The sequence below is a fragment of the Argiope bruennichi genome, chromosome 4 (genome assembly GCF_947563725.1).
Source record: "Argiope bruennichi chromosome 4, qqArgBrue1.1, whole genome shotgun sequence".
Lineage (NCBI taxonomy): Eukaryota > Metazoa > Arthropoda > Arachnida > Araneae > Araneidae > Argiope > Argiope bruennichi.
Genome location: NC_079154.1, coordinates 24,551,402 through 24,623,490, shown reverse-complemented (window position 1 = coordinate 24,623,490; position 72,089 = coordinate 24,551,402). Strand labels below are relative to the sequence as shown.

The 72,089-nt window shown below is 28.5% G+C and overlaps 3 protein-coding genes across 6 annotated transcripts; 2 read left to right on the top strand and 1 right to left on the bottom strand.

Moving 5' to 3' along the window:
* Positions 1-10,642: 10,642 nt before the first annotated feature.
* On the top strand, positions 10,643-14,643 carry LOC129965964 (U8 snoRNA-decapping enzyme-like). Of its 2 annotated transcripts, XM_056080276.1 has the most exons (5): positions 10,643-11,189; positions 11,773-12,033; positions 12,439-12,616; positions 13,803-13,844; positions 14,489-14,604. In XM_056080276.1, exons 1-4 carry the CDS (start codon positions 11,037-11,039, stop codon positions 13,829-13,831), a joined length of 621 nt encoding a protein of 206 aa, XP_055936251.1. In that variant the 5' UTR covers positions 10,643-11,036; the 3' UTR covers positions 13,832-13,844; positions 14,489-14,604. The 2 variants fall into 2 exon arrangements, with proteins under 2 accessions (XP_055936251.1, XP_055936250.1); XM_056080275.1 differs by lacking the exon at positions 13,803-13,844 and having other exon boundaries at positions 10,652-11,189; positions 14,489-14,643.
* Positions 14,644-21,221: 6,578 nt separating this feature from the next.
* Positions 21,222-30,877, bottom strand: LOC129966537 (uncharacterized). The gene is made up of 6 exons (XM_056080976.1): positions 29,731-30,877; positions 28,296-28,461; positions 27,081-27,266; positions 26,321-26,416; positions 22,959-23,011; positions 21,222-22,033 (listed from the first exon to the last, which is right to left on the bottom strand). The coding sequence occupies exons 1-6, from the start codon at positions 30,685-30,687 to the stop codon at positions 21,875-21,877; spliced, it is 1,617 nt and encodes a 538-aa protein (XP_055936951.1). The 5' UTR covers positions 30,688-30,877; the 3' UTR covers positions 21,222-21,874.
* A 309-nt stretch (positions 30,878-31,186) lies between these two features.
* Positions 31,187-64,590, top strand: LOC129965732 (uncharacterized). 3 transcript variants are annotated; one of them, XM_056079859.1, is made up of 15 exons: positions 31,206-31,276; positions 32,227-32,415; positions 35,259-35,457; positions 42,482-42,812; positions 44,953-45,125; positions 47,031-47,108; positions 48,708-48,866; positions 49,561-49,804; positions 53,015-53,145; positions 53,254-53,344; positions 53,546-53,709; positions 55,703-55,909; positions 57,077-57,251; positions 58,129-58,262; positions 58,453-64,590. In XM_056079859.1, the coding sequence occupies exons 3-15, from the start codon at positions 35,311-35,313 to the stop codon at positions 63,601-63,603; spliced, it is 7,185 nt and encodes a 2,394-aa protein (XP_055935834.1). In that variant the 5' UTR covers positions 31,206-31,276; positions 32,227-32,415; positions 35,259-35,310; the 3' UTR covers positions 63,604-64,590. The 3 variants fall into 3 exon arrangements, with proteins under 3 accessions (XP_055935836.1, XP_055935835.1, XP_055935834.1); XM_056079861.1 differs by lacking the exon at positions 32,227-32,415 and having other exon boundaries at positions 31,187-31,276; positions 35,262-35,457; XM_056079860.1 differs by lacking the exon at positions 32,227-32,415 and having other exon boundaries at positions 31,192-31,276.
* Positions 64,591-72,089: the final 7,499 nt, after the last annotated feature.

The following is a 72,089-nucleotide window of genomic DNA, read 5'->3' as shown; positions in this document are numbered from 1 at the left end:
CTCTTGTAGGATAAGGAGTTACTGAGCAGAGTAACTCGAACGAATCTGCAATAAATTTGTTAAGTTTTCTATTTGCCTATTTATTCAAAGCACTCACGAACCAGCCACGACATTTGGCGCAGTCGAAAGGATTGAGAATCGAGTTCTATTTTTGACGAACTTGAAATCGAACTTTATTCGATAAAGGTGTGTGCTTTCGGTATCGATATGGCCTTCCTAGGCAGTGCGAAAAAGGAAGATTTGAAGTTGCTGGCGGAAGAGCTGGGTGAAACTGTTTCATTAGAGATGAAAATTGTGGATTTAAAAAAATTAATTGCTGGAAGTAAAAATTACGAGGAAGAGTTTGTGAAAAAACAAATGATAGTTATCATATAAGATAGAAAAGAGAGAGAAGATCAAAAACGAAAGCAAAAAGAGCGGGAATTGCAGGAGAAAAAGGCACAAGAAGAACGAGAATTCGAACTTGAGAAACTGAAGCTGCAATATTCCAGTGTACCCGTGGATGTCGAATTACCAACTCCCAAGATAGAACTCAGGCACGTGATGCAAAAATTCGATGAAAAGAATAGTGATATCAGTTTAAATTTGCTGTTGTTCGAGAGGCAAGCCGAGTGGGCTCAAATAAAACGAGAAGATTACGTGTCGCATCTATTAGGATTATTGCCAACGGATATAACCCAACTCATCGCTCGAGAGCCAATCGAGGAAGTTAAGGACTATGACCACATCAAGAGTTTATTAGTGAAACGATTTAAACTCAGCCCGGAAAAATTCAAGCAAAAGTTTATGACTCATTTTAAAAAGACCCGAGACTACCTGGTGCGATTTTACTTACGAACTTAAAAATTATTTTGAGCAATGAATTCAAGAATTGGAAATAACTACTTTTGAAAGTTTGTCGGGTTTAATCATAACAGAACAGATAAAGCGAAAAGTACCTACGCATATTAAAGTACATTTTATTGATGTTTGGTCACAATTCACGAATCCAAACGAAACTGCAAGCAAATTAGATGATTATGAAAATGTGCGATCAAACAATGTGAGGAAAAAGAAAGAAATATATCAAGAGAATAACTTTTCTAAACATCAAACCTACGACGAAAGAAAAGAGAGACATTTTTCGGAACGGAAATATGTACCCCCGCATTAATGAGAATTCAGAAACAAAAACTTTCATAAAAACGAAACTACAAATTCAAGAAAAGTAACAAGAGACTGTTACGTTTGTGGATTGTCGCATTTTGCTAGAGACTGCCCAAATAGACATAAAAAATCGCAGTTGAGAGAATCTGCGGCAGAAAAGAAACGGGAAGACATTTTAACCGCCGAAATTCAGTCGGAATTAATTAGTGGTGAAAAAAGCTTAAATATCAACCCTTTACAATACGTTGATATTTGTGTGGACAATAGAGAACTGAAAACCCTAGTTGACTCAGGTGCTATGATACCAGTTTTAAATTCTAAATATGTGTCAAGTGAACAAAAAGAAAAAGGAAAGATTATTTTAAAAAGTGCATTTGGAGAAAGGATTAACGCTACTCTTTTGAGTTTTCAAATATCATTAAAAGATAAAAACAACGAAGAATTTTCCAGGCCTATTGAGATAGTTGCAGCTATCACGGATAGAATTCAAGAGCAATTCATCCCCCCCCCTCTGTATTAAACTTACTGGGAGAAAGCATAAACCATAGCCGCACCCAAAACTCGTCTGGATTAGAGGCGCCGATGGAAGAGAGCTTTGATGAATTTATGATATGTTGTGGAATTAGTCAGAGCGAAGAACAACCGAACGGAAATGAAAGCGATTCTTTGGATAAGAAAAACAAAATTAATGCGTTGAAAGAAGAACAAAGAAAATGCGATACTTTGCAGTCAGTAAGAAAAAATGTATCGCTTGGAAAAGGAAACTTATTTATGAATGATGAATTAATATTCCACCGGGGTAAAATATTAGGCGAAAAAGTGAGTCAGTTGGTTTTGCCCAAAAATAAGAGACAGCAAGTTCTTAAATTAGCACATGAATCAATTTTCGGATGCCATATGCGATTAAAAAAGACTAGTGAAAGAATTAAATACAGTTTTTATTGGCCAAATATGACAGATGATATCAAAAACTTTTGTAAATCCTGTAAAGAATGCCAGTTGAGGAGTCCGGAAAAAATGATTGATAAAATTCCTATTACTCCTGTTCACCGTCCGGAATTGCTATTTGAGATAGTAAATATAGACCTAATAGGACCCATTGAACCCCCTTCTGCTCGTCAGCATAAGTATGTATTATGTCTAATGGACCAGCATTCTCGATGGCCGGAGGCTATCCCTCTTCGTTCGTTAACGGCTAAAGCTACGTGTGATGCTTTATTGGAGATATTCATGCGGACTGGAATACCCAATGTTATTGCAAGTGATAATGGAACGAACTTTATTTCTAAGTTAACCCAGGAATTCATGAAAAGATTAGGTTGTGCTCCCAGATTTACGATGCCTAACCATCCAGCTGGGAATGGCCTTATAGAAAGATATAATAGGGTGTTCAAAAATTCACTCCATCACATTATCAGAACTGATCCGAGTAATTGGGATAAATACATTCCATATATGCTTTTTGCGTACAGGGAAGTTCCTAACTGTACGACGGGTGTTTCGCCATTCAAGTTGATGTATGGACGTGAAGCACGAGGACCTCTCAGTGTTCTAAAATCGAGCCATTCCGTTAAACATGGAGAAATCAGTTGTGGATTATTTACAGGAGCAAAAAATAAACTTAGAAAGAGCTGCAGAGGAAGCATCTCTCATCGATTCTGGTAAACAGCCGGCATATGCAGAATATTTTAACCGCCGAACCGCTTCTAAGGAATTTAAGCCAGGTGACCAAGTTTATTTATTAATACCTGATTCATCGAACAAATTGTATGCCCGTTGGACTGGTCCTGGAGAAGTTATCGAGCATTGCCCTCCACATTCATATAAAGTAAAACTGAGCGATGGAAAAATTCGGCATTGTCATGCGAATAAAATTCGGAAATACTATCCAAGAATTAATGCTGTAGGCATGATCTTTGAAGATGATGCAGACTTTGGAGAAGTTTATTCATCCCCCAGTTATGAAAATGTATGTTACTGGAAAGAGATATTTGATCAAGTGGATTTGCGACATCTTTCTGAAGAAGTGAAATGTCAAATCCTGAACTTATTGCGGAATCATCATTCAATATTTACCGGACAAGTTAGAATTGCAAAGGTTGGTCATCACAAGATAAAATTAGAGGACGATAAAGAAAGGAAAAAACCTTACATGTACAGGATTCCTGAAGCGTTGAAACCTCAAATAGACTCCCAAATCGAAGAACTCCTAAAACTAGATCTAATCGAAGAGAGCTCAGCTGACATTGCTTATCCTATAGTCTGTGTAAACAAGAAGGATGGATCTATCAGGATGTGCGTGGATTATCGAGCTTTGAATGCAGCGACTAAAACCGACGATTTCCCCATGGAAGACGCGACGGAATTAATATATTCCATAGGACAGGCAAATGTGATTAGTGTGTTAGACAGTTTGAAGGGGTACATGTTTTGAACAAACATGTTTTGATACAAACAGACATGTTTTGAAGGGGTACTATTCGCTTCCCATGGAAGAAGATTCGCGGGATTATACATCTTTTAAGACCCATAGAGCTCAATATCGTTTTAAGGTAATGCCTTTTGGGCTGAAAAATGCAGCTGTAACTTTTCAAAGGGAAACGAACAAAGCATTGTCGCCATACAGAGAATTTTGCCGTGCTTATATTGATGACATTGCTATATTCTCCAATGATATTCCCTCTCACTTGAAACATCTTCATGTGGTGCTGGATAGATTGGAAGAGCTGCTATTCACTGTTAATCTTTCAAAGTGTGCTTTCGCGAAATCTGAAATTTCATACCTGGGACATACAATTGGCTCAGGAAAACATCAAGCTGATCCAGCTAAGTTAGAAACGATCTCTCGTTTGCCCGTACCTGAAACCAAGAAACAACTACGTAGTGCTCTTGGCCTGTTCAACTATTATCGTGATTATATTGCGAATTTCGCCGAGATTGCCTTTCCATTAACGGAACTAACAAAGAAAAGAAGCCCTGATGTGTTGCCATGGTATGAAATGCATAGTGTTGCTTTTGAAAAATTAAAATCAGCATTGTTACACGCTCCTACTCTACACACTCCGAATATGAGAAAACCCTTTGTGATTCATTGTGATGCCTCGTCAATCGGGATTGACTCGTGTTTATCACAGACTGTTGATGGAAAAATGTGCCCTATCGCTTATGCAAGTCAAAAATTAAACAAAAGCCAACAATCTTGGTCGACAATCGAACGGGAAGCATTTGCTATAGTTTGGAGCTTGAAAAAGTTTGAAACCCTTGTGTTTGGATCCGAAATCCACATTTTTACCGATCATAACCCCCTTCCTTATCTGACCAAGTGCGCTCCTCAGTCATCTCGACTACAAAGGTGGGTATTTGCCTTGCAGAGATTCAACATAACATTAAAACATTGCTCTGGTTCTAAAATGCCGCATGCTGATGCTCTATCACGTTTATTACCAAAATAGACTGAAAAACATTTTTTTAGTACTAATATCATTTTTCTGATTTATATATCAATATGGGATTAATGACTATAAAATAATAATAATTTGTGCTTGATATTTATGCATATTTGTTTTAATGTTTTTTATTTGTTTATCATTTTCTTAATATGTTGAATAATTGGTATTCGCAAGTTTGGTTTAGAGTATAATGTGCAAAACTATTTGAAATAGGAGTAGTTACAGGAATATAACTTTTTCTAGTGTTTGTTATAAATTTTCAATCAGCAGTTTTGGTTATATTTGAAATATCATTTGAGTAATGTTTATCAAGTGAAATCCTTTCTTAATTATTTATTAATGTTTACTAAGTGATTATATTCATTATACACTTGTGTTTATTAGTTGATAAGTGATTATATTCATTATTAAGTATGTATTAATGTTTATTAACTGATAAGTGAGTTTCTTATTATCAAGATGGTATTTATATTCAATTGTGCATTTCTTATTTTACCTCATTGCTTTCTTAAATGTTTGTTAGTAATTAGTTATTCATTCAAGTTAACTTTGCATTTGTGTTTATTTTTATTTGGTAATTTGATGTTATTAGATACGTTTTAAAATCCAATTCATAATTTTAATTCAGAGGTGTGTTTATGTTTTCATATAAACACTACTCTTACGTTGGGGGTGTAGTGATTGGATTTTGAAGCGTTAGGAAATAAACGTTCATAGATGGCGCTAGAAAACTAGCGCGAGTGTAATTAAAAGAGTGATGTCATTCGAGTGTTTGCTCTTGGAGGATAAGGAGTTACTGAGCAGAGTAACTCGAACGAATCTGCAATAAATTTGTTAAGTTTTCTATTTACCTATTTATTCAAAGCACTCACGAACCAGTTACGACATGTATAAAAATTGGAACTGAATCAGTTAAAAGATTGGCCATCCCTCAATTCCTTCCCAGCGAATTATCTAAAAGCAAACAGTTAGTTTACTGAAAATTTCGGTTTTCTTTAATTTCAATTAAATGTCTTAAGCAAAATTTCATATTCATAATTCCCTTAAAATATTTTTGAACGCCAAATTATGATAGAAATTAATGCCTTAGATCAATAGAGTAACATCTGTTCTGTTCATTGTTAATATGAACCATCCTAATAGAGTGAAGTTCCATAACATCATAATCCTTTAAAACTAGTTTCCAATTCATTTTCTAGCTTTCGCGGTACTGCAACTTCACTAGCCACCTTTGACGACCATTTGATTCACCAGGATTTGTAAATGCTAGAAATTTATGTGAACTTTTAAAATATCTGTATTACTCTTTCAATAATTCTTTAGTATTTACTAGAGATGCATAATCCACGATATTTTAAATAACAAATAATATTTCTATTGTTATTTTTAAATATTCGTTCCAAATATCTGTTATTTCAATCATATTATTAATTGAAAATTATTACTTAATATTAAATATAAAATTTATTAATTGTAATTAATACTTAATTTACTAATTTAATTAACGTGTGATTGAATTAATTTATCTGTTTCAGCTTACTTCTTAAATTTTATTATTTTTCTCAAAACTATTTATTTAATTTATTTATTAGAGTGAACCCTTTTCTGGAAAAGATGAGTTAAAAATATATGTCATTTCTTTAAAATGTTTGCTTTAGTCTTATATTCTACCAATAGATGGCGCCAGCAGTAAACAGAGTACATGTAATCAAAGTCAATCATGTCACGAGCAATTAAAAATGATCTGTTTGGAATAATGCATTATCAAATAAGAATATCGGTCACTCCCGTAAAGTGGAGCGGTGACTTCGCACTTTCCAGTGAAGCCTCGCACTTTCCGGTGAAATCACCGCTCCGATAAATTTCAGTGATATGCAATTCAATGATACGATACGATAATTCCAATAACTGGTCCGTTCACTTTTCAATCCAATCACAGATTTCTTTCTAGAGCTTCCATTGGACAGACCGTATCGATTGTTACTTTGCAGTGAAGTCACCGCTCCGGCAAATTTCAGTGATATCGTATCGATTGTTACTTTCTATGGTGATCCAAAACCTGTAATCGAAATATCATCAGTAAGATCGTATCAAGGATTTGAATCACACCCTTCTTTGAAAAGTATTGATCACTTGTATTTGTGACTTTTTGATATTGTTTACGTAATAACCGCTCTAAAAATATTCGTCATCCCTAGTATTTACAGCAACTATGGTTTATATATACTTCTAAACACTTAGTATTATACTTATACATCTAATAGGAAAAACCGTTTAAAGTAAGTAAAGAATAGTATTTTAATAAAAATTACTATTTTAATTTAAAAGAATACTATTTTAATTTAAAAGAATACTATTTTAATTTAAAAGAATACTATTTTAATTTAAAGAATAGACTATTGCGCTAACATTTAAAGGGTAAAGAAAAGTCCACACTATTTTAACCCTTTAAAGGACCATTTTTTTTTCTATAGACATATTATGTTTAAATATTTTTAGGCTTGAAATTAGAATAAGAAAAGGGACTGATTTAGCTTATTAGGTAAATTTAATTTGGTTAATTAATTAATTTGGTTCATTAATAATTAAGTAACAAATCAAGACACATTATTTTGTGTGAGATAAAGAACTGAAGCATCTAAATTTCTGTCTTTCTAAAAAACTTTGTCAGAACTTATGCCAACCTACATAATTTCGTACAAAGATTGATAAATTTGGTGGGAAGCATACTTTCCACGGCCCTAGAAAGGGTTAAATACATACTTTTGCATCTTCGCAAAAAATTATAATTCTTTAAACATTGACAGCCTTAGAACTCATGCTATTTTAGAAACTGTGCATCATTCTGCTCATTGTTCCCGCACCGCTAATACGTCTTATTGGAGTCTAATTTTCTATCTATATTTCACATATTCTTTTATACCAAAGGAAAGATTTTAAAAATATTTTCATCATTCCATTGATTTTGAATTTATTCATTGGAAGTACAAGACAATTTTAAAGATTTTATCACGTGTACACTTTATATTGAAACCTGAAAAATGATCTGAATTATCATATCTTGACCAACAACAATGAAAACTGACGGGAATGGTATCTCCGCAACTTTCTTGTATACTAAATAATAAAATTATTACCCAAGAGAAGTTACAAAATATTAATCTTTGGAGTGAATATTTATCGTTTATATTTGGCGTTAATCGTTTATATTTGGCGTCTTTGGCAATCTTTTAGCGTTTGATTTAGATGACGTGCATATTTGTTAAGATCCGTATATTTTATTGAACAAGAAGATAAATTTATATGAAGAAATGTTGTAAATTATTTTTTAACGTATTTTGTGAAGAAAAAATTTAATTTATTAAAAATAACGATAATTTTATCTTGCATCTTTAGTCAAACACTATTCTTATGTTTTCATCTCTAGACTGGAAAAATCCCTTCATAATGTAAATCGTATATACTCCTTCTTTCCCTTAAGAAAATGTACTCATCTCTCTGAGACCGACAGATTTGATAGCACGATGAACATTTTTGTGAATCTTACTTTTGTACTCCTTATAACTATTATCTATAAGAAATATGCAAGCTAAATTGAATGAAGATGTAATGACTCGCTGAATGTAGTTTATTTATTGAATAAACGTTATTTTGTAGTTATTCTAGTATATTTGGATATTTATATAAATAATTTTTTATAAGAACTAATATTCACATAGTTTTTTGAAGATATGATGAAATAATGAAGACAAAACGTATTTCTTATATTGAATGTGCAAAACGACTTTTTTCATAAGTAATTTTATTTAAAGGAAAAGAAATTAGACATTTCGCACAAAAATAAATAAAAAAAACTCTGGACGATTGTTCTTACTTTGAAAACTGAACGAAATCTATTAAATTCAGAATTGTTCCAAAATAATCCATCGATAATACTATGCTTCCAAATAAGCAACTGATTCAGTCGTGAAAATTACAGCATCAATAGATTTGTAAGTAAAAGAACAATTAAAAAGATTTCACAAAGCAAATTTAGCAAAGAAGAGCACTTTTTACTTTTAAAAATAATTTTTGTTGAATTTATTTTGATATACCGGTGAATTATTTTTAATTCTTTAAATTCTATTTTCCACCCTTGGTATTTCGACAAAATATTTTTTATAGAATGTATTTATGGTATGTTGAATGGAACAGAAATGAACACAGAAACATTTCTCGAATGGAATGAGCTTGTAGTATCATGTTGTGCCACAATCACATGAAAAAAAAATAATAGATTTAAAAAATATTGAAATCTGGTATCGCAAATTTCAAGTTATCATGCGAGAACAGTTTTGAATTGCTAAGAGCTAGAAAGCCATATTTGAAACTCAGAATCGAAACGGAGACGTTTTGCGTTGAACGTTGATGGTTGTGATTCAGAATCCAAATGGACACGCTCTGTGTTTGCAGTTGAGTGTTATGATTGAGAATCTGCAACACACTACATACGTTTACGCTTTCTTCGTTCCCGTTGTAAAGCTATTTTACGTTCATGTTTAATTCGACCAGCTTCTAATTTTAAATTTTCATCATTCGTTTTTGTTGATTGAAGGTTTTTGTCTCCGAGGGTTTTGTTCCGGCCACTGTTTGTTCTTTCGCTCCTTTTCTTCTTTTCTTTGCAAGTCTTGATCGGGAGAAAGTTGAGGGCGCTCCATTTATGATTTATTCATTGTCTAAGTGATTTCGAGCTTCACCCCCCCAACCAAAACAACATCACTTTCTTTTTCCATTCTCGTTTTCGTTTCTCAGCTCCTAATAACGTAAGCAACGTGAATGTGGTATCGCTCGATAGAGGACATCGAGTAGAGTGTATCGATGTCAGTCGTAAAGAGAGTTTTTGCAAAAATGAGGTCGAAAACCTCGCTCGAAAATTCAAATTTTTACAACTTTGAGAATCACTCGGAGTAGTAACGTGAAACTCGTATCGTTACGTGCATTTTGGCGAGAACTATCCAATGATGCGAGCAAATGAAATGTAACTCGAATTTATAAATTTCGAGACCCCGATGTCGGATCCTACGAGACCAGAGTTTGGGTAAAAATGTCATTCAACTCTTTTAATCGAGACGAGTGTTTATAAGGGTCGCCCTCGTCTCTATATTGCATAGAAGCCGAGCTATAACAGCTTCCGGTTTGACCGGAAGTTGACGTCATCGACATCCCGAGACCCATAGGAACTCTATGGTATCAATCCGACATCGATTTGACCAATATTAAGCAAAATCCGTACTGCGCGTGCACAATGGATCCAAAATTTGTGTGTGTGTGTGTGTAGGGGGGGGGGTAGAGGACCCTCGGGGGTACTTCTAAGTGAAAACCCCATGTCTCTAGCATATATAGTTTACGAGATATAACGAAAACCATCTGCGTATGCGTAGTAGATGAATCCATGGGGGGGGTCTTCTATAGCCCCGCAGGATTTCTATGATGAAAACCACGACCTTCGTAGGTCGTGATGAAAACCCCATGTCTCTAACAGCAGGTCAACCTTTTAGAAACGCATCTACTTTCAAAGAAACATACAAAATAATAATGCAATACTGGTAAAAGCAGATGAAGATGCATATTGCCATTTTTGTTTTATTCATTGCCTACGCGATTTCAAGCTTCGATTATTCGTTGCCTTCAATTATTCAAAACCCTGCAGCGAAAACAACATCATGTTCTCACATGATAAAAAAAAAAAAAAAAAAAGCTATGAGTATGTGATTTTTCTGTTTCTTCCCAAATTCCCATTTTTCTCTCTTCAACAATGATCATTAAAGATTAGGTGCATAGAAAATAGTGAATATGAATTGATTCCATCAATCAATATTATCTTAAAATTACTAATTTTCTTCTAAAGAGAAAATTTGTTATGATAAAGAATCCCTTGATTATTGAATTTAACTTAAAACACTGGTGAAATGTCCTCAAATACTTCTTGGTGCAAATCTGAAATATAGCGCTCTAGTATGAACCCGATTCAACCTCTTTACGTACTATCAGGTCCACAAATAGTTTATTATCGGATTATCTTCTACAGTCTTTAATAATCAATCTTATAAAAAATTAACCTTTTATTTAGTATTTTATTCATTTTCGAGATTCCAGGAAATTTTTTCTTTAAACTACCTCCTATTATATACAAAACCGATCCCCTCTTCCGCCGTACTTCATCGCAATTCTGTTGCAATGCGCTTGCCGGTTGAAAATAATAGTTTCTGTTTTCACGGCGTGAAAAACAGCGTGGCGTAAAATACGTGGATATTTTCATTTAAGCAAGAGCATTGCATCATTTTGAGATAAGGAAAGATTAAAAGAAAAGGAATTTTTACACCACCAAACTAAATTATATATCTTGGTTACAATTGTAAATAGGTCCTGGCAAAAATAATACCAAAATTATAAATTGAAAAGATGGATGTGACTTATGAGAGTCCTGGATTTGAATTAATTAGCTTTGAAAAATCTTTTGAATTGTCTGAGCATAGACATGCAGCTCATTGTTGCATTTATTCTCCTTATTCTACACCTGTTTTGAATAATTATGTGTCTTCAGCATTAGTATCAGTAAGTTTCATCAATTCTCTTGAATTTTGTCATATTCATCTCTAAGGAAATAAGCTAAAGATTTGTTTTGTTATTAAATATTCAAAAAGTCATTGCTATTTTCCCCCTCCCCCATCTATTCACAAAATATGATGTTTAAACATTAGCAACAAATTTTAAAATAAAATTTGTTGCAAAATTATAATTAATAATAATTTAAAATGCTTTCTCTGTTAGAGTCAAAATATACACCAAAGCGCTACTTTAAGTGTACAAGAATTCAGAAAAAGGAACATGGCATATTAATTTTTATACTGGGCAATAATTGGTGTTAGACTGGTCATTAAGTACCAATTTTAAATTCTTTTAAGCTTTAGAGTACTATTTCATAAGTGGAGCCACATTCTTAGCTAAGCTTGAATCTTGACAGTATTCTGTTAGCATCAATATTATTTGTGAGATTTAGTAATTGTCACTAATATTTTATTGTGTTTTTCCTCATGATTTTTGGTAATGGAATTAAATTATTTCACATTGAATTGAAAAATAGCTATACTATTGGTTTTTATATTTTTATAATGGAAACATGTTTATGCTTTTTCAGATGCAAATGCGTTTTGATGGTAAAATTGGATTTCATGGTGGTCTTGTACATGAAAAAAACATTACTGAAGGCTTAAACAGAGAACTAGCAGAAGAAATTAATTTAAACGAGAAATTTTATATTACAGACAAAGACTATCTATTTACTCATGTAGATATTCTCAACAAGTTATGTTTGCATTTTTATGGTAAAGAAGTTTCTATTGAAGATTTTAAAACTATAGAAAAAGAAGCTCTTGATGCTGAAGATTTTGGACTGGAGGCAAGTATTTCTTTAGATTGTTGTAGTTATTGTATTAATGTGAAAATCTGTTATAAAAATTTTGAAATATTAATTTGTTTTTTCCCTCTCCTAAATATGTATTTTTGTTTTGAAATAAAGAAGAATTTTAATTTAGTTGAAATTTTTTTATGTAATCTAACTTTTTTTTTTTTTGTTTAGACAAAGTATATTTGTCTGATTTGTTACTGTGACTATTGCATATGATAAAATTTATATTATTTTGAAAGGATATCCTCATTCAGTGTTATGATTAGTTACTTAAAATATATTGGATTGCTACAAAAACAAATATAATTATTTCTATATTTGTATGTTTATAAAACTAAATTATTATGCAATGTGTTATTTTTAGAATTGAATATTAAGGACAGTTTTCTGTTTTAGACTATGGGTGTTTTTCGTGTTCCCATGTTTACTATGCGTGATGGTTATCGTGGTTTACCAGCCTTTCTGAACAATAATTTTATTGGAGAAGCAAAGAACCAGTTGTTGAATTTCATTCTACATCGCAAGTTAATGACACCTGAAGAGGTCAAAACTGTTTTAGAACACTCTCAGAAAGGTAATGTTTAAATTTAGAAAATAATTCATTATATTTTTAAGTTTTTGAATAATAATAACTGAAAGCTTATAGCTTCGGAATTTTAAAAAATTAAACATATTCTAAGGAAATATTAATTTATTAGTTATTTATATATGAATTGATTTTATAAATACTGAAATCAAGGAAAATAAGCTATTATGTGATAGAAACATTTAGTAAAATCTTTTCAGTCTTGAAAGTTTAGATGTAGATCATTATTTCCATTTAAAAAAAGAGATAGACATAAAATATTCTAAATGTGCTTTAGTGAATATTGATATATTCTTTATAAGGCTAAAAACTCCAATTCTATTTGAGATTAAAAGTTAATTTATTCAAGATGCAATACAAATTTATTATTCAATATTCGTATGCTGCAATTCAGTTTTAAACAATGTTAAAATATTTTGAAAGTTATTAATATTTAAAAATCTTTTTTCCTTCTTTTAAAATAATTAGATGTATCAAAAAAGATTATTGCTCTTTTAACTAGATGTTTTCCTTTCTTATGATGAAAGCAAAGTATGAAAAGCAGATGAAGCATTTGAATGCATTGAAGTTTTTTATTGAAATAGAGAAATTCTTATTGAATAATCTGAGATATTATATAAATCAGACCTTATTATATATACAGACCTTTAATCATAAATGGTTCTAACTTTTACTCATATGTTTATAAACATACTTCAATTCAGCAAGCGTATTCAACTAATTATTTCTGTTTAAAATTAAAATTCAGGTTTTAGTTAAAATTACATTATTAGAATGCATATCTTAATAAACATAAATGTCCAAGTCTTCTAAAATAGTATGAATTTTATGTCTGTCAAAATTTGAAATTTACTTTTAAATTTGAAATTAAATACTTTATTGAGGAAGCCATTAAAACCAAATTAAATTTAAAAAAAGTAATAAAATTTTTTCTCAACCAATAAAAAAAAAAGGTACTTTGTCCATATTTTATCATATCATTGCCTAGGAGGAAAAAAAAAATTAAGATTGTTTAATAAACTAATAATATATTGGTTGTATTAATTAAATTTTCCAGAGTTGGTAAATTGATTGAAATAAAATAATATAATTTAATTAAACATGGTTTGAAGGATTTCTTTTCATATTCATACATTGTATGTTTTCTCCTTTTTCTGCATATCTGAAATAATAGGTAGTAAAGTGGTTTGTTTTGATGATTAAGCTCCAATTCCAGGTAAGATTTTAGTATAATATTATTTCAGTAATCCTCCTCCTCAATCCTTTTTTTTTTCTTTTTCTTTTTTGTAAATTAATTTAATGTAATGGATATAAAAGTAACATCAAAATGAGCAAGTAGCTTGCCCCAGAATCATAGAACATATAGAAACTTATTTTTCCATTTTAGAAATTTATTAATTCTCAAGTCTAGTTTGACTAGACTTGAGTATAAGTATAAGAAGTAATTGAATAATTAAAAAAAATAAATGCAATACAATACATTCACTGATAACAAAGACTAGACTTGAGAATTTTTTTCTAGAAAAAAAAAAAAGAATAAAATAACATTTTTATAGAATGATTGTAACATTAGTAAATATTTTATGTTACAAATTGACATTTCATTTATACCAATATAATCAAACTATAGAAATTTTAGTATGATATATAAAAAGTATTTGAATCGGTTTATATTACTAATTTCTGTTTTAACAATTATATGTATCCAATTTGATTTAGAAAGTTTTATGAGCCATTTTCAGATAAATTATTGTTTCAGATTAGAAAATCAGAATTCATTTATTTCTGAATTATACATTGATTGAAATACCTTTTCAATTATCTTTAAATTTATGTTATAATAAAATTTGTATCTTTCAGGAATACTACCAAGAAATTATCATAACCAAATACCAGGCTGAAAAAAAAAAGAACCAGTGTTTTAATTTTTGAACCATTTTGAATTGCTGTTAAATATATATATATATATATATAACTGTCTGAAATGAAATTTAATAATGTTCATATGTATGAAATAAAATTATTATTATTTTTTTTAATAAAATTATTCTTTAAAATAGCAAATTCATATGCTATAACACATAAAGTTTAAAGAAAAATTCTAAAATGTTGTAACTGTGATTCATATTCCATATCGGAGTTTTTCATCCCCACCCTGCAAATACATTTGTTAAAATACTGCATAAATGAAACCAAATTAGAAATAAATATTAAGTTTAATGCAAAAGAACCAAAAAGAAAGACATGATGAATCCAGCCTGAAGACTTTTTCAAGGGTCGCCCTCAGGTAGAGATTCAAATTCAAATCATATTTTATCAACACATTGTATTAAGTGATTAGTATGATTTTCTACTAATAATTTTTCATAACTTCTTATTTACATATAATTTCAATTTTTACTTTTATATTTGCCTGAAATATTATAATATTAATTGAATTATAAATTTATGCATTATTGGGTGAGAATTATTTTTTTGTGAGAGAGAGAAAGTGCACACAATACTAATTTGGGTATTGAATAATATTTTTTTAATGCAGATAATATAAATAAAAATATAAAGCAATATAATCTATAATTTCAAAATATATAATATATAGAAACACATTAAAAAATGTAATACATCACATGCCGCATTCTGATTATCAAGATGATAGAAGAAAGAACATAGAATTATCAAATTAATAAGTAAATAAATTTATCTCTTTATATTATTACAAATCTATAATATTTCTTTTCTGATAAGGAAAAGAATTTTCACAGATATAGTAATGGTTTCTGAATGAATGTTGAGCTAAGGACTTCTTGCTTTGGAGACAAAAATAAAAGATCCAGAATATTTAAGGCAATAGCTCCATTAGGATTCAAGTTTTATTGTTTGTTCTGGAACATTCAATGCCTTATTATGGGAGCTATAAGAAGACCCTAAGAGGAGTCAGTCAGTAATAGCAAGTGGAGTTGAGAGAGAGTAGTTGATGAAATCTCTCTTTGGAGTATTCATCCCCAATAAGTTTACCTTGATCAATATTGTGCTGCTGTTTACTATTCTTGTTTACACTTCGGCTCTGTTTTTGTGCAGAATAAAATGTGATCTCTTACTGAGCCTGTGGGAGTTTTCAAATTATGCCTCAATTTTGACACAAAGTTATGGGAAAATCTGTCCAGTAAGTATACAGTGAAAAGTCCAACATCCTCAGTAAGGGATAACAGTACTTTATTCTATACAACAAGATAACAGCAAAATTCAGCTGAAGGAAAGAACTTGCAGTAAAAGGCAGCAAATTGGTAACTTAGTGGAGAACAATACTCCGAAGGGAGACTTGGTTCAGTTTCTCCCACTCAACTCCATTGATAATCTCCTGTTATCTTTTTATATCTTCCATGTCATTGTATTGAATGTTCTAGAACAAATGTCAGAACTCGAATCTTAATAGAATATTCTGTGTTCTTCATTTTTATCACTGAAGCTGAAGGTCATTGACCAAACATCAATTAGAACTAACTGTAAAATTCTTTTTATTACCAAAAAACAATTATGCATGGAAGTATTATTACAGATTTGTTACAATATGCAAAACATATAATGCATTTCATAATTTTAATGGTAGAAAATGACATAATAGTAATAATAATTTGAAGATTATAAATAAAAAACTTCTCTCCTTGATACCAGAGAGATAATAAATAACAAAAAATTGAATTACACTAAACATTAATGGTAAAAGCTACAAAAACTACTAGTGCATGTTAAGTCCTTTGGAATAACAGGGTGCGTAGTGAGAAATTGCTGCAAAAATTAAGTACTTTTAAGCACCTTAGCCAAAAAAATCAAGATTTTTCCTAAGCATAAGATTTTTTTGTTTGATAATAATGCATAGTTTTTATTGAAAATTTTTTAAAAATTAATTTTAAATGCTTATTTTTAAAATTTCATGTCTATATCATAGATGTTAAATCTGCACACTGTATTCTATCTATCTAGCTCTGTTCATCTTGTATTTAAATGCTAACTTATGTTCGCACAGCCGGACAAACAAACACACTTCCTCTAAACGGATGTTGCTCAAAAAGTGATAGAAATCTACAAATTTTGTTCGAAGACAGTATACCAAATTTCATCCGTCTAGCTCGAAGTGTTTTTTAATGCTACAGACGGCTATTGAGTTTGACAGTTGACATTTTCCGAAAATTAAAAGGTTTAAAGAGGATTGCAAATAGGAGATTCGTCAAAATCTCGAGTTCGAATTTTGTAACGATTGCAATACTTTCTCTAAATTTCGTATACGAGAAAGTATAGTAATAATCAAAAAACTCGCCAAGAAAGACACAAAAGATTCAGTCAAAATGCTAAATTCACACCAAAAGGTAATATGTCGTAACTATTGCACGCCAACACCATGTAAGATGCTCTCAGTGATGACAACTATATGAGAGAGTACACGAGAAAGTTTTGCGGACATCACTCTCACTGGTTTAAAAAACATCGCACTGCTTCAAAATTTAACAAAACTCATTAAATAAAGAATAGTATTCAATGAACTGCTTTTTTTTTGTTTAAATTAAAGCAAAGGAAATAGTTCCCCCCCCCCCTTTTATTACAACTTTAACAGTTGCAAAACAAAGTGATTCGATGAAGCACTGTTATTATTTTGAATTTCATTATAATAAAAACCATTGTTATAAACTGTTTCCAAAACTAATTTCTCAAAAATTACTAAAATTAAAGAAAAATAATAAATTTGTTAAAATAATTTTTGTGGGATAATATGCTTTGATGTTATGAAGAAAACACGTTAAAATTCTGTTTTCATTTTTTAAATAACCTTCGAATTAAAAGTTTGAGAATTCCATTCTTAGCGAGCCTCTAATGCCCAAAAAAATAACTTCTCAACTTTCATGCTCCTAACTTTAATGGCTTTATGCTAGGAGTTGCTCAGGGCAAACATTTATCTATTAAGAGAGATTTCATTAGGAAAAAATTTCTATAAAAGTTATAAAAAGAAAAGATCGTCATAAAACAATGGAATCTAAACCCTAAAAAATTAAATAATATTAATAGTAATTTTTATATTTCTTTAAAAATTTTAAGTACTAAAATTAGCAATTTTTTTCCTTTTTAAAAACTAAAATTTGGCAAGATTGGTCCAACAAATAAAAATTTTCAAATGGATGGGTGCAATACCGCAATAAGATATCACAATCATTGAAAGTTTAAGACATCAAGTTAAAATTTCATCATACTAAATTTTACACGATTGACTAATGTAATTACATAACACAATTATTGCAATTCAATATAATAAAGTTAAATACCTGTAATTCAATATTAATCCATCTGTAAAGGTCATTCAAGCTATTGCTCCAAAATTGCATATTAGAGAATGATGATCAAATATGTGTGGGAAGTAAGGCACAATACATATTTCATATTGCCCCTTCAGGATACTATTCCAGTATATTAATAAATGACAATGCGCATCATTGATGAAAAAAAAGGGGAGGGGGGAAGAAAAAAGAGTCATTAAGTGTTATCATAATATGTGCTGGAACACCTGGATTCCTTCTTCGAATTCTTCCTTTTCGTCGGCTTTCTTTTTTTCATACATCCGGTAAACAAGCCTTTACGACCATAATTTCAAATTATCATATTCAATTTGTGAGGAGAAAAAAAAAAAAAAAAAAAAAAAATTTTTTTTTGTACTTTACAAAAAACATTAAGAATTTTTTTAAGGACTTCTAAAAATTACGCAGTTTTAAGGTGCTTAAAAGTGCTTTTCAAATTTAAGTACTTTTCATGACGCTATGCAACCTGAATAAGATATCCTTATGCTAGCGTGGTTTGAGAGTTTCGAATGGGGGAGGGGCAGAGGAGCAGTTTAGGTGTTTTCCACATCATTTAATCACAACTGAAAATTACAAGATCTGCCCTGAAATATATTGCTTCTATATTACTTCAACATAAAATAATTAAATTAAACTGGTAGAGAATTAGTGATTCAAATGAATCAGTACTTGTTATCCAACTTCTAAGAAAGAGACCATTTTAGTAGTGAAGATTTCATATTTGAGAAGGCAACAAGATACAGATTTGATACAGACTTTGTTAGGACCTTAAGCCCAATAATTGTTTTTCAGACATGCAGTTGGCTTCAGGAATAATTTTTAAAATGACATTATTTTTAGCTGATTTGGTATATTAATTTTCTGGAAAGTGAGGATATTTTATCTATGAATTAACTAATCATATCTCTAAATATAAATCCTATAAAGTTAGTCTGAAAATTCTTGAGAAGAAATTGCAACTCACTTCCTCCCTTTCTCAGAAATTGAAAAAAGTATTGGTAGAAGAATGGCTTTAACTACTATAGAGTGGATTATATCTTTTCCTACCTCCTTTTTTGTATGATTCTAAATTTTTTTCGATAATATTTTGCTAATAAATCGATGTGTATAATGTCATGATTATGAATGTATGGCATAATGCTTATATTCTTTTTTTTAATATTATATCAAGCTATGAGCCTGTCTAATTATTTAAAAATATATGTCTTAGTTTGGTGATAATCAAACAAAATGGAAAATTTTCTTAACTCTGAATATCAATGTAATTTTGAATCTAACTGTAAAGATGCATATAAGAATAATTAAACAAATATGATTTATCTGCATTCCAAGAAATAAAATATTGTGTACAAATTTGAATCATAAATTTTTAAAAGTTGCGATAAATACTACATGTGCAGAAATTTATAATATAATTCATATACAAAATATAATTCAAATCTGCATTTAAGTAAAATACATTTCTTTATATTTCTTACAGCACAAAAGCTTTTCAATATTCAGCAATAAAATATTTTCTAGAATTTTATTATCCTTTGTTTAGATGCAGGGCCGGATTGCACAGTTATATCCTAAGCCAAAGAATATTTTCTGTATCTTCTTCTCTTAAAAACATTGATTATAGTTTACAAAATGCATAAAAATTTAATATAATCTTTGAAAAACATTATATATTTTAATCAAAATTACACAAATTTCCATGAAATTTCTTCAAACCATCTTAATTATCAAAAAATTATGTTCAATTCTGGTATACCTTAAATACCTTCAAAATGTCTGATCTCAAATGCCAATTTTAACGTTAACTTATTAAAAACGTTTTTAATTTTTTCTAAATAAACATCTAATGAAGACTGTAAATGTGCTATGGTAAATTAGATGGAAAAAACTTCATAATGAATTCCAAATTGAACGTGTTACGGAATTTATTAAAATAAACATCAATTAAGTTACCCCAGATACGCAACGAGTTACTTGAATTGCCAACATATGATCCTGCAGCACCCAGGTCTAGGAAAAGACCTAGAGCTGCAATTGTCAATATTTATATTTTTCATCTGTAAAAAGACTGAGAATTACAAAGTAAAGTGCCAATCTGGTAAATTAAAATTATTGTTTCGGCCTTAAATAGCTATAATGAGCTACACACATGAAATTTTCTGAATTTTTAAAAAAATAACTAATTAAAATACTTAATTAAATTAGTCTCCATAGAAAGGCACATGCAACGTAATTCCATAGAAGTTCTCTATTCCCTCGTAAATAATCAAAATATTATTTTTTATTAATAATTAGATTATAACAATTAATTAAATAATTATACCAAATTTCATGAAGTTAGAGCTTTATGCGCTTGTCTAAACTAGTTTCAGTTAATTTTAATCTTTCAAACTCACAAATTATAATTGCTATTCCAAATTTTGATATGGAGGTGCTCATGATTACTTTGTCACACCGTGGAACTCTGAAACATCACAACGTTGATTTAAATGCTTTAAAAGGAATTAAATTGAAAACCTCATCATTCAAAAAGGCATTAAAATCTTAAAATCTTTTTGAATAGAAATCCATTTTTTGTAATTTTTTTGATAAGATAAGTATATTTAAAAAAATTAACATCAACTGATAAGTAGAAAAGAAGAAATTTAAAAGTTTGCTAGGAAACTATTGTCAAATTAAATCTAGAAATTTCTTTTAACATGGGGTTATACTAAGCATAAGGACGGGAAGTAGCAAAATGTCTGCTTTTTCTGCAATGCAATATAAGCTATAGGGATAAGTAACATAAAAACAGCAATTAATTTATTTAATGTCCACAGATATCAATTTAAAAAGCAAAATTTTTTATGCCTTTTCAAAAAAGTACCGAAAGTTTTGTAAATATTTAGGCATTATATGCTTCATATATAAACTGTCTCTGACACTGCATCCTAAAATATGACCTAAAGTGGCTATATGGGAAATCCGGCCCTGTTGAGATATACATTTTTTTTTACACATACAATCAGGCTAAGTACAATAGCAAAAAACTATTCATGATTTCTTAAATTTCAACAATAATAATGGAATTTATTCATACACATCGATTAATGAAATTGGTGACAGATTATGAAGTACAGTCACTTCACAACATTAAGTAATGCCACTTAAAGTGATCATTTTGGAACTTAAGAATTTTAATAATATTTAATTATTAGTTATAAAATCACTTATATTTTAATCAAATCAAAGAAAAAACACTTATCTCAGAACTATCTATAATTTATTTCATAAATAATAATAAAAATATTCCTTAATTGTTGCTTCTTGACAAACATTCCTTAACAATTTGCATTATATAATGCTTGTACTATTATTTTAAAAATTAGGTGAATAAAGCTGCATGCTGAGTTTCAAATGGTCAAATGTTTAACTCATTTTGGCATTTATTAAGAATTTTCTTCAACAAATTTGTCCTTATTAGAATCAACAACACTTACTGCTTGATCTTACTCATAAGAACATCATGATTTTTCAAAATTTTACAAAGAGGCTGTGAAATTTACAACTACACAGTTTTTTAGGTTAACTTCCAGATCAGTTAAGATTTCAAGTACATCTTTAACACTCAAACCAGTTATTTCTTTAGCCATTTCACTTTTATAATTCAATTGCAAGCAACAGTGTTATATAGCTGTTCATCAGATTTCAAGCCATACTTGACAGTGCAAGTATCTATTTAGTCCAGACAACTCTAGTGCAAATAAAGAATGCAAACCCAATCCCAAGGGAAAAATGATTCCCAAATGTTCCCATAATATTTTTCTGTGTCTTTGAGTACATTGGTTTGGTATCAGTGGATTTTAATAATATATAACAAATACTAACATTAACTATGTTCACATTATAAGGCATCTACTATACTTTAAATTCGATTTGAAATTGGCAGTTTATTTTCTAATTTCTTTGAAACAGCATCCACCAAATCTTTTGGTTTTACAGGTGACATTATGGAGACATTGGGGGACTGTGCAGGAGTATTCCCTCTGCTACGAAGATTATATCTCTTTTGAGGAGAAGTATACTAAAAAGCATAAAATATTGAATAAAATTATTATATTGTTGCATATTTAATCAAAAGTCAAGTTTAAAATTTTTAATGTTCATAAGTGTCAATCAATACATCTGACACCATATGAATAATATTATTCTGATTTAATTTATAAAATTTGAATTATAAAACATTGAAACAACTGCGAATATAATAAAAATTCAAACTCAAATAAAATGCACATGCATATAAAATCATTCACACTCTCAAATTAGCTCAATGTACTTGGAATAAAATATATTCATCATTAAATGAAAGAAAATTTAAATATATCTTTGATGCCACATTAAATTTTTGTTGGCTGTTTTGAAATGCGGAAAAATTGTTTTTTTTTTTTTTTTTTTTTGCATTTCTATTTATACATTGCTAGCCATTATATTTGCAAAATCTTCCCGTTTCAGCAACAAGAAGCATCTAGACATGTTTTCTTTTGTTATAAAATTGTTACAGTTCAAGAGCTAAAATAAACATTTTGGTGGCTTCGCTATTAATAATAATAATTAAAAGTTCAAGTAAAGTTTAAATAAAGTAAAAGTTTTCACCGAAACTTATGCTCAAAGATATTTGTTAGTAATCTAATGGAAAAGTAAACACATTTTCAGCTGTTATTTTTACAAATTATAAGCATTTTGTATCATTGTGTATTTAAGTGCAAAAATATTAATCTACTGAATTATCTCAAAGAATATCATCATGCAATTAATACATTGTCTAAAAATTATGATATATATAGAAAATGACAAGTGTGAAATTAAGTTTAAATGCCATAGCAATTTTGCATAAATAAGCACATTACAATAATTGTGAATACATAAAGAATTACATTTCCTAAATAAATTAAATTATTCCATTTTTTTCTTTAATTAAGAGCTATAAATGTCATAAAATTTAAAAATACCTCATCAAAATTCTCTTTGGCAGATAATGGTGAAGCTTCTTTTGATGAAGTATCTAAAATAAAATAAATAACTTAATAATAATATAATAAATAATAATTAACATGAAATTCTGTAAAGTAAGGCAGCCTTCTTAGTTACTGTAAATTAACGCAACATTGCCAGCTTCTGAAAAAAAAAATGATATTTAGTTTCCTGTTTTTTTTCTGAACTAAGTAATAAAAGTTTCATGGCACAAATAAGATATGTAATGGTACATGTCTTTTCGCATGTTTTAACTTTTATAAGTTGTTTACAAGTTTTCACTTCAAATTAGCACTTTTATTTTTAATTTATTGAACAAGTGTTTTTGAAAGCCAATTATGTGATTCAAACAGCCCATTCATTCAAATGTAAGCAAAAAAATTAGAATAGCTTTTAGATTTAATTTTTATATTACATCTTGATTTAATTATAAAACTTGGGAAAATTATGTCAGAATTTTGTGTGAAAATGAGACAACTTTAGCAATCTAGAATTTCGTATTTTTTTCAAAACACAAAATTTCTTTAACACACTTTTTACAAACTGAGTGTATCCCACGTTTGTTTTATAAGTATTTGAGATGCATAAACACATTAGGATCAACTTGGGAAATTGAAGCTATCAAAATTATGATGATACTTCATAGCAATGTTATTAAGGAAATGACCAGTGAAAAAACTTTTAAGAATAAAAGTTACTAGAGAACCAATGACCTATGAAAAATCATTAAGAATAAGATTTTAGTGCCTTCATTTAAAGAAACCAAGATGCCAGACATTATTTAACAGTAATGAAGAAGTTGAAATCCTTGTCATTACTTGCATAGACTGGAGAGTACTTCTTTGGTGTTTTTGGATTCATCAGTAGCTTGCAAAAAAAGGCTTATTTTTTTTTGGGGGGGGGGGGGGGGAGAGTAGATTCCACGACTTTACAGAAATCATCTTTTTCATTCTTCAGCAAATGAAATGCCAGTGTCCTGGCCTAGGGATAGCACGTCTTCCCTGTGATCTAAGCATTCTGGGTTCAAGCCCTGGTTCAGGCACTATTGTTCTTTCCCTTGTGTTCTCTCTGTGAGCCCCCTTGTAAAAAGGGGTTGTGCAAGTGAGAGTGTATGTATTATCTTCATTTGAGCTAGAATTCAGACTTCTGCTTTCGGGTGCTCAGGGGTCTTTACTCTCAGAAGCTACTGCGCAAAAATTTGGCTTAAAATAGTCACACATCAAAAAAAAAAAAAAAAGCAAATGAAATGGGGGGAGGGGGTACAGAATTAGTAAATGGAAGAAGTAATAGAGGAATGACAATAACATCAGAAATGAATCTTTTTTTTTTTTTTTACATAACACAGTAGACAAGCACAATGGAACATTCAGAGTCAACTTGACCCAAACAATTGATAATATAGTTTGAAACTAACACTTGGAAAGTTTATTGCTGTAAAATTCTTGGAGAAAATTAGTGTCAAACATTTTCTTGATCAATTCACTCTACTATATGAAGTTGGGGAATCTGAGATATATCTTCATATGAATACCAAAATTTATATTTTTTATATATATATTTCTAAGATATGCATAATGAAGTTTTACTGAATGCACAAAATATCATATACATGAATGATCTCATAATCATAAAAAATTTACACTTTTTGATGAAATTCAAATTTTTGAAATTAATTTTTTTTTTCAACTTAGAGGTTTGTGAATTTTTAACATTTTAGTTTTTATGTTTGAAATATTTTTACATATATTTTTTACAATAAAGAATTAATATTAATATGTAAAGTAAATAATAATTCCTTTTCTTATAATGTTTTTGGGGAAGTTTCCACTGTTTGGCAAATTTGCCCCTTTTTTTTAGAGTAGCTTTGCCAATACTGTTTATTGTTTTTTTAATTTATATTTATTGAAATTGTTATGTTCCTATAAAATATAAAATTAGTGATCAAGTCTAATGATTCATGATCATTTTAAAGCACTTTTTTTTATACATTAGCTAAAGTATTTCTTTAGTAACCAGTTTCATTGACTTTTTAGATTTTCAAACAATTAATATGGAATGCATTTTTTAAAATTTCAGTTTATTGATACAATATAATGGTATAAAATGGAGAAAAAAAAATGGAAATGAAAATCTAATTCCAGAAAGTATGCCACCAGTTTCATTGACTTTTTAGATTTTCAAACAATTAATATGGAATGCATTTTTTAAAATTTCAGTTTACTGATACAATTTAATGGTATAAAATGAAAAAGGAAATGAAAATCTAATTTCAGAAAGTATGCCCAAAAAATGCAATTTTTAACTTTTAATTTTAACATTGGCAAAAGCATGTGATTGAATATTTTGATCTAAGTTTGAATTTCATCATAATGTCAAAAGCATAAAACATTGTAAATTGAATTTGAAAAATTTATTAAAAATAAAGGGAAAAAACTGTATTGAAATTAAATTGATATTGTTAAAGAGGTAATTTTTTGAGTTTTAAGATAATCCCAAAACCATATTTGCGAGATAAATAGTTTTGAAAAATAAAGTAATCTATTTCCATCTCTATGTCATAGCGTTTATCCATCTAGTGACAGTTAATCATACTTTTGCACTAGATTAAATTTTCTGTTTGATACTTATTTCTTGATTTTTTTTTGAAAGAACATCTTTTCTCTGACCGAATTAAATGTTTAATATGGCTAGCAGTATTTATAATAATATTTCAGATTAAAGGAAGTGCATTTGTAAAAACAATAATATTTTCAGATGCGTTAATTAGTGAAGTGTTGAATGAAGTGCATCTGTAAAAATACAGGACAAATCGACCTGAAACATTCACATATCAATTTGTTTTAACTTCAACTGTTGCCATTCCACAATAAATAACAAATTCGATAAGAGCAATTTCAATGCTATATATGTTAGCATTTTATGTATATAGTTTATTAGTTTACAAAGCAATTGAAAAAAAAAAATGAGGCAATGTTGTCAGCTTATAGTACCATATCAAAATAATATTAATAATAAAACTAAATCCTCCATTTTTAATCGAACTAAGTTACAGTTTTTTTTTTTAATTTTTAGAAAATAAAGTGTAATTATTATTAAATTGACATATAAAATCTTATACCAAGAAACTGCCCCATATAGTGATGAAAAATATTGCTATAAATAAGAATGAATAACTTTGCTTTCTGGAAAGCTATGAAAAATAATCAAATTTATGATTATATATATATAAACGTCATTTCTTATGTAAATCATAAAAAGATTACTTATGAAAAACAAATATTATTTTTAAAAATCTTTTGAAATGAAAATGGTAACAAGCATAAATTAATTGACTACTTACTTATCTTTCTCACACTTTGCTTTTTTCTTTTTTCAGGAGTCTTTTCAACTGTTGTTTTAATTCTTTCATCAGATTTTGTAAAAGCTTTGGTTTCATCTGTAACATAAAATATTTTTTTTCTTTCAAAATTGTAATAATTTAAAACATTACATTTTTAATATATATATATATATAAACATATCTTTAAAAGATATTAAATAATAAATATATTAAACTTTGAAAAGAAAACTGCACATTTTTTTTCTCTTGGAAATAGTTAATGGATTAACTTAGTTTCAAGAAACAAATATAGGATAGCAGAATAATAATCATAATAAAAAGACAGAGTCAATATATAGCTTAGGATCAATATAGGAACCCTCAGATGAGTTTTTAAAACTATGCTGTTGTCCTATTCTTTAAAATTAAAAAAAATAATAATAATAATAAATTAAAATAACACAAAATGAAATCAATTTTTATTGAAAATCTGTCCTTACTGCTTTGAAATTATAAAATTCTTTAAAATAAGGATCTTGTACCTCCTAATAGAATCTTAGACTGATTAAGTCTTTTAAGAAATGAAGCATTTATATAATAAGTGATGGTAAAAAGCTGAATCTATTAAATGGCCCACATGTGGATTCCACTTTGTCTACTCAAACCATTGCTTAGTTTGGGGAATAATAATGTTGAGCAGATATCACAGAAGGAAATTGGAGACACATATATGTAAAATAAATGAATATATTTTTTCTTTACAAATTTTTTAGCAACTTACTTGACTGACTAGAAACCTCAAAAGAATTATTAATTTCTTTTATTTTTTCCTTTAATTTTCTTGAAACTGAAATAGACTGGTTTAAAGATGATGATTCATGGTTTACAGTTTTAGTTGAAAACAAATATTCCAAACTCTCTTTAGTGGCTTGAATTGAAGGTGTTGTCAAATGTTGTGACTGTAAACCTAAATAAATAAATAAAAATGTTCAAATAATTACTCAACATTAAAAAAAATAAGACACTACAATTTCACCAGTGTAAAACATTTTCAAGATAAAATAAAACAAATACATTTCAATATTTTCCCCAAATCCAAAGTACGTTTGAAATGGATTTAGCAACTGTATTCAACAGAAATGTAATTTTTTTTTTATTTGCTTCATAACTAATATGATACTGCTACCATTTAGCAGATGCTATGACAATCAAAAAGTATTTTATAAACTTTTGAATTTTAATGATTTTTTATTAGCAATTTTTGACAAATGAGCTCATTTTTTGTAGTGTATCAGTTAAATTTAAAAATTTACTAAAAGAAGGGGGGGGGGGGACATAGAATGCAAAATGCATACTTTTCAAAAGTACCATGTTTAGACAAAACAAATATTACAACTGATTGGATCCTATTCTCAAATGACGGAAAAAATCATAAACAAGATAATTATCATCAATACTGGTAAAGCTCATGTTAAATTCAGAATCAATGATCTAATTTGAAATTTTATATAATTCTAGGAAAACTCATATTTTTTTAATGGGGGGGGGGCATATAAAAACATTTTGAAACTTTCAAGATCAGAATTTAACATTAAAAGACCAATTCTGATCAACACAAGGGAAAAAAAAAAGCAGAAAATATAAATATGTTAAACATAGAGGAAAGTATTTTCATCATCATATAACAATCAAAATAATTTTTTTCTGGACCATTATATTTGTCATAGAGTATTTATATCTCAATATAGCATTTAATTTTAAGCATTTATTACAGGCAAAAGCAAAATAAATTTAATTGATGAAAGTAACTTTGACATAAAAAGAAAGATAATTACAATTAAAAAAACAAACTTCTAATTTTATTGAGTTATACAAGACATAGATAAAGCAAAACAGTAGATCATTTAGTTAGAAAATATAAATTTGCTTTTCTAACTAAATAATATAAATTCTAACTAAATCAGAATTTAAAATTGAAAAAAAAAATTAATTTTACTTTTTAAAGCTTCTTGAAGTTCAGAATTCTGTCTTTGAATTTCTCGAAGCAACTGATTGTTGATGGAATTGTAATCTTTATAAGAATGGTAAAAATAAAGTAAAACTATGAAACATACAATACACACACATTTTCTACACATCCAGATGTTGGAATAAATTGGACCCTGAAAAAAATTATAATATAAATGGAAATTTTTTACAGAATTGAAGATTTTGAAAACAATGTAATATTTCAATTTATTTACTATTACTGATTTTTTAATATGTATTTAAAATATTTTTAATCAATAATATATTCTTTCTATATTTTTTCAGTTTCAGCTTTTAGTATGAAGGTTCCAAAAATTACTAAAATACCAGTGACACTAATGATATGGATGGAGAAAAAAGACAGTAATATCTTTTTTTTTTCAACTTACTGGAAAATAAAATTTGTAAATGAAAATTCTTGATGAGTTAATAGTAAAATAGTTGTATTAACTCAACTTGCACAAAAAGGGGGAGAGTTCCATGTTTAGAGCATTTATACTGCATATATGGTAAAGTACAATAAATACTCAGAAAATCTGAATACATATTTTTTATAAAGAATAATGTTAAATGAGTTTGAAAGACGCAACAATTTACAACTATCACTTTTTTTTCATAATAACTGTGAATATAAAAAACTTACTTGAATTAGTCTACCAATATTCATATGTATGATTTCTTAAATTGTGTCTCACTTAGATCAGAAGTTTAATTATAATGTTCTTTGTAACTAATCATGTCAATTAAGAAAGACTAAAAATAAATATGAATAGATTATTTATATCTTGATAAGAGAATAAGACAAATGTTCAAATAATTGAGCTTTCACATTTCATCAAATAATTATTCTGTAATATTAAAATAAATTAACTACTTCCAAGTCTATTTCATAAAATTTCAGAATAGCAGTAGGTTAAGCAGCAAATACTATCTAAAGTCAAAGAGAAAAGATAAATAATTATACAGCATATCAGAAATTCATCAAGATTTATAGTCTTGTCAAAAGTGATGAGGGAACTATGCAAGTGAAATCTACATATGATTTAGAAATAGAAATAATTTGAAATTTAAAATAATATAGTAGGATAAAATAACTTCATTTTATGAATTATTTTAGCAGTTTGTAATTTGAATTATTTTACAGCAGTTTGTAATATCTGAGCATATTGTATACAGCATATTTCTGAGCCAGAATGTTCCAAAAAACAATGTTAGAATGCAAAAGAATACATTAATTTCTTATTTTTTTAAAGAAGAATTAATTAATTGCTTAATTTATAATTTCGCAGACAATGCGATTATTCTAAAGAAAGATTTATTGAGAATAAGAATGCTGATTAAACTTTTTATATCATTAAAATATGTTAATTTATTTAAATAATAATGATGTAAATATATCTCACATTGATTTCCAGTGGGAATAACTTTGTCATTTCTTCATCAAGATTGTAGGATACTAAAATTCTTTCAAGGACAACATTTCCTGACTTAAGGAGCAGAAGCCAGATTCTAGCACTTGCTGTTTGAGGTACAGAAGTGATTAGATATATGACAAAGACACCAGCAAAATAATATGCAAATGTGTAAATACTGGTAAATTCTCCTAGAACAAAATGTTGGAGCCCTTTCACACGATCAAATATCTCAAATATGAGATGTTTCTGTTCATTGGTTGAAGCCTTGAATTCATCAAAAGCATATCTTGCTTGACTTCGGGACTTTGCCAGTTCCTTGTTTAAAGATCTACCATTACTTATCAGCCTTCTTTGCTCTGACAAAGAAACTTGTTGCATATCAAGAATCTTAGATTGTGTTTTACGTGATTCATCCAGTTTTTTACTAACTATTTCAGAATTTTCTGTTAACATAGCAACAGTCTTGTGAGTTTGTTCTTGCCATTCTCTGTGCTGCAGATAATGACAAATACTTTGGGTATGAGTAAAAAATTCTGTATAAGTTGAAAATACTCGATCAGAACTATTTCCTAAGCAAGTAGATATAGGAGAATCATCAGGGCATGGACATATTTCTGAGCCAGAATGTTTCAGAAAACAATTTGTAAATGAAAGAGCCAATCTGCTTTGAATTTCTTCTGTCAAATGTTTACAGCTGAAATGCAGATGAGACAAAGCTTCTTTCCAACAACTACCATAAGATTTTTTTACTAGTTCTTTGTAAAGACTTTCTCCTTGAGTCAATTTGTCTTGAAAATTCAAATCGACTTCAGCGGAATCAGTTTTTGCAAACATAAAATACAATAAAAATACATTGAAATACAACATTTTAACTCGGTAATTATTTATACAATTCAAAAAATTATAAGATAAGAAACCCAATAACTTTGAACCGTTAATACACATAATGATTACTTCCCAAATCAAACACCTGCCTTTTTTTTTCCGATTTTACAGAATTCTAAAAATTAAATCTACTTACAGAAGTATGTATGTAAATTCATACATACTATTAAAATCAATTTTTACAATATGTAGTTAAAATACAGTGATAACAAAAATTTTAACTTTAAAAACTCATCGAGACAATGCAGCGATTCTTCATGTCAAAACACGAATTCAAAATTCACGGCAAAATAAACAAATGTAATATAGTATTGCCATTCAGGAATCGTATTTCAGAAATACAATGATCTTTTTAAAAAAATTAGTAATTAGGGAAATGCAGATAAAATGAGTTATTTCAAGACTTATACTATTCCTTGTCATGATCATTAAGTAAAGAAAAGCTTAATGAAATGAATTTATATAAAAATTATTATCAAAAAGGATTATTTCACTATGATACTCTAGAGTGATAGCATTCTCGACAAAAAGTAAAAGTAAGATGAGGAATGGCAATAGTTAACGATCGTGTTCAAATTGAAAACGTAAACAAGGTTGGATATGTCGAATTTCGTGTAATTTGATGAAGTTATCTAAGGATAAATAAAAGGTAATATCGAAATACAGATTTCTAGGGCAATGAAATCAATTATTGTAACATAGGTACTTAAATATAAGTTCAGTGACATTTAATTTTTTCCACATTTCTGAGAAATTTTGGATGGATATTTATGATATGTGTAACTTTTGTTATTAGCTCGGAATGATTCTCATGAATAAGTTCCAAATAACCATTGAAATTAAATGGAAGTAGCTTTCCCGTATTCTTGATATCTTAACTTGTTGATTATTATATTTCTTTCCCCTTAATGATTAGAGTATCTAACTGTGCTCGACTTAAAAAAAAATAGCTTATACATTTTGTGTAATGTTTTTTTAACTGCATATGTTTTATAATTATAAAAAAGTTTGTAAAATTAAGCTTCCAAGATATTTTTGTAAAAAATCTGGAAATGGAAGAAAAAAAAAAAAAAAGCTTGACTCTAACAATTAGGCAGAATTATATTCTATGCCTAAATTCTTGCGAAAGTACATTTTTAAATCAGTTATCCGTTATGCTGATACAGTTATTGTTAATAGATCCTGGAGTTTCTCTTTAACTGCTGAGAAACTTGAAGAGTTGATTTGTTTGTGCATAATTTTAGCAAAAAGATCTTTAATAGAATTTTTTTCTTGCTTCTGATTTGGAATTCAGCCTAAAGTCACTCCCTTTTCAAGGAGGACTTTTTGTAAAAAAAGAAAGAAAAATATTAGTATTATGGACATTTTTACAACCATGATATATGGGATCATTATGAAGATTGAAGCAATTTAACAATCTTGGTGTAGTAATCATTTTGCTGCACAGTCTAGATGTAATAATATCCTCCCACCATTTCCTAATTCAAGATGATATTGCATCAATACTTGGAATATCTCATAATGGTATAAAGTGTTTTCTGTTGTAAAAGTTATTTATTGTGCAATGTCTTTTTTTTTATTTTTTTTATTTAATATTAGATCTTCAGGAGAGATTCAGTTGATGAAAGTGAATAGTAGAATGATTTGGCATCCACATAAAAGTTATACTTTCATTTGGTTTAGTCTTGTTAAGGAGTGCACCTTGAAAGTCGGGGATTGAATAATTTTTGGTGAATGAATTCAGATATCTTTCCAGAATACTAACAAATATAGTACAGACTATAATCAGTAAGTATCAGATAATCTTTCTCAGAGATGACAAAAATAACCTGTTCCTTGATAACGACTAAATTTTCAGCAATAAAAATGGAATTAACATGGTGGATATGAAAAGTGAATTTTTGAATCTAACATAAACCAACTGTTTAGGTGAATTGCATTTTAAACTAGCAATAATGGAAGTGGGTTGGAAAGGACTTCTTGCAAATTTTAAAATAATAGCTAATATCTGATGAGGAAAGTTTATTTTTTTTTCTTTTGTTTTGAAATTTAAAATTTGAGAGAATTATTTCAAACAGAGTATGGATGAGCAGAACATTGAGTGTTTCAATCAAGGTGATAATCTGTTTGAGATTAATGTTTAGATCTTTGAGAATATTTAAAAGGGATTCTTTTCGTAGTTACTTAAAGGAATTTTCCAATTTTGTGAATGCTTTTGAATGACTAACATTTGATATCTGCTCATAAAATTCTGAAAAGCAAAATTCTTGATTTCCTTGAAAGGATTTCTTGGAAAATAATTTTAGAAAAGAGGATGTTTGAGGCCCATTTATGAAGAATTAAAACAGTTCATAGATTAAGGTTATTATAAGCTTTGAACTGAATGTCTAAAAAATAATTAATTATAGTACAATTGTAGTAAAATATGCTTGAAATGTTTTTATTTGTGATTTTGATTAGATCTTTAGTTCCTAGACCTTGGTTCTTTTTAAGCGAGTATTTTGAAACTATTATTTTTTTAGTGCTCTATTTCTAAAGTTTTTACCCTAACCAAGTTTTGGTTTCATTTTTGAGAATTGAATGTTGATAAAATTGATTAACTTTGTTGTCACCTAATATAAATCATTAACATTTATTTTAGTTGTGCTTTCATAATATTATTTTTATACATGTATGAGGATTAATTACCCCCTCTCCCCCAATAAAATGTTATGTATTTTTAAACCAGCAATAAGTTTGAAAGATGACATATTGAACTATTGAATAAGTTTGTCATTGACTTGTGGTTAAGTCTAAACTTTGCCAGTGGTATGTAGTTTATGTAGTAAATCAAATGTTTACCAACAGCATGCAATTAATACACAAGTGCTTTTATGCATCTCTAATGTTAGTTTAACTTTTTATTTACATCCCTTTCAATTAAAGAAAAATTGTATTATTATTGCTGCGGCAGAGATTTATGCATTTACTATATACTTATGATAAATTATTGTTGAATTCTTATTTCAAATGAAAATGTCATTAATAAAGGAATCAGGAATATGAATTTGTTTTTCCTGCCAAATGTTAACTGTGATTTGACAAAAATTCTTTTTATAAAAAGGAAAAAAACAAAAAATCATGGAATATTTCAAATTTTTGTTATAAATCACAAGATAAAATTCCGTTAGTTGGATACTATGTAAAAATCTGCTTTGATGATGAATATTGGCTCTATAGAATAACTTAGAATTAAATTTAACAAAAATTTTAAACGGAATAGTATCTAGGCTATTTTTAAATTGTAGCTCATTTTAGAAATTTATATATCAGCCATTATACTTTAAAATAAAATTCTTTTTTTTAAAGTCTGTCTTTGATTAGAAAAGCTTAGTTGTCAGAAGCATTACTTTTAATTTAATTTAAAATAGTTACATTAAAAAAATGACTGGAAATAATTAATTGTAATATCAGACTTCACTTTTAGAAAAATCCTTTCTCTTTTAGAATTTCTTGTATACATGATTTTTAATTAATAATAAAAAGAATTTAATGGATGACAATAAAGAAGTTTATGTGTATAAATTACATACCAATGGCTAACTTAATCTTTACAGTAACATGATGATGGCAATTATTTCTCTGTTTGCAGAAACATGACATTTGTGACGATTAATTGAAAGAATGCAATTAATGCATAAGTACTATATTTAATTCAAAACAATTTAATATGGAATTTCTAAGGTAATTCCCACATTCCTTCTGAATTTAAGATAATTTATAACATCTTGAATATTGGTGAATTCCCTTTTTTAGATTGTTTTTTACATACATCATTTGTTGTACATTATTATATTTTTTAAAAAAAAGTCAGGAATGAAGTCTGCAAGTGATAAAAAAAAAGCATTTTCTTTTGCTACTACAAACTAGTTTTAGATCCAATAAAAGTTATTATACCATCTGATAGAAGTTATAGCAAATTTTGTTCTGCTTCTAAAATGTTAATATTAATCAACAATGCATAGTTCTTTAGTTAGTTATAGATTGATATATATTTTGATCTGGATATAGTGTTTTAAATAAAATCTCTTGAATAAAAAAAGAAACGAGTGATTATGGTGTAATCGATAAACAGTCACAAAAATGTACCATACATAAAATAGTATTTTAGATTATGGTTTTAAATAAGTATTAAATATGTGGCAAAAAATGTGAAAAAAATTTAAACAAACCAGATACTAGAAATTATCATTCCAATAACTATTTTAACATATCTTAAATCATTATTATTTTTTTAATAAACTTTAAGTTGATTGAAATTTTTTGTATAAGAATGAATTCATACTTAACCATTCAAAATTCTATAAATTATTGTACCATACATTTTTTTTAATTTAAAAAATGTTACAATTTTAAATAATTTTTTTTTAAATAGCAAGATATTTTAATGCATATAGTTTAATTCTAATTAATATTAGTATTATGATATAGTGTTATGTTAGTATTCGTTCATAAATAAATGTTTCTTAGATGTTATGAAGGAAAGCAGATGACAAAATATACTTTTAAAATCATCTTATTGTTATTTTCAGGAACTAGTAAACTCAAACTGTAAATCAAAATTTTCACAGTTTGTATTTTCTTCCATTTAGCAGTGTACCTTGTGAGAATGGAAACTGAAATTTTCTCAGATGTGTTGATGAAATGAGTAAAAGACAGAAAACTTTATTTGAAAGTTGGAATAAAAATGTATCGAAAACGGCTGCATGGCAAGGTAATCAAACACAAAGTGGTGTAAATAATTTATCAAGTTGTTCCTCCTACACTTCTCCTAGCCACAGTTTATTCCAGGTAAAATTAATTTATTATTTTTATGTTTTAAGTAAGATTATTTAATTTTTCAAATATTCTCTGTACATTGAGTGCATGGAAATTTTTCATTGTTTTAATCAAATTTATAACTTATTCAAAGCAAATAATATTGTTTCATAGATTGAATATTAACAAAATATATTTAATAATTACTTGTTTCATTAAAACAGCTTTTTCTAATTTTATAAAATTATTTGTATTAACTGTACATAGGTGATATATTCATTTAACTTATTTGTACATATTATTGCAGTATCATAATTAATTTCTGCATAAATTTTTACATAATGTGATAATTGATTTTTATTTTAGATGATAGAAATCTTTTCAATGAGCTACCCTTGTAATAATGATATCATTAAAGGAAAGATTTCAGCTTATTAATATACTTTCATTAACTTGTTATCTTATCTGCCTATTTGATACAAATTTTGCAATTGATTTTAAACTGACTTCCCAATGAACTAGAGATTTTAAACTTGGAACAATGGACACTGGATGACAATGCAATATAAACTTGTTTTTTGTTCTGCTCAGTACATATTTTGCCATTATATATAGATCATTAGGACGTTTGTTTAATTCTTCAATCATCTGGAACATAGAAAGTCATTCTGATGTTTTTTTTTACCCGTAACAGCGGAATGTAGAAGGTTATTCTTTTCATATTTAAACATAATCATTTTAGAAAAGTTTGGGTACAAGATAGTCGCTGGTTAATGGATGAAAATCAATTGTAACATTTCATATGCACAAAGCAGAACATGATTATTTGAAATAAAAAGTTTTTAATATATTATTTTAATATTAATAAACCATAACAGATTAAAAAGTACAAAATAATTTGTCCTAGCCCATATAAATTTATAACCTCATATAGTGTAGAGCTGGTTGTGTGTATTTAAGCCAAGGAAAGATGCCTTCTTGTCTCTTTTCTTATTTATTTTGCACACACACATATATAACAACACATGGACGATGACTTCACATATATAAGGTAACACATAATACTATATACAATTAAAGTAGAAATTGCTGCTAACAAAGAGCGAACGAATACTTCTTTTTGCCGCTAACAAAAGAGCGAGCGGTGCCTACTTGCACCAGTTTCACACCAACTCTCAGGGAGAAGTCTTTACAAAAACAGCTTAAGTGCGCCTCCCCCACATTCCAAACATACATATGGGTTAGCGCATACTGCGCCATCTATGTTCAGTATTAATCTTTACTGTATGAATAAAGATACAAAGAAACAAAAATACAAATAAAGTAATTAAATAAAAACAAAATATTATAAATAATAAAATCACATAAACATACTCCCACCCATCAAGAAGTCATTCTTGATGCACAGGTAAGATACACAGTTTAACTATAGGCCTTTTAAAAAGCCCTTTCAAAGTTTTTAATGTAACTACTCTTATGGCCCCATCCTTGCCAGGATGTATAGCTACAACCTTACCAAGAGGCCATGTTGCTGGGATAATATTGTCTTCTTTAATAATTGCAATATCACCGATTTTAATGTTTGGATAACAATTTTTTCCATTTTCTCCTGTTTTGTTTTGACATATTACTTCAAAATCTACAACATACAACACAATTTAATACACATTTTTTAACTATTCTTTTAACATTTAATTTCTAAAATGTTTGGCGTAAAATACCCATTAACAAATTACCACATGCATGCAAATTTAAAATATGAAAATATTGTACAATCAGAATACTTAATTTATGCTGGTTAGGTAATATGATAGGATGTTTTGCATTATACTGCAAAGATGCATTTTGAAGACGCCCTCCCACTCTGAGCAACCCGTCCTTATCAATGAATGGACAAAGTGCTGATAGTGGGCTTTTCTTTGGCATTGGTTGGTTTGACCTTATACAATTGATTTCAGCATCAAAAAATACAGTTTGAACATATTTTACAATAATATTACGAGCAAAAATTCTTTCCTTTGAAGTTATAGGTTCAACTATACCTGTAGAATTATTAACTTTACCAGTTTTACAATTATTTATAAATCTAATACAAAAACATAATACATTAATTAACTTGGTATATGACGAGTATTTTTCAATTAATGGATCTATTAAGTCATTTTTCAAAATTGCAGCAAATACACATGCAGTTTTTTCCTTTTCCTTAAGGACAGAGTCATTGGTTTTGAATACTGGTTGCTTTGGCCAGTAAGCCTCTGATGATGATAGGAAAGTAGGGCCCTCCCACCATAGACGACAGTCTAGCAGATCCTTAGGAGACAAACCTCTGGATCCTATATCTGCTGGATTTTCCTTTGACGGCACATACCTCCATCTATTTTGAGGGATGAGGTCCAAGATCTCTGAAGTCCTGTTGGCAACAAAGGGCTTCCAATTTCGAGGAGGTGAAGACAACCAGGAAGGAACAACTTGAGAATCTGTCCAGGCATATATATTAATATCATAATCATGAAAAGTATTAATTAGAACAGATAATAATCGGGCTAACAGGAGAGCTCCATTTAACTCTAGCCGTGGAATGGATACAGGCTTTAGCGGAGCTACCTTGCTTTTAGCTGCTAAAATAGTGACTTTAGTAACACCATTATCAGATCGTTGAACCGCATAAATTACACAGGCATATGCTGATTCCGATGCATCCGAAAATCCATGAAGAGTAATTTCCCTTTCTGTAATTAGAAGCCATCTCGGAATAGAAATGTGACATATTTGCTGAAATTCCTTTTTGAATTTACGCCACTTAACTGCAAAATGTTCCGGTAAGGCACTGTCCCAATCAAGTTTCAGCAACCATAACTGCTGACAAAAGATTTTTATTAATATTGTGCAGGGTGAAAGAAAACCCAAAGGATCAAATAGCCTTGCTGATTGTGACAGAAAAGATCTTTTGGTGATTTCATTCTCAAAATTAAAGTCAATTTTAGAAACAAAGCAGTCAGTTAAAGAGTTCCAAATAAGTCCAAGAGTTTTAGAACAGTTTTCGGGATGAATTTCCACATTAGATTCATTAGCACTCAGGCATTCAGCTAAATTATTTAAGACATGTGGAGAATTAGAACGCCACTTTCTTAAGTGAAATCCTCGGACATCTAGAATTTCCGACAATTTTTGAATTAACGCGATTGCTTCTTCATTAGATTTTGCTCCAGCCATCAAGTCATCCATATAAAAGGAATTTTGAATTATTTTTGATATTTCAGGATTTATAATTTGAGAATCCAAGCCTATTTGATGTAAACATCTAGTAGCTAAAAATGGAGCGGATGAAGTTCCATAAGTTACAGTAGAAAGTTTGTATTCCTTAATAGTGGAATCAGGTGAATTTCTCCACACTATTTTTTGCAAATTTTGATCTTCTGAATCAATTAAAATTTGTCTATACATTTGCTTTATATCGGAAGTGAAAGCAACTTTATTTAGTCTGAATCTGACAAGAATAGTAAATATATCTGGTTGCAATAATTTTCCTACCCCCAAAACTGAATTCAACGAATTAAAGTTAGGCGGTTTGCAGGATCCATCAAACACAACTCGAAGTTTGGTTGTAATACTGTCTTTCTTTTGCACAGCATGATGAGGAAGGAAGTAATCTGGTTTAGAAGAATCAAAATCTTTGTTAGGTGACATATGCCCCAATTCTTCATATTCTCTCATAAAACTCTTGTATTCCATTTCAAATTCTGAGTTAAACTTAAATTTCCTTTCCATAGCTAGAAGCCTAGAAATAGCCATTCCCTTTGTATCTCCTAACTGATTAATGTCCTTATAAACAGGTAATCTTACAACAAATCGACCCTGACCATTTATCCTGCAAGTCGATTTAAAATGATTTTCACAAAATTCTTCTTCATCTGACATAAGAAACTTTTTATCCGGCAACTCTTCCATTTGCCAAAATTTTTGCAAAACAGAATCAATGTTACAATCACTTTCAACGGAAATCAGATGCGATTGTGTGTACGATGATGAAATAGAATCTCTTCGAATCTGACCTGCGACAACCCATCCAAATATTGTGCTTTGCGCAATTGGTTGTCCTTCAGACCCACTAATTTTTCCATTACGAAGGATTGAGAAAAAGCAATCAGAACCTAAAATTATATCACATTCTGATGGCCTTGAAAAATCTTCATCTGACAGAGTCATGCCCTTCAAATAATCTAATTCTTTAATGTTAATATTCTCAACTGGGATTTGAGAAGTAACCTTATTTAAAATAAAAGCATTAACTGTCAAACATTCTTTACTAAATCTTGACCCAATTTTTAAATTAACTGAGCCACGTGTGGTTCCTGCTTGAACCCCACTTATCCCACTTAGAGACACTCTAGCATTCTTTCTTTTTAGTCCTAAAATATTTATTACATTTTCACTGACAAAACTGGACTCCGAACCACTATCTAGTAAAGCTCTGAATAAGAAAGAATCACCCCCACTATTATACAGTAAAACCTTTGCCGTGGGAAGGAAGGTTATAAATTTGGAGTTGTTTAGACATGTGCTAGAACTAACAGGCCTTTGAGGTTCCACTGATTTATTGCGTTGCGTTTCTCCCCCTGGGCGGATGTCGTCTTAGTAGGGGTGTTTTGGGGTTTGATCGTTAGGTTCGGGTTCGGATTCTGAAACACGTGCACTATTTACTACCCTTTTAACATCTTCATGCAAGAGTGAATTATGGTTTCCTTTACATATTGTACACTTTAAATGGCTATTAGTGCAATCCTTAATTTTATGAGAATTCAAACATAAAAAGCAAAGATAGTTTCGCTTTACAAAATTCTTCCGAGCATTCAAATCCATATTTCTAAATTTAATACATTTAAACAATTTATGCATTCCCGAACATTTCAAACAATTTTTATCACTTTTATTTCTTTGAATATTTTCACATGCAACAAACTTAGACTTAGTAGGAATTTTAGCATCAGATTCATTATAAACCATTAATTCAAGAGATGAACATCTGGTATTTAAAAATTTCAAGAATTCTTCCCACGTAGGAAATTCTATTTCTGACGTTTTCACGGACCAAAGTCTTCTTGTTTCAGGATCTAATTTTTGCAATAACAAATGAATTAGCCATGGATCTCTGCTAGATGCCTCTTCTCCTAAAGATTTTAACCCTCTCAAAACCTCATCACTCGTGTCAACTATATTTCGCAAATTCGTTGAATTGGCTTGAGAGATGCCTTTTTGTTCCAAAAATGTTTTGATTAATGCATTAATAATTTTCTTCTTCTTATCATACCTGTCCATTAATTTTCCCCATGCTTCTTCATAGGAATCATTGGACAACGGTATGTGCTTAATTAAAGAAGCGGGTTCATCAGACAACAAACCCTTTAAATATTGAAATTTTTGGCTATTACTTAGTGAAAGCTGCGAATGAACTGTGGATACAAATAAATCTTTAAAGTTCATCCAATCTTCAAATTTACCAGAAAACACTGGAATAGTAAGTTTTGGTAAACGAAAATTCGAAATAGATTGAACTGAAGAATTTTGTGTTACAACAGAAGTAAATTGTGATGTATTAAAGACATCAATTTTATTTTGAAACTTTAATTTCAAGGAAAAATATCTATTTTCGAATTCCTCTATTTCAGAATCCTCAATAGTTACTTCTGAATCTAATTTTTCGAATTCTTTCAAAAGTTCTTCTAACCTCTGCAAACGAATCACTACCTCATTTCTTGATTCCAATTCATCTGCAGAATGTTCTAATCTAGTTAAGGAGGCCTTAACCTTGCCTCTTGCTACTTTAATTTGCGTTATGTGTTCCTTATATCTTTTCGGATCGTCCATGTTGAAAAGAAATTATATAACAAATCGTTTGCGAAACGGAACCGAAACTAAAGCAAATTATGTTCGCTCGCAATTCGAGAACTTCTTATTAACTCTTCAGATGTTCTTCTCTTTAAAGACATCAAATTAATAATCAATAATAATAAGAAACAAATGAAAGAAACTTATCTGTTTCTCATGCTGACATCTCGCCGGTGCCTCCAATTTTATATGTAGAGCTGGTTGTGTGTATTTAAGCCAAGGAAAGATGCCTTCTTGTCTCTTTTCTTATTTATTTTGCACACACACACATATAACAACACATGGACGATGACTTCACATATATAAGGTAACACATAATACTATATACAATTAAAGTAGAAATTGCCGCTAACAAAGAGCGAACGAATACTTCTTTTTGCCGCTAACAAAAGAGCGAGCGGTGCCTACTTGCACCAGTTTCACACCAACTCTCAGGGAGAAGTCTTTACAAAAACAGCTTAAGTGCGCCTCCCCCACATTCCAAACATACATATGGGTTAGCGCATACTGCGCCATCTATGTTCAGTATTAATCTTTACTGTATGAATAAATATACAAAGAAACAAAAATACAAATAAAGTAATTAAATAAAAACAAAATAATAAATAATAAAATCACATAAACATATAGATTATCCTGAAAATTTATGATTTTAAATTACAAATTCTATTAAAATGGATAAAAAACTTGGAAAATTTAGCAATATCATTATGTGGGGTCCATATTTCTGTTGAAGGGGATCATACACTGTATTAAAAATTGTTATAGAAGCAATAAATTCTGTTGAGCTATTTCCTGAATTTTAATTTTAATATTTTATGATTAATCTGGCAAAATAATAATTTATGGTAGATAATATTGCTGCAGAAATTAATTTCAATATTTTTAAGAAATTATGATGTTTTATTTTTACCAATATTCTTTGATTTTTGATGATTTCTTCGCATTAAATTGTCGAATATTTATTTTCTCAGACTTTCCATTTTTGGATCTTGAATTTATTCAAAATTAATTTTTGATTGAATAATTTTAACTATAATTTACTTAAAACTTTTAATTTTCAGTAATATGTCATATATAGATCCTATAAGAATAGATTTTTGTATTTATTTTTTATTTAAGAGTGTAAATTTTAGAGACTTCATTTCTACTTTTATTTATATTTCAGCACAATGTATTTTCCAAAACGGCAGACCAACTGGTTGATAAAGGATTTGATTATGAAGCTGGAAAAACATGGATATACCCCACAAATTACCCAGTTCGTGATTATCAATTTGCAATAGTGAAAGAGGCTCTATTTAAAAATACTCTAGTTATTTTACCCACAGGATTGGGAAAAACTTTTATTGCTGCTGTTGTTATGTACAATATTTATAGATGGTATCCAAGTGGAAAAATTATTTTTATGGCCCCTACACGGCCACTTGTTGCACAACAAATTGATGCATGTTATAAAGTGACTGGAATTTCACATGCAGATACTACGCAAATGACTGGTAATTTAATTACATTTTGTGATCATTTCTAGCATTAGTTTAATTTTTAATTTAATTAGTTTAATTTCTAGCATTAGTTTAATTAGCTTAATTTGTAATTTTATTGTTTCTATTGTTTGTATATTATGAAAATAAAGTAACTCGCTCTATGTCAAAAAAATATGGTATACATTTTAAAATAATTTTTCTCTAAATTTATGATGTACATATATGCAAGGATGCATTATTAGTTGGGTAGAGTAAGTTGACTCATAGTAAACATAAATTAAAATACTATTATAGAAATTGTCCAATTAGGGAAAGAAATCCATCACCTTAGATAATGGAAAATGATACTTTATTTCACTTGAAAATATGAAACACAAGTATAAAAAAAACTGCAGTGAAAGTATAACCAGTGAATAACTTTTATAGAAACTCACAATACAAGCTGACAGCAAATTGCTTATTCGATAATAGTACTAGTACTCAGAGTGCCAGCTAGATCTTGCTTCCCATATACAACTCAAGAAAGAGAGCTTATTCTCATGAGAACGCATTGCCTTTTGAAGTCAATAGATTATGTCATCACATAGAATTGTTTAGATCTCGATTCCTAAAAGAGCATTCTTGCATTCTTCAAAATCTATTTTTGTTGCCAAAATTGGAGTCATTGACTTGGCATCCAATCAGCATTCATTAATAATCCCCGTAAATCTATCTTTCCAGAAATGGGACTAACATGGCAGGGGTGCTATTTTATAGATTCATAGCAATATAATCTCATTTGAAATGGGATCTGACTTTGTCAAGTGGTTCTTGAGGACATAGAAAATTTGTTTGTAATTATCTCTAATTGTTAAATACGCTTTCTTTGCAGTACAACACTAGTCTGATGAAAATTGCCAAGTTTATAGATACAATGGATATATTATATAAAATTTGTTATTTATTCAAAAGTAGTCATTATTGCTGACCAGCTAGTTCGTTGGAGATAATGGTTATATTTTATTTCAGTTAAATCACTTAGATAAAACTTCTTGTTCATTGATTCCATGTAATTGTCAGACATTAAAGGTGTATTATTTTAATTATAAGAAATTTATTATTTAATAATATCTGCGTGTTTACTATCACTTGTTAATAGAATTATTATCTGGTATAAACTGTATTACTTGATTTTTAAATAATTTATTCTATCTATTGATCTTCAATATTTTTGTTTAATATATGCCATATTTTGGGTCTAAGAGAGTAAAAAAGAAGTTTCAAATGCTCCAGTATTCCTCCTTGAATATGTCAAATGTATATTTGCTGTATATAAAATATATGGAGCTTATATTATATTAAGATTATTCTGTATTATTTAGTTAAATAAATTCACAAATTTATAAGATGCTTATTTCTTTTTATATTGATATAAGTTGTCATAGTAGGTGTGCTTACACCAGCTGATATAAAATATCTTTTCCTAATATTTTACTTTTAAATTATATACCATTTTCATTTTATTCCATTTCTGGAAACTTCTTATTTATGTAATGATTTCAGAATTTTTTTTTTAGTGCTTCATATAATTTTTAACCATGTTGCCAAACTTTTAACATATTACTTTTTTTTTTCCAGTTTAAAGCTAAATTCTGTCTATTCCATTTTTGACTTAATTTTTTTTAGACTTCCTACTTAGCATTTAAATAAGAGATATATATTTTGTAATAAGAACAAATAAAAAAAATTAATGCAATTTTAAAAGCTGTTATTAAATGTCTTAATCATAATAGCTTTTTTAAGTATTTACAATTTTTAATGCTAAGTAGGAAAAAAAAAAAAAAACTGTGTAGCCCCATTTAAAGTAGAAAACTTTAAGCAATATTGAAATAAATGATATGCTTATTAAAAAAATTTGTTTTCTTTTTATCAAACCATGTACTTATTAAGGTTAAACATTTCTTAATATGAAAATGGATTATTTACATCCTGCTGTTTGTCTAATTTTTTTATACTACTTTTTATTTTTAATTCCTGAGCATATCTTTTATAAATTATATATATTTTTTTATTATTGAGAATGATTTCTTGATTTCTGTAGAATGATTGGCTGAAGTATTTGTTATTTATTACTGTCTCACTTTTATTTATATTATTATGATTTTTCCTTTAGGAACTAATCAACCTGAAGAACGAAAAAGAATGTGGATGAAGAAAAGGGTGTTTTTTCTAACACCCCAAGTTTTAGTGAATGATTTGGCTAGAAATATTTGTCCAGCTGAAAGTATCAAATGTCTAGTTGTTGATGAAGCTCATAAGGCATTAGGAAATCATGCTTATTGCCAAGTAATTTTTGAGAAGAATCTTTTATTTATGTGAAACTTTAAAAAATAATTACAATGGTTTAACTGATTAAGAATTATTATTTTATAATTAATTAAGATTATATTGGTATTAATAAATTGTTATTATATTTTCTATTAATCTAGCATTATTTTAGATTACTCTTTTGCTATAAATAATATGACATTCTTCATTTAATTTCCTTAATTAATAATATGACATTCTTCATTTAAATTGGCTTTGAAATTTTCTAGTTCTTAAATGTATAATGAAAAGGTTTATATTTCTTTCAGTCTTTTTATTTTTTCCCTCTATTTGTTTTTTTATTTTTTTATTTTGCTATCAGCTTTAATGTGTTATAATTTTATTAATTTTATTATTATTTTTATTTTATTCAAGCTATTTGTTAAAATTTAAAGATCTTGTTTTTATTTTATACTTTTATTTACAGTCTTTTTTGATAAAATGCAAAAATTCATTTTAATTTAAATTTGTATTTTCTTTATATATATAATTTGATTTTTATTTTTGTATGAATTTAGTATACATAAAAAGAAAGAAGAAAATTTTTTGCTGTTAAAAAATTATTTTTTGCTGTCTAACCAAGGAAATAGATTTGAAGTTATATTTTAGTATAAAATATTTTATTGTTTTTAGTGAAAATTGTTTTTAGTGAATTTTATTGTTTTTAGTATAAAATATTTTATTGTTTTTTATTGTTTTAGTTGTGTGAAATTGTTTGATCAGTTATGATGAAATATAAATTATTAAAAGTAAACATAACTTGCTTCTTCATTATATTAAGGAAATATTGGTCTTATCAATTATATTACTTTTAGAACTGTAAAAGATGATGAAAACAAAAATATTTCATATTATATATATAATGTAAGCAATATTTTTTGAAAGCAGAAGGCAGATTCAATAATAGAGAAGACACTTTGCATTTTTAAGTTCGTTTTATTCTCCTTAATCCATCCTGGGAAGGCATAATTATTTACAAGCCGGAGCGACGAGCACACAGAATGACACAGAGCGAAAGGAAAGAATTGAAGCTGATGAACATTTTATCCCTGGTCTTATATAACATGAGATTTCTGATATGTGTCAATTCTGTTTGGAATTTTTCTCACGTGTCGACCTTGACAAGGGAAACAGAGATGTCTTTTAGAAGAATCTGTTTACATCAGTGTTTCTCTATGCCTTTACTCAGCACGTGGGAACCGCAGACACAATAATTTTTACAAAGTTTCAGTTGAATTAATTAGAATTGAAATTAGAGTTTAAAATATCATTACATATATATTACAATCAATTACAATTAGCTGATTTGGATGAATAATTACTGATAACAATTATTATTTGTCACATGGACTGGTAGCTATTCGTTCTATTAGTCACATTAACCATAATTTGCATATCTTTTTCAAGGGAATACACTAAAAAAAAAATTTTTTTTTTCTAACATTACTCATAATTATCCCAGAAGTTTTCACAAGAATTTATTATTTTTTTTGTTAAATTAATATAATTACAATTACATCATTTACTTTCAGAATCATACTATCATATGAAACATATTTGATTGGTTCTTTTATTAGTACTTTCTATTGCTGTTCATTATAAATTCTCAATGACTCTTTTTAAATCCTGTCTGAAGCTTGTATATGTTAGTGTTCCTCATTTTGTCTTCACTGTGCTCCTACTTTTCAAGTATACTAAACCTGTTGTAAATGAAAATATTTTGATTCAAATGAATCAAATTTGATGAAATCTGGAGTGATTAAAACATGCATTTTTCACTTCTGTATAATAATATTAACACTTTTTACTCTGAGTTAATTTTTAATATTTTTATCTACCTTGTACTATGAGTCATTTTCATGGAATTTTCTTTCTATCTTCCAGGTAATAAAAGAACTTCAAGCCTATACAACTCATTTCCGTATTTTAGCATTAACAGCTACTCCAGGTAGTGATACTCAGGTAAAAATTTTTATTCAGTTTTGAATATCTACATAATGTTTTTATTTATCTCTGTTGAATTACCTGTACCTTTAAAATTTTTTACATATGTTAATTTATAAGATCTAAATCTAAATCAAACATTAGGGAATTGAAGGCATAATATGTGTACTTAAAATTGTCCCATTTTGGTATTAGAAAATGCATTTTTTTAAAAAAGTTATTCTTCTATTGTATTGAAGACTGCTTCATTAAAAACACCATTTTTAGGATAATTTTTATTTTTTATTAAGCTTTTCATCCATCTCCAAAGTGGAATTTTACCAGTGAAAATAACCAATACTACACAGAAAAGGTCTATAGATGCTTTATATCAATTTATGACTACTAGTTATGAGTGAATATTTCTCACCAAATCAAAATAGTACGCTCTAGGCTCACAATTTAAACAGCCTCTCCCCCAACAAAAAAAGCTTATGACCACTATCTGAACAGAAAAATTATAGTGCTGTGGGACATAAAAGAAGTTTTATTGGTTTATTTCCTACTAAAAACTGAGGCCATAAATATTTTGCATTATTGCAATACTTTCAGAAAATTATACTGCATTATCTGAAAGAAAAAAAAATTATCTTAATTTTCTGGATTTGCTATATGGTAATGCTTGATTATATATTGCTGATAAACAGAAAGACTGATTGAGCATTTGAACTAGTTTTCTTTTTGTTCTGGTGTAGCTATGAATGACGACCACTTGCTTTCCTATTTTATAAAATTCCTTAACATTCAGTATTACAACAAGAGCTTTTCAAAAAATATAAAAAAGTTGTTTCAGACCTTTTCATATTTTAAAGTTATTCTATTATAATTTTGTGTACTACTACTATCTAATTACTTTCTAGATGTGTCTGATATAAATGCATCATTATAACTATGCTTTCTTATGTTTACAATTTTTTATTGTTAAAAAAAATTATATTTTTTAAAAAAGTATTTCATGTAAACTTGTTTTAATCTTTTTTCCTTCAGGGGTGTTTGTGCTCCGGGGAAACCCCGGAATTCCGGGGATTTTGAACTTCGATACCCGGAAATTCCTGGGATCGTCGTTCAAAAGGAAGTAGGAATAATAATGAATTATTTATTTTGATCTGGGTAATTTTGTTTGCTTTGAAAGCAGAAAACGCAAGGTCAGTGTGTGTGGTGAAAACTTTTCCTTTCTTTCTCCAAAGGTAGTGATAATGCGTGAAAAGGGGGAAAAAACTTCTTTTTTGTTCTTTCCTTATTGCGAGTTATGACTCATTCCCCCGGTTCTCGGACATTCTCTTCTGGATTCTTTTCGGCAAGTAGGCGCGGCAGAAAAAAAAGGGAGAGACTTCGTTCGACCAGATGTGCGATCACGTGACCTGGGTTCAAAGGTCTTAATTTTGCAAAAAAAGTAATTCATTGAACTTTTATAATTAGGTCATTCAATACTTCATAATTGTAATTTTTCATTTCTCCCCCCCCCCCCCCTTCTCGAAACTCCAAAATGTCGGTAGTAAGTCCGTAAAAGTTTCAGGGGATTTTTTGGGGTCCCACAAACACCCCTGTTCCTTGCTAATGTTTTAATTATTTTTTTAGGCTGTAAAACTTCTGTTATCAAATCTTTTAATATCTCATGTTGAGATGCGTACAGAAGATAGTGATGATGTGAAGCCATACACACATGTAAGAGATATTGAAAAAATTGTTGTACCACTTGGTGACAGACTTCTATCAATCAAGAGCAGATTTCTGGATGTAAGATATATTTTAACATTCCTCTGTTCTGAATGTTTTATTTCATTCGTTACTCTTGTTTTCTTTTGGCAGTTGAATCAATTCTGTTTTAAACATATTTAATTTTAATATTAAATGAATAGAAATTTATTAAATATGCATAAATCTCATTGAAGCATTCTCATTGATCTTTTAACATTATTTAAGTATTTTTATACCTTAAAATTTTATGATTATTTTTTACAAAATGATTTCATTATTCTAAACTTACATAGTTTGGATATTAACTTTTTTAATGCCTTCTATCTTCATGCAAGATTATCAACTATTAACCTTTGTGTGATATGTAATCTTATATATTAATGCCTTCAAAATATTATTTTATTATAATTTTAATTATTTTATTTTAAATTTATAACAAGTAATTAAATTTGCATTATGCTCTTCTGGATTAAATATAAAAAATATTAATTTCCATTTTTTTCTTTTGCCTTTTCTCTTCATATTTTACAATTTTCAACTTCTTTAACCTTAATTTTATATTTTAAATCAGTGCCTTTAATTGCAATACATGTATTAGTAAAGATTAAAAATAACTTGTATTTAAGATGCTTATTTTATCAACTTCTGAAATGCTGCTTTTTTTTATAATTTCTAATATTATCCTTGACAATTTAATCAGATATATCACAAATATAATAACATATTTTTTTAGATTATCAATATTTATTTGAAGCGTCTAACTCAAAGACGAGCAATGACAGCCAAAAACCCTAGTTCTTTATCAAAATTTCAAGTTTTGAAAATGCGGGAAGATTTCAGCCAGCATCCACCAAGTAATATCGACAAATTTGCATATGGACTTATAATGGCTGATTTTTCTTTGTGTATCAGTTTATATCATGCATATGAATTGCTTTTATTGCATGGTGCAAGATCATTTTACAACTTTCTAACAGGTATGTCATAAAATATTTTTTAGATTGATTTGTGTCTTTTTTGCTTTCTAAAAATATTTTTATCCTTCCTTTTTTAATACACTAGAAAAACATAGCTATATCTGTTTTTAGTTTGATATCATTTACAACATCATGAAAAATGAGTTGTGCATAACTTTTAACTCTTTAATTGATAACTTGATTATCAAATCTCTGTTTGTTTTAGATTTAGCTTCATGTAGGATCAGCATTCCAATCAAATGTATCATTTCTATAATTACAATTTCAAAAGCTCATTTTTTAAAAAGTTTATATGCTGACTTGATTTAAACTACCATTAAGGATGTGGAATTTGTAAGATTAGTTGATTATACTTTGCACTATTCCTTAAGGTAATTTGAAAGGATTTTGAACTCCTTTTATGTACCTTCATAGATTTTTAAGATGTAGGAATTGAAGATGTTTCTGTTTCTCTCATTCTTTATCAAAGCTGAAAACCATAATTTCAATGTTTTAGATTACTACACCCAAAGTTACAATTCTTATCTCCTCTTTATTTAAATTTTTTTTGCATGCATATTCTATTTTAATTGTTAACACACAATAAGTCTATTGTGTGAATGATTTTTTTTTTTTAGAATTTGTAAATTATTATCAAAAATTGATATGCTGAATGGTAGTACTTTTTCCTTAATTTCAAATATATTTTCTTTGTAATGAAAATGATTTATAAAAAATTTTAAGAGCGTTTTTGTATCATTGTGGAAATAAAATAATGTATAAAAAAATATGTTTTAAATATTGAATTATAAAAGTTAAAAATTGAAACTTCGTAGAAATTAAAAAAAAAAAAAAACTTGTGACTTGAAAGATTATGCATCATAATATGAAACTTACTATAGGCATGCATAATGAAAAATTAAATCATTTATAATAATATATAAATTGAGTTTCTACATCATTCACTTCTTGACAATTTTCAACATCAATTTTTATTTTATGATATGAAATTTGTCAATTTTTATTTTGTTAAATTTAGTAATTTAACAAATGCATATATTCACATATGCAAATTTAATTTAACCATTAGGGTAAGTTACCATATGGGACTATTTGTAAAAAATAACAATATGTAAGATATTAGCAACTTTTATGGAATAGGAAGTCTAATTTGAGTTATTTTCTAATGAAAGATTTGTAGAAGACATTTCAAACTCAACCAATTACAATGCATAACACTTTATATTTAACATGACCCCCCAAAAATAAATATGTGCCAAAGTTGTATTTCACAATATTTTTATCTCTAAGGGGGGGACTTATTAAAATATTAAAATTATTAAAATAATCTGTTTAGTTAATTTAAAATAATCTGGGAAATTATTAAAATAATCTGTTTACAAATATATGCTCAAAAGAACATTACTTTATATTGCTTCAATTATGAGATTATCGTATATTGTCTAGTTACACATTTCTAGTGTTAAAGTATAAGGTCCTGATGGCTAATTTATAACTTATTAACCTTTGTTTATAATTTATACTATATCTGAGATAGTTATTTTTTCTGTCAGTAATCAAATAATATACAGATATTTAGGACTATAAAAATATCACTAGAGTGTCAGCCATGATAATTACCCCTTGTACCTTATATGAAATCATTCACATTACTTAAAACATGTAAAGAAGTTTGATGAGTTAAATAAAGAGGTGTTATTAAGTATATATTTCTGATTTAAAAAGTTAACAGTTTGGCCTGTAAATCCTGTGGATATGCATTATACTATAAATAAGTATACTGTCAAATATCAAACAATATATTTGTTATGTGTAATTAAATTTAATATTCTTGTAAAATTCCCTTCAGTGTTATAATATTTCCTTCATTAGTAAGTTTTTAAGTAAGTATAATTCGCTCAAAATTGTATGAAAAACATGTTACTTTGAAAAAATATTTCATTTTTAAAATTTTATTGCTGTTTTTTTTTTTGAATTCTCATTGAGTAAATTATAATAGGATTAAATAATTTTTCTGAATCAAGATTAAATGTTCATTCTTAATCAATATTCATTTGGTAGTTGATACAAAAATGATAAAACTTTGAGTATGTTGAAAAGAGTACTAAACATCTTTTTTGTTGTTGTAGTAATAGTAGTAGTAGTAGTAGTAGTAGACATATCAATTTATATACATGGATATGTATTCCATTGTTAGGAAAGATATAGTCATAAATGATAGGAATCAAAGATAAAACTCAAAGAATTAAAAGAAATTATATCTTCAATATAATGTGCTAATTTATTAAAAAGACTTTATTTTTTGAAAAATTGACAAAAATAATAGATTTATTTTTTACAGTTTTTTTAAATTCTTATTTTTTTTCTTTCATTTTTTTTTAAAATTTCAGTTTTTATCTATGTTGACTGACATGCTACAAGACATTTCATTTTAACTTTTTCATCTATGATGTATGTAGAGAGAAATAATTGTTTTTAAAATTTTTTCTTTAGAATGTTGATAAATTTCATTGTTTTAAATCTACTTGTATCCATAGAAGCGTTTTTGGAAACATTGTCATTGCATATATCTTTGTAAATGTGATATCTCAAAACTCAACAACACTATAGTCTGTGTTTTTTCTGTAGGCTGTTCAAGGTCACATTTTCTACCTCGTTACTGGTTGTCTGCCTTGGAATGCTGAGGCAGATAACAGTGTCACTTTTTTTTTTTTTTTAACACAGCTGTTAAGGTATTCTGAAAGTAAGGTATTTCTGAAATGTACTGGTCGGGAAAAAAATACAAGATTTTTTGAAACCATGGCAACAGAGAAAGAGTGAAGAGTAGGGAACACGAGTGAAACATCTACAGAAATTACACAGACTATAGATGGGCGAAACTTTATATTATTATTTATTGTTCTTGTATCAAATTGTAGATCAGAGTCAAATTTAAGAGCAAATTTATCAGTGGTAAGAGATATATATTTAACAGATGTATTTTTTCCTTCACTATACTTTATGGAGATACATAATTAAACAATATGTGGGGGAAAAAAAAGATCAAAGGGATTTTTCCAAAAATGTTTTTGTATAAAATTCAGAAAAGTTTTATATATATATATATATATATATATATATATATATATATATATATATATATATATATATATATATATATATATTAATGCAATACACTAACAAATTGATGAAAAATTTGCTTTCATTCAGGAATAATTAATGGTGAGAAATCCATTCCACATGCTCGATCAGAATTGCAGAAAAATTATGATTTCGATGTTTTGTTGAAAGAAATTCAAGAAAATTACATTGTTGAAAACATGGAAGGAAATCAAATAATGGTAAGCCTGTAAAACTGAGATCAATAAAAATATATTTTGATGTATATGCATTTTATAATTTCTTGCTGTTTTTCAATGTTGTTAGTTTATATTTGTTTTTATTTCCAGGGATCTAATAGTTTTGGTAAAAAGCCAGGACACCCAAAATTGGAAAAATTATTAGAAGTTGTATTACAGCATTTTAATTGTGTGAACAAAGGTATGAGTTGTTTTTTGCTTTCTGAAATGAAAATCATATAAAATGAATACCAGTAAACTAATCTTGATTGCATTATTGATATTCATTATAAACATTTTTTTAAAGTTATTAGAATTTGATTTCATTGCTAATTATTTAATGTATACATATTTGCTTAATGTACCAATTTTATAAATATATAATTATGATTATTTTTTTTAGTTAAAGATACCAGAGTAATGATATTTTCACAATATAGAGATAGTGTTCAAGAAATTACCGATATGTTGAATCATTACAAACCTATGATCAAAGTTATGAGTTTTATTGGCCAGGCTTCTAAATCTGCTACTAGTGCTGGTTTTTCTCAGAAGCATCAACTTAAGGTAAATAAGTATCTGAATTTAGTCTATGAGATTGCATTTTACAAATAATAATAAAGTATAAATAAAATATTTTCTGTTCTGTAAATCACATTAGCTGTAAACTCTTCATATTGTTATTACAACTCTAGCATTTTCATTTGTCAGTAAACATCTCTTTTTAAGAATTTCTTTTATATAATGCATTAAGTATTTATGATTGTTAGAAAGCAATGTAATATCTATTTTTAAATTTTAAATTTTTATATAAATTCATATGACATATAAAAAGTATTAATATGAAATTAATATTAATACCTTATATGTTAAGACTACATTAAAAAAACTTCATTTATATGAAAAACTATATTTCTCATAATTTTATTTACTTAAAATTAGCTGCCTTTAGTGGCTATCTGGTTTGTGTATTATTGATTAGGTTTAATTTCATTTAAACCTCTTATGCACGTTTTAATATCCATTATTATCTTAGCAAAATATCTTTGAGGCTTCAGATTGTGACAGTCAGTAAAGCTATGTTATTTTAAAGCATTATATATGTTTTATTTATTGGGTACATGAACAATCATAATATAATCGAGTATCATAATACAAAATGCGTCTTAAGAAAATGTTTTGTTTGGGTATGCTGTTTTAAACTGCATGTTGTTGTTTGTAATGAGTTTAACTTTCTGATTTTTTCATGCAAACTGTGTAGATGAAAAGTTTCATTGCAATAATAAAATCTCGTAAAAAATTATGCAAATTTTTTTTTAATTATAAAAAATTTGGGAAAAAATTGCACAATTAAAGTGATATAATTAAAAAGTCAATTTTGGGAAAGTTATAAAATTCAGTTCCTACAATAACATTGCTGTGAATCATTACAAAAAATCACCAACATTTTATTTCAACTTTAATTATTTAAAATTTCAAAATAAATAAATAAATGTGTTTATATTTCTGCTTTTCAAAGTGTCATTTATGCTAATTCTAAGTCACTAGTCTGTTCTGTAGTATCCCAACAGACAGACATACTTTCTCTTCTATTCGTAGTTGCAAGAGATTATATAATTTCTTCTATATGATATTGTTTTTTGTGTCATACATATTGTAAAAAGAATTAATTAAGAATTGAATATTTAACTCAATGGTTTCTGATGCTTAATAAGCAAATAACTTTTTATTTATTCTTTTTATTTTATATATAGCTATTTATTACTAATGTTTATTTTGTATATAGCTATTACTTATTCTTTTATGCATAAAATTATATCTATATAACTTGCAATCTTAATTTTTGAGAATGATAGCTCATATAGTAGAGTAATACACACAATATTAGTTAAATGAATGGAAATACTTAATTTTTTTCATAATTGGTTTAATTTTGTTATAATTGGATTAATAAGAATTTTGGATTATTGTTTCATAAATTGATGCTATAGAAATTTTAATTTTCTTGAATGCTTTGATTATACAATCAAACCTGCAATTTAGATGTTATCTAGAATTACTTTGAATATAATATTTGTATAGTTTGATGTATAATTACTTATTGATATTTTGGAAGCATAAAAAAATATTTTTATATAGTGTGTTATTACTTGAAAGAATGAATTATGAAAGAATATACTGCATTCTTATTATTCCTTTTATTTTTTCCTCTCACTTTTTATGGAAATATAACATACCGTCTGTTTAAATCCAATTATTATAAATAGTTGATTATTATAAAAAAGATTTAAAAGTGGTTTGGATTAAGAATTAAATGCATAGGTTTTACATAACATAACACTCTTTATCTATTGCATATTTTATTTTGAATATGAAATAATTTTTAATATCTATAGGTTAGATAAAACCTAGAATTGAAACATAGTGGCATTGCTTATCACAGGTTATGATTATTATTTATAATCAAATACACAAATTTCTTATTATAGTTTGGATATTAATTTTGTCAGTTGCATTTATGTTGTGTATAATTACAAGCGTAAGATCTTTTTTTTAATAGGTGATACAACAATTTCGCTCTGGTGGCTATAATACCTTAGTGTCTACATGTGTTGGCGAAGAAGGTCTTGATATTGGAGAAGTAGATTTGATTGTTTGTTACGATTGTCCAAAATCACCAATACGCTTAGTTCAAAGAATGGGGAGAACTGGGAGACTGCGTGGAGGAAAGATTATTATTTTGATTGCAGAAGGGAAAGAAGAGCAAGTACGGCACAATTCCACTTTCTTGTTAGAAATATTATTATTTAATTTTCCAATGATCACAAAGAAAGTTTTTCTTACCAAAAGTTGTGAGAAATATAGAATTCTTGGCAAATTATAAGAAAATGTCATTGAGAATTCTATTATTTTACAATAGTGCAGATTTTTTCTGACAGAAGTTTTTTCTGAAGAAGTATGATTCATGTTATTAGTTTTATCCCACCCCAAGGGGTAGAACATAAGGATGAGAAACTTCTGGAATGATGGTTTCTGTCCCTGGTGGGTACAGAAATGGTATGGGGTGATTGACCCTATTGATAACCAGATATGCCTCCTGCAGGAAGAGTTGTATTGTAGCCTCTGATGGCTATTAAGTACTCAACCTTAGTTTAGTTTCCAATATTAGCATAGTGGTCATTCAGATTTTTCCATGTACCTCAGAGCAAGTCAAAGTATTCAAATATGGTATTTATTATTCAACAGTTCGAATAAACCCAGATTATAACTCATTTTTTTATACAAATAGTTCTAACTATTAGTTACTAGTAATGTATTTAAAAACATATTAGTAAAAAATGCTGTTCTGAAAATTTCTAAATTTTTTACAAAATGGAAACAAATCTGTTGAAAAGAAGTTAGGAATTTTTCTGATAGTAAATTATCAATATTAAAAAAAATTGCTTTGATATTGAAATAATGAGTTGAATTTTCATTAATAAATTAATTTCTATAAAATAATTTATTATTTTTTAAAAACCACATTTACCCCAATTTTTGTCAATTGCTAAAATCTTAGTATTCAGTGTAATAGGAATACCATTCTTTCAAATACAACACCTTTAACTAAAATTATTTATAAAATCTTATGAACTATACTTATGAATTATTTATAATCATTAAAACTTTTTTAATAATTATATATATATTTGCCTACTTTTATATTCTTATATATATATTATATACATGAAAATGAGAGGAAAAGAAAGATCTTTATTGTCATATTTTACTGACAGTAAGAAAACTAAACTGAACAATGTGTTAAATAACTATCGGTATTCAACAAGTTACTAATTACTAATGCAATAAATGTACTGCCTTCATTTGGTTTGAATTGTAACTTCAATGTCAAAACATTGCATTTAATTTTAATTATTCAGTTTTTATTTTCCAGATGTATAATAGCTGTGAAAGCAAAAAGAAAAGTGTTCACCGAGCCATTTCAAAAGGCTTTGTATTTGCTCAATTGTATAACAAAAGTCCCTCACTCATACCATCTGGTGTTAAACCTTTGTGTGTTAAAACTGTGGTTACTGTTGAGACTCAAAAAACTGCCACCAAATCTAAAGGTAAAATGAGCTAGTTATATTATTGTTTTCCAATGCTATTTTGAAATTTTAGTTATGTCATTTATTTATTTTCCATAAAAACCCCTCCCCTTTCTTAGCTGTATTATATCTTTTATTGCCTTTTAATCCTATAATTTGTATTTTATTAATTTAAAAATATATTCTAGATAAAATATCATATTAAATTCTTAAATTCGTTTATTGTATATAAACAAAGTATAAATTTTGTCCTTAAAAAAAATCATTTATTGGAATTTAGGCTTGTAGTAATATTAGTACCTTTTTTTTTCATGTGATTATTTGTAAAGGTTTTTTTTTTTTTTTTTTAAACCATTGCTTATGCAAAATAGAAAGCTCATGAAATGTTGATTTTTAATCTAGAATTTTTAAAACCAGATTTACTTTATATATTTTGTTTTCGTCTGAAAATATTTTAGCTTATTATATGTAGACATTCTGCTAACTACAACATTTAGTCTCCTTTTTTTAATGTTTGCTTAGTTTGAAGTTCATAATTTAGCTTTTAAAACTGCAGGTTAATATTGAAATTTGGATTAAAAAAATTTTTTTGATCATTTAAATGTGTACAATATCAATGTTCTGCTCGGATATTATAAGAATTTTAAAAATGTCTTCGTATTTAGCTTTTATTTTAAATTCCAGTCATCAAAATAAAAAAAATAGTCTAATACAGATTATCTGATAAACAATGTTGGAGTTATCTATAATATGAATCTATCAATGCTAAAATATTTCTTCTGTATAATAAAATGTTTGACTTTGTATATTGCTTATCTTTTAAATGAACACTTTGAATCTAACTGATAATTTCTTTTTAATTTTATGAATATATTTATAAAATTTTTTGCATGTATAGGAAAGTTGAAGGAAGATGGGTTTTTAAATGAAGATGAATTGAATGAATTCAAGTCTTGTTTTGAAATTCCGAGATCTGAAAATCCTTTGCTGGAAAATTCAGAAATAATTTGCTTGAAGGGTTCTCTAGCTCAGGTCAGTATTTTCTTCTTTTTCCAAGTCTTAATTAATATTAATCTAGTATTAATGTTAACTATTGGAGGTCATAATATTGTCATAAACCGCTGATATAAGATTAAAAAAAAAAGAAGTTTCTGTGATTTTTAATTCACTTGTTTCTTCATTATATTCTTCTGTATTAAGTATTTTATTCATTTATTTTCAGGAAAACAAAAATATCCAAGGTACTTCACCCAATAATATTCATCATTTTGATCAACCAATTTTTTCTTTGTCAAATTGGCTTCTTTGGCAGACTACACCTCAAAGAACACATATGGTTTCTCATTCTTCAAAGACTTTGCTATTAACTGAGATAGTTGAAAGAATTAATTTTTCTACAGAAAGTGATATTCAAAATGTAATTGGTGAAGAAACAATATATCCTTTAGAAACAATGAATTCTCTGGCAGTGGAAAATTTAAAACCTCCAATCATCGATTTGTGCGATGATGAAAATATTGCCTTTGATTTCGATGAAACATTACCAATTGAAAAAAATGATTTAGTGCATGTTACAACCGTTCAAGATTCTACTAAAGCAAAATCTACTTTAATTACTAATTTTAATAATCCAATTTCAATTGTAAGTGTTTCCAGTTCTACTGTTAATGAAAAGAGTAATTTATTGGAAAGGATGTTTGGTGTTTCTTCAGTGAAATTTCCTGTTGAATTTGAAGAACAAGAATTGATGCCACCGCCAGTTATATCAGATACTGTAACATTTCAAAGTGTTTTTATTGAATCTACTATCCCAAATAATTCTAAAAGCTGTTTGATATTAAATATTTTAAATAAAAAAATGAAAGCTCGATTAAAAAGAAAAACAAAGGAACTTGGTATCAACTTTGAAATTGCTTGCAAGAAGAATACAATTGCCACTTCTGTCACTGATTTATCAAAATATAAGAGAAATACTCTGGAAATATCAATGAATGTTCCTAAAGCTGATGATATGAGTAATTTGGAAACTGATAACAAACTGGATGAAACACTGCTTCCAAAATGTATAACTTTTGACATTGATTTTGATCCACCACAAATTATGGATAAGGATAATCAACTCCAAATTACCAATGAAGGTAATTTCTCTCAAGCTGTGACTTCTGATAATCACCAGAGTACCATTCAAACCATATCATCTGATCTAAAAGAATCATTTGATATTGATTTTGATATACCAGATGTTATGGATGAGTATAATCACTATCAAGTGACTGATGAAAATAATATTCATCAAGTTGCTGATACTGATAATCATCAGGACATCATCCATAGCATATCTAATTATAGAAAGGGATCAGAAGAAACAGCCTTTGCTGAGAATCATCCAGACACTATTCAGGTCAAATCAACTGATTTAAAAGAATCATTTGATATTGATTTTGATGCTCCACAAGCTGTGGATGAGGATCATCATTTTCAAAATCCCGATCGAAGTAATCTTCATCAAGCTACTGATGCTGACTCTCACCAGAACATCAATCAAACTATATTTACGGACAAAAAAGGATTGAGAGAAATTTTTCGACAAAAGCAGGAAGACAAAAATAATGTTCAGTCATTGGATGGTGATAGTTTTGAAATATTACAGCAGTTTTTTGCTGACAAAAAAGATAAAAAACTAGAATCTTCCTTTACTTTGCCTTTGACTGTTAAAAAAATTATATTTGACAAAAGTAATGAAACTCCAAAAAGTTCTCAAAGAAAAAGATCTATATTAAGAGATAAGAATATTTCTTTATTAAGGTCGTACAATAATAGATTTAAAAAACTCTTAAGTGTATCGCCTTGCTCTAATAAGCAAGCAAGCGATGTAAAACAAGGGAATAACACTTCTAAAGTACAAAATATGGGTAAAAAGAATGGAAGTGACAGTGATACCAATATTACAAAAGATTGTAATGAAAATGAAGAATTTTCACAATATACTTTAACTCAATTACTGTCTTTGATTAATAGTACTGAAAGCAATGAAATTACAGGTAATAATGAAAACACTGCTAATACTTTAGGAGTACCTAAACAAAGTACTCCTAAGAGAAATATGAGTTCAGATGATGAGATAGAACCTACACCTCCAAAAAGAAGAATCCCTTCAACATCTAAGTTCTTTTACCGAAGTAACAGTTTTAACTCAAATTCAGACTCTGTTCATAAAAATAATGCACCAAAAGATAAATTAGAAATTCTTTCCTGCCCTCCAACTTCCTTCAATATTTCATTTGATTTATCTGATATGCAGTCTCCACAGAAACATGGAATTGATACAGCTGCTAGTAAGCAATTGGTATGCTCTGATAGTACGAAAAAACATTTGCAAAATACCAATCAAAAAGCTTCTGAAATGTTTAGAGTAGATTTCAGTAATGATGATTTATCAAAAGAAAAGACAAACACATCATTTCCTGTTGAAGATCGACAATGTAAACTAAATAACAAACAGATGACAGCAAGAGAGCGAAATCTTTGTGAAATGAAAATTTTATTCAGTCCTAAAAGTTATATATCAAATATTTCTTTTGATCTGTTTGATGTGGATTCTCCAAAGTGTGAAAGCAGTAAAGAAACTCTCAAACCATTTGAAAATCCGAACAAAGGCAATAGGATTTACCTAAACGGGCGATCTAGGCTTCATGCATCCAATTCCACTCCCATAAAGGCCAAAGTTAGTAGTTCCTTTGATTTTCCTGATAAGAAAAGTACTGAATGTGATAATACTAAGCTTGAACACTCAGTTCTAGATAAAAACAACTGTAAAGATGAAAGCAAGCCTTGTCAAACAAATATTACAAATAACCCAACTAATTCTTTATCAAATATTTCATTTGATTTGTCTGATATGCAGTTTCCTCAATTAGATGAGAAAAAGGATGATAATGTAAAGAACTTTGTTAAGCCTGAAAACCCTTCACCAATCAATATATATGATGAAAATCAAGATGAACATTCTTCTGTCTTTGAAAATGCAGCTGCTGAAAACATATTTTTTGATATTTCTTTTGATTTCCCAGATTTACAAGATGTTTCTTCTCAAAAAGAGTTACCAACTGGGGGTAATAACAATGTTACTGAAAATATTGTATTGGATGCTTTTGAAGACTATTCAAAAAATATACAGTTCAGCAAGAACTCATTGATTTCAGATAATTGTCCATCAAAAAATCAAAGCATATCTTTGAATAATGACACATTAAAAGCATCTTCAAATTCTAGTAAAAGTTTCGAAAATGGCATGTCAAAAACTGCATCAATGACTCAAAATTCAAATAATAGCAAAACTGCAAATAAAAATATATTTAATAAATTCATTGTTAATGATTTGGACTTATCGAATTCAGAGGACTTTATTCTGCCTCAAAAATTAAATTATAAAAAGAATAAAATAGTTTTTGCTGAAGCAAATGACAAACAAAGGAACTGTTTAGAAATAAGGAATAGTAACTCAAAAAATTCAAACCCAGAAACATTCTCTAAAACTTGCAAATATAAACGAGTAGAAAATGTAACATCTGAGTATTCAGTTGACAAAAATGCAAATAGTAACTTCAAAAGACCTTTGAACAAATTATCTAGAACTTCTACCAAATCTAAAAAGAAAAAAACTAATACCAAAAATGATTTACTGCTTTCACAAGCATCTGTTTCTGGTTCTGATTCTTCTGGTGGAGATGATGAAGATCTTGATTTTTTGGAAGAAAGTTTTATTGATGATAATACTGTTTTGGAAAGTCCCCCAAATCAACACTGTATGTATTTAGAATCTGTGAAAAATGTTGCTGGTCTACCACAGAAATACAAATTAAAAGCCACAGAAGGCTGGGCTAATTCTGGACCTGTTGATGAGGGTTGCTCCAAATATTTGTTAGATAGTTTTTGTGTTGACGATGAAGAAGTGGTGTATACTTGCTCCGATGATGAATTAGAAATTGGAAGAAAAAAGACCAAGACAAATAAAGTTAGAAAGAAGCGCAAACGTATTATTACATTTAATGAGAGTAGTTCTGATGAAGAACAATTTGTTAAAAAGGTAAAAACCCCTGAAAAAGAAGAATTTATGAAAAAAGTGACACCTATTTCTAGCAATGAACATAAGCCAAAATTTTGCAAAAAAGTGAAACAAAAATTCATTACTAGTTCAGATGAAGATGGGGAAGTACCACCTCCAGAGAAACATTCCAAGAAACAATTTAATGGAAAGGCTAATGCTGAGCTTCCTGTTAAATCAACAAATTCTGAAACTGAATTAGTTGAAAAGAATCATGATCTAAGTGATACTGATCTTAACTGTGCAAATTTTTCATTTGATTTAGAATGGGATGATGCCATTTCTCCTTCACAATTTCCTGTCAATAAGTGTGATGAAATAATAATGCAAAATGAATCAAAAAGGGATCCTGTGCCTTCTACAACAAATATTAGAGATGAAACTTCGATTTTCAGACACCAAGCAGTTTCAGCTAATTCCCATTTATTTACAACTGGTAACAATTTACAAAATTTTTCAAATAAGAATCCGATTTCTTCAGTTGTTCCTTCCATGAGTATTCTAACTCCATCATCTGCTGTTATCTCTGATAATTTAAAGAACTCCATTGTAAATACATCTTCATCTACTTCTGTTTCTGTAAACAATATGATTAATAAATTTGATTCTAATAAAACTATTTTAGTTGATTCTCGCGAATTAGCCAGTGGCAAACCTGTGATCTCTGCTCTTCGAAACAAATATGGAATGAATCCTTTTGTAATGCAACTGTCTGCAGCTGACTATATCATCAGTAACAAAATTGCTGTTGAACGCATTTTAGATTCTGATTTTTCTAGTTCTGCAATTCCATTAAAGATTATAGAAAAAGTCAAAGCTATGAGTGAACAATATGAGAAATCTTTTGTGATAATTGAAATTGACAGTCGCAAGCGTTCCATGGGTTTTAACAAATCCAGTACTAAATATTTGCAATTTTCTGTGCATATTTGTCATCATCCTTCCGTAAAAGTGCTTTATTCCAACTCTGTAGATGACACTTGTAACCTTCTTCATAGCTTATATGAAAAGGAGAAACAAAAGAGCTTACATATCAATGTACCAGTTGCTTTAAATTCATCTAGTCAAAAATTATTTAACTTTTATAATAGTTTGCCTCATGTGAGCCCAGTATGTGCTCTTAATTTCACATATTATTTTCCATCTGTCCATGGATTTTTTAAAAGTTCGGCAGAACAGTTGAAAAATGCAGGCTTCATATCTTCACATAAAGCTAAAGCTATAATACAATATTTGAAAAGTGAATTATTGTTTGATGCTTATTCTTGATCTAATTAATCTATCGGTACTTATATTTATTTATTAGAGTCAAGGCCTCAAATTGAATAGTACATATGAAAAGAAGAAAAAAAATCACCTACCTTAAAATTCTATTTTATATTTTTAATTATCATAATTTGAAATGTGAATATGATAATTTTATTCAATCACTTTTTTTTTTCTTTCCTATAACCTTAATTTGTATTCTCTGTTTGTAAATATTGTTTTTAATGTTGTATGTAACTTCTGTCTTTATTGACAAAAACTATGTTAAAGTTGAATATTTAAATCAAAGTTGCAAATTGATTGCAGTTTCAAATTTTGTAGAAGCATGAATTTTCAGTCTACTTTTAAAATTAGAGACATAATATAAAAAGATGTATTTTTCAGTTTATTTTTATTATTAAAATCAGCATTCATAAATACTGAGTAATGGCAGTTTTTGCTAAGTTTTAATGATTTGCAAAATGGGGGATTAGCAATATCAGTCTTATTGTACAATAAAGCAACAAGTAATTGAAATGAGTTTTTAGTATGAGCCAGAACAGGTGCCAGGTTAAATGTTTTGTTTTAATTTTAGATGTGTTACATTTGAATCTCATTAATTTAATTTTTCAGTTGGTAGAAATGAATTTTCGTAGTTTTTTAAATTTTCAAATCGCCATATACTGTTCCACTAATTTCTTCCTCATTAGCATTAAGAGCTGCACTTCTTTTGATCATAAATTATTTTACATTAGTTGTGTTAATTTTTCCAAGTTTTGTTATTGCTGCATTTGTCTATGTACTAAAATTTTCAATATTAATGTTATATAACTAATACTGAAATTCAGCCTTTTTAAAAAATGATAAATTAATATCTCTGGTGAAAATTTATTTATTTATTGAAAGAAACTGTATTGTATCATATTTATTTTGTGTGTGTAGCAATTAACAAAAAGAATTAAAAAAAAACTATAGATTATTTAAAAACCTTATTTTGCCACTCTTATTGTTGCTTTATCTTTACTTAATCATCCTTCAAGGATTTTTTGATTTGAAGGATTTTAAAAATTTGTGATTCAATTAATTAAACAATTAATTAATTAAACATCAAGCATGGTATTTAAAGTGTTAAGATTCTTCTGCTTATACGAAAAAGAAATTTGTCATTTGAAATGTATTTTGTGATTATGCTTATTTATTCTGTACATAAAATACACTTATTTGTATTTGAAAATTGTTGTGTTTATGATTGAATTGAAATAACGAATTTATGAAGAATAAATTATTTTTGTACTTTGTTGATTTTGCAAGAGTTTCTTTGAAGTATCATTAATAAAATTAATTATAAAAATTAATTAAAATCATAAAATTCCTGAAACATGAACAGTAATTATTATTGGTTAATAAGCTTCTTAATTGGAAATAAAAGCATTTTGTTATTATAATAGATTTTTTAAAAATAAAAAACTCCAAGCAAATGGAACATTTCTTAAAAAATAATTTTTACCGGACTTTTCAAGTTGTATATAACACAGAAATTAAATAAATAATATTCCATTATGTTATAAATATTTAATTATACATTATGTAATAATGGTTCTATATGAATATGCTTTATTATGGTCTCTAATATTTTACAATTCATAGAATTAGTATTTTTTACAAATTTATTTATTTGATAACTAGCCTAAAAGTATTCTTTAAATTGACCTGTTTTTGCCCCTTCACTCAGCTTAAAGGTGCCAGATAATTACCTTGTCTAAAAACTTCCTTTGTTTGGATGTGGGCTTTTATAACTCCATAGGTTATTCAGAAAGAAGGAGGAAGTAAGAAAATGTTTCCTTTCTTAAGCATTTTAGTAGTGATGTGTGAGAATTCTTTTCATTTTTGTAAAAAAAAAAAAAATCCCTGTTGTTTGATTCTGAAGCCAGTTTAAATTTAAATACAACTAAATTTCAGAATTCTTATTAAAAGAGTTCTTACTCTGTATGGAAAGCCAAGTTGAATCTTTCATATCTTGATCATCAACAGTGGGGGGAGGGCAGAATGAAATAGTAGCGAATGAAAACGATTTGAATTTTACTTCAATAATGAAATGTATTGTAAAATTATTTTAACATATTTTTTTAATAATTAAGATCCATAGAGCGCCAACACAGACACACATTTATTTTTATTATTAGAAGAAATTGAAATTCTTGAAAGCAATAGGGGGGGGGTATTTATGTATTTATATAATTTTTCTGTTTTGAATATGGAAGTAGGGACTAAATCAATCATGAATTAGATTTTCATGATGCAAAAGCATGTTAAAGGTCATTATTTGGATGCCATGGTGGATTTAGGCATCGCTACATTGTTTGGGATCTGTGTTTTAATAGCTGATTCAGTTTCACATTTCAATCCAATATTTCATCTTAATTATTTATATCAGTATATATATATATGTGTGTGTGTGCAAAGGTATCGCTAAATCTAATTTAAAATTAACTTTAAAGAAACTCATTTTTATTTGAAATTAGCCCATATAAGCTTCATTTTAAAATATTCTCTTATTTCTTGATCCAGTTTCCACTTTTTATTTATTTAATTTGACACGCGCTCTGTAAAACTGTTCACTTCGGCATTTGCCCATGCTCCAAATGAAGGGATAAAAATCGCTAATGTTTATTACATTTTTTTTAAAGATGCCTAAATTTCCCTATCCTAAATCTACATGTGTCAAAGAAATTCCTATCAAAATCTCATAGTAAAACCACCAAAGGGAAAAATTTCGGTCTCTTTTGCTCTTGTGTCGCGATGTAGACAGACCTATTTCTTACCGCTTATTTGTATTTAAATTATACCTCCCGGGATGAAGTAAATCTTTTAACATTTTCAAACGTTTCTTCTCGGCCACGCATCTTCCAAAAATATTTTACATACGTATGTGTGCGTAATCTAAGTTTGCAAATGAGCTTCCGACAGACAAATCTGATATTTTATTTCAATTTATTTTTTCACGCGAGGATATAATTGATACAGAAAATTAATGATGGAACTTCTCTGTCCGTTGGATATTTATATTAAATAGTCAATTTTAATATAGTAATTAATATTAAATATAATCATAAATATATGTGATAATAATTAATATTAAATATAGTTCTATTATTTTGATATTAAATAGTCACTTACAGTAGCAGATGCAATGATGTCATTGAGCGATTTTCAATTTTGAATTAAAATCCTTTTTGAAAGAGTATCATGTTTCCTAAAGTTATTCTGTTTGTGTGTGCCTTTTTAGCAGTTTTCTATTTTTTCCACTCCATTCAAATTATATTACATCTATTTGAGTGGATTGTTCCAACACATTAAATTTGCCTGTTTGAATGATATATCAATCCAATCGGTAATTTCAATAGTTACATAAAATGCAAATTCATTATGAACACTGTTGTAAGGAATGAGGCTTTATTTAAATGTGATGAAATCCTTTTTCCTTTGTCTAAATTTTATAAGTAGCAAAATTTGTTTTTCTTTTTTATATACTAGATTATGTTCTTTTTTACTTGAATTGATATTTTATCTCAACTTTTAAAAAAAATCAATAACTTTTACATTTTATGCTACCAAAATTACAGCGATCATCATCTTCATGTTCTATTTATAATTCTGTAGTGTTTTTTTTTTTCATAGTTTAATTTTTAGAATCATAATTTTAAACAAGAAATGCAAAGCAAATGTTTAAAACGCTACAACTAAATGTGTTATGCTCTAATTATAAATGCCCCTGTAAATTTTAATAAGACTTAAATTTTTTCTGTCGATTATCTACTTTAATTAATTACCATATATATTAACTTCCACTCCTATTCTTTGGCTATATTCCGTCAGTTATTTGAAATAATGAAAGGTGTTCCTTCTACCACTTCCATAAATACTGTTACAGAAAATTCCGCTAAAATCGACGACAGGTTCGTCTGTAGTGTGTGCGTGGTGGCACAGTCAACAACCTCAATAACAAATAACGATGTCTATTATCGCGAAAGCTGGGATACGCACCAATTAAGAAGACGACCAAACATAGCCGTAGCGTACACAAGCAATAAGCAACAGCACTTCTTAACAAACAGCAGAATGTAAGCAGCACAAACAATGATAAACAACTCAAATCTCTCAGGGAAAAAAAAAAAAAATCCCAACACCAAGAAGGACTTGTGCTAAATAAACAAAATTGGTAAGCATGTTTATATATCTGAAAGATGACATCGAGTCAAATTTCGCGCTTCAAGCACAAGTGTGGCGCTAGTAGCGCCACACATAATTTACGTATCAGTTTGCTTTAAATGCGTACTGTTAAGTTCGAGAGCGTTATTTATCTTTGAAATCTGACGTATTGAGTTGATGTTAACCAAGAATGCCTTTAAGAGACGAAGAAGCCACTATCAACAGCTCTCCGAGTTTGAACGAGGTCGTGTAATAGGGCTATGAAAAGTAGATTTTCTTCCCGCGATATTGCAGAAAGACTGGCCAGAATGTATCCATTGTGAATGATTGTTGAGAGCAGTGATCAAGGGATGGTACTGCCTCAAGAAGACCGGGTTCTGGGCGACCAAGTGGCACTACTGAGAGGGAAGACCGCCTTATTCGGCGTACGGCTGTGGCGCATCGTACTGCGTCTGCGGCAGAAGTTGGAGCTGCAGTTGGTACCACAGTGACACAATGAACTGTTAGAAATCGGTTACTTCAAGGACAGCTCCGAGCCAGGCGTCCTGTAGCGTGCATTCCACTGAATCCAAGTCATTGCCGTTTGCGACGCCAGTGGTGTCAAGCCAAAGCTCATTGGAGGAGATCTGTTGTGTTTTCTGATGAAAGCATATTCTGCCTTGGCGCCTGTGATGGCCGTGTGTTGGTCAGGAGGAGGCCAGGGGAACTCTGCAATCAAACTGTCTGCAGTCTAGACACACTGTACCTACACCTGGAGTCATGGTCTGCGGAACAATTTCCTATGACAGCAAGAGCACTCTCGTGGTTATCCCAAACACACTGACTGCAAATTTGTACGTCAGTCAGATAATTCAACCTGTTGAGCTGCCATTCATGAACAGCATTCAAGGGACAGTTTTCCAACAGGTTAACGCTCACCCTCATACTGCTGCTGTAATGCAACGTGCTCTATAGAGTGTCTACATGTTACCTTCGCCTGCAAGATCATCATATCTGTCTCCAATTGAGCACGTATGGGATATCATTTTATGACAACTCCAGCATCCTCCACAGTCAGCACTGACCGTCCCAGTATTGACAGAACAAGTACAAAAAGCATAGAATTCCATAACACAAAGTGACATTCGGCACCTGTATGACACAATGCCAGAACTTTTGCAGGGTTGCATTCAAAATTCTGGAGGGTACACCGATTATTAATGTAACAACATTTCACATTTGAAATGCATTTTTTTAATCTTAAATTAACCTGTGATCTAGAAAATTTAAGCAATTAAACATGTTAACTAGACAAATATATTGTCTAGTTAACATGTCATTACTCTATAATAATTTTTTCTTGGTGTTGGGATTTTTTTTAATCAGTGTATGAACTAGTGCTGAACTCAAATGACTGACTATAGCTCGGTCTTGCGGCATTTTAAAGTCCCCGAGACAGAGAAAAGAAGGTTTTCGAAAGGTCACTTTAAATCAGGTCCTAATGGCCAAAGTTCTTGGAGATTCTAAAATCTTCCATTTTGCTGCCACGTTCAGGACTTATTGATCCGGCATCCGTACAGCAACACATGGAACTATCTGTCAAATTGCTTTTCAAGCGATGGAACTATCTGCACAGGGAAGCAACATTACAAATTTTTAACGATACTGATGAAGAATACTTCATTTTAATCACATCATTTTCACTTTTGTTTATGTCAGCGAGTTATAACAAACAATACAATTAATATGATTTCTTTCCATGCAAGAATTAATACAATCCACAGTTATATGGAAACGCGTGGCAAAAAATAACTGAGATAAATTATCTGGAATTGAAATTTGACTTGCTTTTGCTTGAAATTGAAGTGCCGCTTTAAAATGGATTGTACTCTAGGAACAGTGTAACAAAATTACAGTAAAATTTTTTAAAAGACACTTTTGTAATAAGTGTTACAATTAACACTTATACAATTGTGTTTCGTGTAAGTGTTACAATTAAACACTTTTAACTGTAACAGTTTCGTAATAATTTTTTTTTCTTAAAGTTGATATATTGAGAACTGTAACATTTATTCCTCTCAAGTTCTTAGAGAATAAACCGATGGAGAAACTTAATTAACAATAAATACAATTGATAATCAAGCTTGGGGGTAAACCATTTTTCAATTGTCTAATCACTACTTTCATGTGAAGAGAAACTGACCAACTTTTTATTTTTATTTTCATCCAATAATATTGTAGCTTTTTAATTGCTTTAAATGAGTTTATCTCCAAGTATGCATTAACTTGTTAAAGAAATTAGTGCCTAAATATTTGAGATCCTGCATTCAGCTTCATCTTTTTCAATTTTTCTCTCAATTACTCTTTATGACAAAAACTGTATAATTCCATGTACATCTAAATTTTTAATAAATTTTGGATAAAGATTGGCATCTTAATAAAACAATGATTAGATGGTTTTTTCATAGAATAATCATAAAAAAGCGGGAGTGGTCTCACAAAAACTTTCTCGCAATTCTAAAAAAGATGTTATCTCAGTGAACGCCTTGCATGGCAACGACATGCAATAGTAACGAAATATTAATCTTTGACGTGAATTTAGCATTTTTACTGAATCCGTCGTTTGATCCTTAGCGAGTGTTTTTGTGATTATTCCCTGGCATGTGATTAATAATACTCAAAAATCAAATTTGTGCTTAAAACGCGTTTTTCCCAAACGATTGAAACAAAAACGTGACACAAAACTACAATTATAGTCACAAAATCACATACCAATTTGATATATTTTGATGTCTTTACATTTTCGAATTATCGCGTTTACATGTTTCTGAAAGTACAGACCGATAGACGGTCAACCCCTTTTTTGGATTTGTCTCAATATTTGTACGTGCCTATACTAAAAATGCTAAATATGTGTACTGAATTTCATCTATCTAGCTTTCTTCGGTTTGTAGTTATATCTGAACAACCGAACAAGCAGATTTCGTCAAAGGATTACTCTCAAAATTTGATAGAAATCTACAAATTTGCTCTTAAGTCCGTCCGTCTAGCTCAAAGCGTTTTAAGTTATCTTTATTACAAACAGGCAGACGGACATTTTCCAACAATTTACTTTCCGAACTCAGGTGAGTCTAAAACGCGGAGATTCATCACAATCTCGAGTTAGAATTTTTGTCCATTGCAATACTTTCTCTATACATATACGGGAAAGTAAAAACTATCGTATACGTATTATGAAAAAGTAAAAACTCATTTAAAAAAAGATATTATCTTGCCTGAAGGGAATTTCTTAACGACAAAAGCACGTGCTTAAAAATGAAGAAAAGAAGTTGAAATTCCAAATCTAATTGTTTTTGAATAAAATGCATTAGTTTTTAAGTCGAAATATAAACATATAAATAAATGTATAGAGAATCCAACTTTTAAGTTGCTCATTTTTCATATTTTACTATTACATAAAAGAATAAGTTTGTAGTACATACATTTACAAAATATTTTCTCCAGATTTCTTAAAGCAACAATCGTATCTTTTCCACATTCTATATTGTTTGTGTCAGAAGAATATTACATTTTGTTCATGCATGCAAGTTTATTTGTGTCAGACTTGAAAAATATTTGAATTCTTGCTCGTTGTTGCAATCTTTATTTAATCAAAATCCTTATTTAATCAATCCTTATTATCTCGCCAAAACTTTCTCTTATACTCTCTAATAAAGATGTTATACCAGTGAACACCTTACATGGCATTAGTGTAAATTAATTACAAAATATTAACCTTTGGCGTGTTTTTAGCATTTTTACTGAATCTGTCTGCCATCCTTGGCGATTAATCTCTGGCATAGGATTACTAGCATCCGAAAATAGAATCAGCAGACGCTTATTTCCCAATTGATTAAAACAAAATTTTGTTAAAAAGCTATATTATTAAACAAAAAAGCCCAGAGCAAGTTAAATATATTTAACTCATTGCGTTTCTGACTTATCGCATTTATATGTTTCTGAAAGTACAGACTGACAGACGGTCAAACCCGCATTGGATTTGACTCAAAATTTGACAGATATCTACAGTGTAGACTAATAATTTGCTATGTGTGTTTGTGCCGAATTTCATCCATCTAGCTTTCTTCGTTTTGTAGTTATGATGTTAGCTTATACTAGACAGATTTCCACTGAACGGATTTTGCAAAACCTTTTATGGAAATCTACAACTTTAGCGTAAAGTTTCATCCGCCTAACCCACAGCGGGTTTGACTTATCTATGTCACAGACAGACGGGCATTTTCGAATCTCGAACGAAAATTTCGAATTCGAACTTTTTGACG

Bases quoted from the DNA above. Each gene is read 5' to 3' on its own strand.
- LOC129965964 (XM_056080275.1), top strand. From the start codon at position 11,037: ATGGATGTGACTTATGAGAGTCCTGGATTTGAATTAATTAGCTTTGAA. The intron at 11,190-11,772 runs GTAAGTTTCATC...ATGCTTTTTCAG, and splicing joins TGTCTTCAGCATTAGTATCA to ATGCAAATGCGTTTTGATGG. The intron at 12,617-14,488 runs GTAATGTTTAAA...TGTATCTTTCAG, and splicing joins TTTAGAACACTCTCAGAAAG to GAATACTACCAAGAAATTAT.
- LOC129966537 (XM_056080976.1), bottom strand. From the start codon at position 30,687: ATGTGTATTAACGGTTCAAAGTTATTGGGTTTCTTATCTTATAATTTT. The intron at 26,417-27,080 runs GTAAGTTGCTAA...TTTATGTTACAG, and splicing joins TGAGGTTTCTAGTCAGTCAA to ATGAAACCAAAGCTTTTACA. The intron at 22,034-22,958 runs GTATTTTTAAAT...TATGCTTTTTAG, and splicing joins CCAAAGAGAATTTTGATGAG to TATACTTCTCCTCAAAAGAG.
- LOC129965732 (XM_056079861.1), top strand. From the start codon at position 35,311: ATGAGTAAAAGACAGAAAACTTTATTTGAAAGTTGGAATAAAAATGTA. The intron at 48,867-49,560 runs GTAAGATATATT...ATATTTTTTTAG, and splicing joins TCAAGAGCAGATTTCTGGAT to ATTATCAATATTTATTTGAA. The intron at 55,910-57,076 runs GTACGGCACAAT...TTTATTTTCCAG, and splicing joins CAGAAGGGAAAGAAGAGCAA to ATGTATAATAGCTGTGAAAG.